The following is a 71,124-nucleotide window of genomic DNA, read 5'->3' as shown; positions in this document are numbered from 1 at the left end:
CCTCTCCTCCTTTCCATTTGCCCCCATTCCTTAAGTTTCCTTTCTGAGCAAGGACTGTGAGCTTCCCTGGACTGGGAACCTTCTCCTGATCATATCATGTCCATCCTTAATCTGTAAAAATCAGGGGCTGGGAAGCTTGTAATGTATGTCAGCGATTAGTCTACGAGATTATTCAGTTAAGCTCACCCCACGTTTTACTGATTGGCAAAATTAACATTAAAAACCAGAATTTAACACTTCTGCAGAAACAGAGTCAGGACTCTCTCGCTGGGGTTGGTGACCACTGCTGTCCTTTTGGAGTTCATCAAGTCCTTACCAAAACCCAGTCTGCATCATCCCCCTTCACCCTCCATTTGGATGCCCCAAGCTTCTGTACCGGAGGCCCCTGACAACGCTCTTTTCCAAATGGAACAGGCGTTCTCCAAGACTCTGATTCCAGATGAAAGTAATTAAAAGAAGCTTTTAGCTTTCCTGCACTGTGGTATCAGCCACAAGTCTGTTCTTATAAAGCTGGTGTGCCTTCTATATAGCAACCCTCAAATGTTTGGGAAAACAAACTAAGATGTCTGCAGAGGAAACCCATAGACTGGTGGGATGGGAATACAAGAGAAGACATTTCCCATACAATCTGATCTTTGTAACTGATTTGCATTCCTAAACTAATAATCTAATAAACTTAAGCCAAGTAGCAAGGCCAATACTAGACTCTAAGATATATGAAGGCAGTACTGTGTTTGCCAGGGAAAAATTGTAATATTTTATTTCATATAAGCAGGACAGCATCCTGATTAAAAGCATATGTTTGGACTCAAAGTATGTGGGTTCAAATGCTAGCTAAATATATACAACCCAAGTGACTCCAGACACACTATTTAATCTTCATATATGCTAGCAATCTCATCCACAAATGAGAATAAAAATGATTCTTCATATTTACTGGCTATCTCATCTATAAATGGGAATAAAAATTATGACTCTCATATGCTTTAATGAACTTCTGGAAAGTTATGATTCTTTTTAGAAATAGAAGTAAATTCACTGCCTCTCTTGGGGAGCATTTGGATATTCCAGAAGACATCAAGGAAAGAACAAATTCTTGGTAAGATATCTGTAAGTCATTGCCCAACAATATACATTGCAAAATTTCCTTTGAGAAAAGTCTTTTAGATATTCTGCATGCAGTTTAGAGAAATAGGCACTAGCTAATGTTCTTAATCAGTTCCAGAACATGTCCTTGCATTTTCTAATACAAGCACACTATACATTTCCCAAGTAGATACAACTATTTTCTCTGTTCTAAGTTTTGCCAGTAAATGACTTTCCAACGAATGACAATCTTCATGCATATGTTTTGAATGAATTATTCCAATCCTGCTTTAAAGTAGTAGAAACCCATTGTGTTTAGGCCATACTGCGACTATGCAACTATTTTCCATCAACACGTATAGATAAGAGTTCAGCTTTTCCTATGTGCTCATAGACAAAGAATAGGCTGTTACCATTAATGTAGGCACACTGGTTTTCCCTCAAGGTCCTTTCTGACTTCTTGATCATCTCATTTGATTTTTTGTCAGGCCAGGCAAACAATGTCTCCTTTAGGTTTCCTTGCAGCATCTTCAGAAAGCAGTGGGAGTCCGTGTGATCGTGAATACTGCTACATATGCACAAAATGACAAACAACTCAGTAGTTGGTCCAGCACCCCACTGATTGAGCTGAAACTGATACACTGTCAAGAAGCTCACAGGACCTAATTCACTCAGTTGCTGTGTTTTACACCTATCAATTTAAAATTCAGTATTATTGTTTTGGGGACAGTAACAACACATCATCCACATCAAGGTAGGTAACTTACAGCTTTGATGTAAACTCCCACTAAAGAGTGGCTTACTTTTTTTTTTTTAATGTTATACTATTATCTGGTTACAAAACACAAACCCAGAAACCTTTTCTTTTCTTTTTTCCCCCAATATAGTTTTATGTTTGTTGCTTTTGTCTTTTTGTTTTGCTCAAGGTTGTCTTTGATACAGGTCTCATTATGCAGTTAGGATTGGGCTAGAATTCATCATCTTCCTGCTTCAGAAGGGAGGATTACAGGTTTGCTGGGATTATAAGTGTGACACAATGCCTGGAAAATGCAACATTTAATAACTCGTTTAAACTGTGTTAGAATTGATAATGAAAGAATATTAGAAGTGGAAGAGTGCTTGCATAGTATGGGAGGTTCTGGATTTTATCTCTGGCATCACATACTTGCACGCACGCAGAGATGCATAGGAACACAAATGTACAAACTAAAGAAAAGGAAACAAATTTTAAAGTATTGGTGTTAGTTTAAGTTGCCTACCTGGTAAAGAAGTTGAACAAATTAACTAGAGGTAGACAGATTTTTTTTTTAAATTGTGACATGTTTTTCTAGCTCCAAATCTTACCAGTTTGGTCTTTGGTCCCACAGTTGTTGACACATCTCTCATACCACAAAGGTCAAAGGTCAGGGTTAAACACAGTTCCAAAACCAGTTTAACTCCATAAGAGACAGAGACTTTGAATTAAGGTGACTATTTGTCTCCTCTGAATTGCTACTCATTTGAGGTGAAGGCCTTGTTTTTATTTTCATTATTTTACATTTTCTTATTTATTAGTGTGTGTGTGTGTGTGTGTGTGTGTGTGTGTGTGTGTGTGTGTGTGTGTGTCTGTCCACAACTTGTAAGTTGGTTTTCTCTGTGGACTCCAGTAATTGGAGAGAATCATCAAGTTTGGTGGCAAGCACATTTACTCACTGAGCCATCTTGTTGGCTGGGGGCAGGGAGTGACTTTAATGTACATAGTGCATGCCTGACTCCCACCCCCTGTGCTAAACCCATGCAAAGATTAGTGGGCAATGAAATAAATAATTCTAAAATGTGAATTGCTAGTCTTTGTGATGTAGGTGACCAGCCTGGCACTATTTACTGTTCACAGTCTGGGCCAGACACTGTAAGACATATGTTGACTGGGGCTGAGATATTGTTAGAGGGTAGAGTGCTTGCAGTATGCATGAGACATGTATTTAATTCCTAGCATTGCAAAACATAGAATATTTTTAAATATTTACTCTGAGACAGAGTCTCACTAGGTAGCCCTGGCTGTCCTAGAACTCACTGTGTACACAATAACTTAATACCAACTGAACCTTGAGATTACTGAATGTCTCTTTTAAAATACATTATCAAAGCAGTTAACAGTTCAAGAAGTTGACAAAATGTGCAAAACAGAAAACAATGTATCTAACCTCAACTTCATTAATGAAGTATCACAAACACACATTCACATTAGTGTAGAGCACACCCCAAAATGTAACTTCAGAGTACTGACATATGGCTTGTTGCAACTACCTGGATCTCACAGAGAGTGACCTGCCTCTGGCTCTTACGGTGGGATTAGAGGTGTGCGCCACCATGCCCAGGCAAATGGTGGATTTATGAAAGAAAGGTAAGAAGAACCACGGAGGGTGGGAGGAGTCCCGAGGCAGGAGTACCCTAAGGAGCCGTCTTCAGTGAGTGAATTACCTGCCGTGTCCTTCACCCCAGCACAGAATCATCAGATTAAACTTCCCATTTCCTTGATCCACAAGATTTCGAGTATACCTAAAAAGATAGATACATGCCAGTCTGAATCTGACTGCTGAGAGAGTACTAGAAAAAGTAAAATAACAAGTACCGTCTACTTTTATTTACGGTTATTATCATTTTAAACAAGTGTCTCACTTAGTCTAGGCTGTGAACTCCTGCTCCCCTACTTCTACCTCCCAAGCGCTGGGAATCCAAGCATCACCAGTCTTTTTTTTTGTTTGTTTGTTTAATAATCTTTCATTCAAATTAAAAGTTCAGTAGGAGCCATTTGTAGGGTTTGGGGTTTGTTCTTTTAAAAACACAAGAATAAGGGAAATATAAAAACAAAAACAACAACAAAAAAACCCCAAAACCAATCCAAACAAATTTCCAGCTTTTCAAAAACTGTCAAGAAAAGGGTAGAGCGTGGAGCCACACCAGTTCATTTTAGCAAACCTCTCTCTCAGTACCAATTGTTCACACCCATTTAATGTTAACTCGTATTCCTGAATTAAATCTATAGTTCAGTTTTGTTCACACAGCCATCTAAAAATAATGAGCACAGCTTGCCTCCTTTAGCCCAAATAAAGTATGAGCCACTTCAATGTGCAATTTTTGGTTTTTTGTTTGTTTGTTTGTTTTTAAACAAGGAAGGCATTATTTAAAGAAAGCAGTAATTAACCTCCAGGCACATTTCCTAGAAATGGCAGGTGTCACTCAAAGGTCTAGCTGCTCACAGGCTTTCAAAGTGGACCACCTAACCCACTGTGCATAGGAGCATGAATCCCAGCCCCAAGTTCTACCTCAAAACTTGAACATGGGTTTTGAATTCAGAACCCAGAACAAATGAAAACTGTTCTTCACAGCTGACCTTTGACTTTTCTGCATTGTGGACTTATATTTTTAATTTTTTTGTCCAGGAAGAATGACAAGATCTTTCTGTATTTTGATTTGTCGACTTTCCTGCGGTAGCTGTTCAGTCATGAAAAGATAACTTGGGAAAAAATAATCCAAATTTCATGTTTCTCCATGCTTATCAGTCTCAAACTAATAAAAAGTAGCATTCTCACGGAAGGTATTCAGAAAGTTCATTACTACTCCAGAAAAGAATGTTGCTATTGTTTTGGGCTTTTTCCCCTTTTAGTAGGCTTTGAGGACCGAAGTTTCATTAAAGGACTATTCTAGAATTCTGTCTAGTTTTACTACTAAAGCCCTGATACGAACACATTCAAAAGCACTCATAAGGAAAAGTTCTGCACAAATAAGCTGAAGGTTGGAAGTAAATTCCAGAACAAAGGCCACATTAGGTCAGAATACTATTAAACCTTTTACTATTATAATTGGCAAGAAAAAAATCCAAACCAAAACAACTCTCCTAAGGACACTTGAACTCTTAAGTTGTAATTTGGTCTGAACGGTCCTGTTGCCAGCATCTAGCCAACAATGGCTGAGGGTTGTGACAGTCGTTTTTAGACTGCTGTCTCTACGGGTAAGGAAGGCATGTGTACATTCGTTTTTAGACTGTTGTCTCTACGGGTAAGGAAGACTTGTGTACAGTTGTTTTTAGACTGCTGTCTCTACGGGTAAGGAAGGCTTGTGTACATTCGTTTTTAGACTGCTGTCTCTACGGGTAAGGAAGGCGTGTGTACATTCGTTTTTTAGACTGCTGTCTCTATTGGTAAGGAAGGCTTGTGTACATTTGTTTTGGTACTGTTTGTCCACATAGTCATCTGTTAACTAATGCTCTCCATTCGGCTTTACTCTTGTCCTGTCCTTCCTACCATGCCCCAGGCTCAGGGCCAGTGCTTGCAGGACATGGGTCTCTGGAGAGTTATCAAGTACTATTATTTTCTTTTTAGCTGCTAGTCTCCTTTATACTTGAGTTCCTTATGACCTAGGAAGGGGCTGGATACATGGTCTTTGAATCACAGAAGGCAGGGTTCCTGCATTAACAACCCACTTCTTCAGAGAACTCACTGTCTGGATTTACTGGAACACATAGCCTTGTTCCCAACCCCCAGATCACAGACTGAAACCCTTCTGGGCACCAAGGGCAACACCACAGAATTCATGTCTATCTTCCTCTCTTCTTATTCTCCCTATAGTCCACCCTTATCCCACCCAGGACTTCAACTTTATCTTAATGCACTGTGCCTTGGATCAAGGGAGAAATCCCTGGCAATGCCATTGTCTAGCGATCAGAGCTGTTGCAACACACCTGGTTAATTTCACTGGGAAATTATCTATCTCTATCTCTAGATATGCTACTGTAACAGAAGAATTTGTCACAGTTCTTGAGAAAGTTGCATGGTGGTCTACAGCCCAGCTTCTTAAATTGTGCATTGCACAGCAGAACGTGGGACCAATGAATATTAGAACAGTATATGATTTCTGAATGTACAGGCAAAAAATTAATTCCAAATAAATTGTAATGAGTAATAAATTGGTAGCTAGTAGCACTTGCCTGTGTCATCACATGACTGTATAGAAACCAGTTTTTAAAAATTTACCACTATTGTATCATGGGGAGGCTGTGTGTGCCATGGTGCTGGTGTAAAGATGAGGGGCATCTCTGTGGAGATTTCGTGTGTCCTAGGCTGTGAACTCACAGTGCAGCTGCAGTTTGCCTATCTCTGTCTTCCACAGGTAAGCATCATGCCCAACCTCAGTTGTTTTCCTGCTTAATAATCTTTCACTCAAATGTAAAATCAAAATAATATTCAACCAAGATTTCTTTATGTAAAAGTAAACAAGCAATCCACCTCATTAGTACGCATATTTGCTTTAATCTTTAATAAATGATAAAGTTATATTATGTCAATTTAAAAAATATGGTTGATTTTCAGTAAATATTTGATTATTTTATACACTTACACATATGGAGCTATGTAAAAAGGGCTGCAGGTGGCCTTCTTATTGTAGGCTCCTAAACAATATTGGGGAAACAGACCTTGTGTAGAATTCCCAACTCTTCCATGCTGGTCTTTGCTTGTCAAACTGAGGCAAGGACAGCTTTGCCTCTCACTGTATGCACTTGGCCCGCAAACTGACAATTACCTGCTAGCATTTAAGTAGACATATCAGGGGCTCCCGTGCAGGACCCAGCTCAGAACTGAGTGACCAGAATCAAAGGAGACTGCTTACCACTTCCCAAACACAAAATGCCACCCTACTTGTCCTTGCTTTTTACTACTTTACGTTCCAAAGTACAGTTGAAACGGCCCTTGCTGACAGAACTTCACTGTACACGTTCCATGTTAAGGAGAGAGACTTCTGAGAAGTCCATTCTCTGCCATCCTTTCCTCTCACTAGCCATCTAACAAGCACAAGCACGGAAGAAGCTTGCTCTTTCTCCCACACAGAAACCTCGAGGGTTTACTCTGGCCCCTGAGGGCTGACAATGATCGCTCAGACTTAATCCCTAAGTCAAGGCTTCCAAAGGTCCCAGCCTACCAGACACCTCACTCAAGCAGGTCCGGAAAGTAGCGGTCTTTATTTAGTTTTCCCTTCCAGATTCTGGGAAACAAGGCCCAGAGAAGGCCAAGGACTTGGGACCTGCAAAGGCCACGGTGTACCCAATTTACAAAAGTTGAAAGTGGGCGATCCAACCCTCTGTCGGGGTGAGTGGTTTGGAAGAACTGCATAGTAAAGCTCGAAAAACCCGCGTGCTGTTTCACATCAAAGTGTCCAGGGTTGGGGACCGAGGGCTGATTTGAGATTGTGTCTCCCACCACCACCCTTTTATTGATGGTTGGCAGGGGTGGTCTGGAGTGCCCTCCGACCGTCAGTGGTCAGTCCCAGGCGGCTGCCGGGCCGAAGCTTGAGCGTGCCAGGCGGCGGAGGGGTCCCGAAGTGCTGTGCCAGCGACAGCTGCGGAGGTGGGTGTGGTGTCCTTGTGTTGGAGGCTAGGGGTGGGGGTGGCGGGGTTTTGCGGGAGAGAGAGCAGAAAACCTGAAAGTAGTGCGGGCGGCCTCCCTTCTGACTGCAGGGACCTAGCTTTGCAGAGGCCCAGGCACGCTCACCTGTACTGGTCGAATTTGGCGTACAAAGCCCACTCGGCGGGATTGCTCTCGTAGGCTTCCAGCACAGCCTGCACCTCCTCCACGTTGACCTCGTCGCCCGCGAAGAGCTCATGCAGGATGCGGATGAGGTCGGTCAGGGTCCGCGGCTTCAGCAGTTCGGTCCGTTCCATCCCCGCAGGGCTGCGGCGCGCCCCTCCAGGCCGGCTGCAAGGACCCCAGCTGCAGGCTGGACACACCCAGAGCCCGGGACGCCCGGACCCACAGCACTAAGAGCTTTCGCAAGGGAATCGAGACTCAGGTCTGGAAGTCACCAGAGACCAGCCTAGTGCACAGCACCGGTCAATACCAAAGCTGCGGAATCCGCCCTCCCGGGCCCTTTTTAAGCTCTTGGAGTCATCCAGAACGTACCAACCATCGTCAGGGGGTGGAGTGAGGCAGGCCCGAGAAAGGGGCCGGAGATGGAGAGCGCCAGAGGGAAGGCCCTGGCACAGGTCCCGGCTGGCTGCCTGTGTGCACCAGCTATCTCAGAAAGCCAATGTTGCCCTCGCACTACAGTTGCGGTGAGCTTTGGGCAATTTCTCCCCTGGTTTTAGCGGCGGATTTTGGCCGCCCATCCCATCCCATATCGGACTCGCCTCCCAGGCTTGGTTTACAATGCATGCTTGCTTGTGTGTTTTAGATTTTGTGAGTGTGTGTGTGTGTGTGTGCGCGCACGCGTTACTGAGGAAAGGGAACCCATCTTCCAAATACACTCAGGCTGCTTGGAAAGATAAACGATGGGATGGATCCATGCTCAGGCCAGAGTGACTGTTTTGTGAATCTTAATGGTCTACATACACGTCTTAGGCTAGGTGATTATTTTTGCTTTAGCGTCACACCTGGCTGTAGACCAGGCTGGCCTTGAACTAAGATATCTGCCTTTCTCTGCCTCCAGAGTGCTGAGGGCTTTACTCTTCTTTTAAAATCTAAATGCGCAGTACTGTGGGTAAATTATGACAAAGAATACTTGAGTCTTTAGTAAGAGCAGGTGCTTGGCTCTTAAACATTGGCTGGTAAAAGACATGCACTGCAAAGAGCCGAAGATGCTAGTAGATGGTGAGGATAAGTCTTTTTGCTGGGACTGGACTTTGTGTGTGTGTTGGTGGTGGTGTCACTGTGCAGTCATTTCAGACTGCAATGGGTTAACTAGAATCCTTCAATTCTAGGCACAAACACTGAAGAGTGCTATCTCCTGGCACCTAGCATGCTCTGGAACAGCAGGGGTCACAGGGTTGAAAAAAGTATACATTCCTTCTTTCCATTATAATGATTTGGATTAGTAAAGCTACAGGCCTCTGCATCCACACCCCTACCATTGCACACACATTTACTTGGGCTGCATTGTTTTACTTTGGAACACCCTGTTTAATTTGTGTTATCACACCGCACACATGCCATTAAGGAAAACCATGGCTTTGGGAGACAGGCTAGGTAGTATGGCTCCCATCTGTAATCCTAGTACTTGATTGGCTGAGGCCCAACTGCTCTTTGTAGACATGTGTCCCACACCCCAAACAAGCAAACAACAAAACAAATAAGAAACAAAACACAAGAAAAAAAAAAAAAACCAAACAAAGCATACACCAAGCAGCTTTGTGGGGTTTTCTGGAAGGTGGTTGCTAAGGCATCTGGAATCAAGTTAACCTGTAGTTTTACAGCTTACTTAAAACTTCTTGCCAGTAGGTCTTTAAGTCTTCCATTTTACTTTGATCTCTGCATTTTACTCTCCATTTTCTTAGCTTCCTCTCATTTTCAAAGGTCTTTCCAAATGGCCACACATCCCCCTGAAGTCCATTCATGACTTTATTGCCTGTTTACACTCTCCCACATCTCCCTAATTTTGTATGACCAGCACATCCTCTTAAAACCTGCTGGCACCTCAAATGCAGTGTTTCACAAGATCCTCTGGAACATATGTTCAAAGCCTAGAGGTTGTTTCTGCATGGAGGCAGGTGGGCTCCAACACCCCCCTCAGCAGCGCCTACTACTTCCTTCAGTCATTCTCCAGAACCCTTTCTCCTACTTATCATTCTCCGCCTCCCAACTGCTGGGATTAAAGGTGTGTGCCTCCACATCAGGATTCAGAGCCCTTTACAAACCAATCCCAGTAGGAATAAGGATTGGGGGGAAATCCTGCACTTAAGATTTTTTTGTTACAAGTATCTTGCATGGCAGGTGAATTGGCTTGGGTAATACAGGTGCTCATTAGGCAAGCCTGGAGATCTGAGTTCGATCCTTGGAACCCAGAAAGACGGATTTATGAGAGTCATCTCCTCAGAGTTCTCTTTCACAGATGTGCTCTGGCAATCACATACTAAATGAAAGTTTTAAGTCATTTTCTTATTATGTCTTCTTTGACTTTATTTCTTGTGCCTAAACTCCAGACCAGCAGTTCTCAACCTGTGGGTCATGACACATCAGTATTTACATAACTCATAACTAGCAAAATTTCAGTTATGAAGTAGCAACAAATTTATTTTATGGTTGGGGGTCACCACAATATAAGCAACTGTATTAAGGGATTGCAGCATTAGGAAGGTTGTAGACCATTTCAGCACTTATCTTCACTTCTGTTTTTCTCTATGTGAACTTTTTTGATTCTGAACTGGAACAGTAAGTATCACCTCCCTACAGAGTTGGCACTTCTCAGCAGCTACTGTAGTTACTTATGAGAACCAGACCCACTTTTGAGATCAGGTCTACCCTGCCCAGGCTGAAGTCACCATGACTGACAACATCCCCATCTCCATCCATGCCTAGCATGCTGTGCTTTGTGCATTTTCAGGAAGGTGATAAGTGGTCAGAACAATTCAATGTTGGTTTTTCTTTGGGGAACCTGGACTTCTGAGCTCAAATTTAGTAAAGGTGGATAGAATTCTCCCTAAGAGCTATATATCATAACTCATCTTGTGACAGGTACTGGCATAATTTTTATTTATATAAGGGAAATGTCAAGATCCAGGTAATTCTACTACACTGATTTGCTAAGGGCTGTGATTGTGCCATTGTAAGATACTGCCATTGGGACAGCACTTGAGAGAAAGGAGCTACAAGTATTAGAGTTCTGGAAATAATTTGTCTACTCATGAATGCCAACCATTTAAAAAAGCATGTGATCTGAGCCAAGCTTGTTCACAGGGTCTGAATTCCCCATGTTTTAAGTCTAAGGGGAGGGTTGGGAAACAGCAATGCACATGAAGATGGACAGAGACTGGCAGTAAGTATACTTATACCATAGAGAAATACAAAGCAGGGGAAGCCCAGAGTGAGGAGTTGTCAGTTTAGAAGGTGTTCAGGGGAAGGTGTCCTTAAAAGTGATTTTTAAACAGGCCAAGAGAGGCCAAGTGCATTTGTCTTGGAGACACTTCCAAGTGGAGGAAACACTAAATGCAAAAACCCTTGGGATGGGTACAACCTTAATGTCTGAATTCAGAGCACAGACTGGATGTGATTGGCAGACTGCGGAGGGGAGGGCTGCAGATCCATGAAGAGGCAGTGGCTGCGCTCTAACACGCTCTCCAGGGAAAGCTGTCAGGATCTGCCGACACCACCTGGCCTTGAAGATGAGTATGATGGGAAGAGACACGCTCTGTGAACGCAGATGCAGCACCGGGAAGTACGCGGGAAAGCCAGGAATGCAGACTGGCTTGTTACAGGACAGTTCTGTAAAAGACCCATTTCAAACTGGAGACTCAAGTAACCAATACGAGGATTCATGCATGTTTCCTATGAAGTAAGAGGAACTATGGGAGTCAAATTCTAAGATTCTCCCCATGGCCTTTCACGTTTGATCTTCCATGCACTAAAGCTAAGAAAACAAGTAAAACCAGTGACATCCAACATTGTTGTTTCTCTACTTTCCATCACTTCTAAAACAAAACAACAACAACAACAAAAAAAAAAACCTAACACCCCTATCCTTAAGACTTAAATTAAAATAGGAAAACCTGCTTAGTTCATTGGAAGTGCCATGGATCAAAGTTAACACTTCATTTTAGGGTTTTTTTGGGGCACTGCTACCTTAATTCCCTAAAAAATGGAAGCATGGACCCACATTCCATCTACTAAGAACAGTAAGACTTACTTCTCACCATCATGTTAAGATTTACTTTTAATTACTGAAAGTTAATGATTAGCATCTTAAGTTTTATTTATTTTTTTTAATCACAGTGGTCTTTCCATATTTATTAACCAATTTTCACTTTTTAATTATTTGAGGTGCTAGAGATTAATCCAGGACTCTTTCAGAGATTTACCCCAGGCCCTGCATTTTCTTTTTGACATTTGTGTTTATCTTACTCAGAATGAATCCACATATTAAGAGCATTAACTTCTCCATGTGTTCCAAGTGTTTTCTGTTACTTTCTGTGGTATGAAAGCTACAGATTTTCTTCTTTGCTGCCTTTGAGGTTAAGTCACTCTTACCTCAGTAACTGAAAAGACACAGAAGCGAAGCCCCCTCCCCATTCCATTTCCAGGCCCCATAATCATGGAGTGACAGGTGCACGTATGCCATGGCAGCATGTAGCAAAGTGCAGTCATAGTCGTGGCTTTCTTCAGGAGGAGGAGGGGATTTCCTGAGTCACTCACAGAGATTTTAAGGGGAAGAGTTGAAAATCCCAATTAGACCCTGAAGGAGTCGGGCTTGAAGAGTGAAAGTATTAGTGAATCCCTGGAGGAGCCCTAGGAAACAGGCAAAGCAGGGAGTAACTAATCCAGGCTGCAAAATGCTGTAGGAGAGTATTAGTAAGACAAAACTCCCCAAGTTTTATCAGTTTTCAATGTTATTCAGTGGCTTGCAGTTGGTTTTCTCCTGGTCCAAATCTTACCAAGTGCATTACAATACTTGGAAAATGAAGTGGGAGCTTTATAACAAGCTATGTTCATTTCTATACTCCTACAATATATAATGCTACCCCTACTGTAAGTTACACATAAGCAAACTGGTTGATTGCAGTTATGTAGGCAGAGCTTACAATTTTCAGTTTTCTTATATGATTAGAGATCATGACAGATAGAAAACCTTTAAGGTTAAAACTTGCAGAAATCGGGCCAGGTGGTGGTGGCCGCACGCCTTTAATCCCAGCACTCGGGAGGCAGAGGCAGGCAGATCTCTGTGAGTTCAATACCATCCAGGTCTACAAGAGCAAGTTCCAGGACAGCCTCCAAAGCCACAGAGAAACCCTGTCTCGAAAAATAACAACAACAAAAAAACTTCCAGAAATCAGCCTTCAGGAAGATCCAATCTTATTTTGATTAGCAACAAATCACTCTTTAACTTGCTTTATGTTCTAAATTTTTAAAAAGTCATTATGAAATCCTTATCATAAATAATTTAAGGACAGGAGTAGAAATATATCCACTATGTCACATATATTTCAGGTGCTGTTGTACCTCTCTGCACAGGGAGATTTAATGTGGTATCACTACACTCATCATACACATGGAAAACTGAAAATATTATGTCCCTGTCCCCAAATTTCAATTGCACTTGAGATACATTAAACTGTCTAGTCACCCCATCAGTCATAGGCTCCCAGTTTACAAGTGTTATAACGTCAGTATCGAAATTAATTAGGGAAAAGACCAATAGACAATGTAAAACAGTTTGATTAAGTATAAATCCCTACATAATCCTCAAAGCTACTGGGAGAAGAAAACAAATAAGATATACATATTTAGTTAACTTTTGATTTAATAGGGTAATGAGTTATTTTGGTAAACACAAATTCAAACTCAAGTATTTTTGATTTCATAAGAGTTAATAAGCACCCTGTCACCTAGACATCAGCAAACAGTAAGTTCTACATAGCTCTCCTGTTAAATATCTACTGTTGTGCTCTTTAATAACCTCATAGTGAGTTGAACAGATCTTTTTCCCTATCTGACTGACGCTGCTTATCAATCAGTGCTTCCAGGCTCCCGAAATGTCAGGTGTTTTCCTGAGCCTATCCTGTGTCTAGCTGGCTGTCCATGTCACTCTTGTGTGAACTATTACGTGGGTTACCTCACTCCAAGGCAATGCAGAAAGGGGACAGCTGGAACTCACACTCTATGGCAGACACAGGAGTGCACAGCACTGTGCTGTGTTGCTCACAGCATCCTCCACGGCTCACACGGCTGAGAACTACTGTAGAGCACACTCTAAACTAGCCAGGTGCCGTGGTGCACAAAATAACCCTGGCACCCTGAAGCCTGAAGCAGGTCAGCCCATCTCAAAAACAGAACAAAAAAAGTGTAGTTCAAGTCTTCAAGATTTTTTTTTGATAAAAAAAGATACATTTCCATCATCACTTTTGAAAGTAAACCCTTGGAATTCTCACATACTTCAAATCCTGCAAACTGTTGAGACATTTAATTTATTGGAATGCTTTCCTCAGAGGAGGGGAAGAAGGGTTAATTTCATGTTTTGTTGAGACAGTCTCACCCTGTGGTCTACACTGGTTTTAAACTATCAGTCTTCTTGCCTCAGCCTCCTGAATGCTAGGTAAGTGTGCACTACCATGTGTGGTTCAGGATGGAATACCTTAAGACATGTATGGAACCAAGCCAGGTGGTCCATACCTTTAAACTCAGCGTTCAGGAGGCAGAGGAGGGCATACAGATCTCTGAGTTCCAGGCTAGGCAAAGCTGCATAGTGAAATGGGGGTGGGGGTAGAGTGGGGTAGGAGTGCACAAAACAAATACGGTACATAAGGAAATAAAAGTAAATCTCACTTCAAGCAATGACCAGTCTAAAAACACCAGTGACCAAATACTTTTTCATGATGGTATATTATTGGAGGCTATTTTTAAAGCACTATCTTTGAATGCTTTCAATCTGGAAAACACATCAGGAACAGATTACGAATGAGGGCTGGGATGAATGAAAAGCTGATAATGCTGCTGGGTTTACTAAGTCAATTGCTTTGACCCAGATAATTGACAGTGGGACTACACTGGGTGGGGGTCAACAATCTGTTTGGGGTAAGTTCTTCTGCAGCCCAGTCTGGTTTTGAACTCTTGATACTCCTCCTGCCTAGGCTTCCTGAGCTCTGAAATTACAAGTGTGGGTCATGATGCCCAGGCTGAGGCCCAAGAATCATAAATGACAGGACTGGAAATCGTGGAGGACTCACTGGCTCACAATCTGTGAAACTGCTTCCCGCATGATTAATTTTAAACTATGCACATCCTCCAACTCCTCCAGTCTGTCAACACAGTTGCTCTTCCCATTACACATTTAAACTAGAAATTAGTCCTTCCCTCAGTCACCTGGCAAAGCTGTCAAAGCCGTCAAACCTTTTTGCAAACTGGGCTGCCCTCTACTGGATAACTTAAGACACTGAGACAAGTCAGTGCATTTGGTTTCTCAAAGCAACATGGATAAATGTAGACAGTTCATATCCAAACGGAGGTTCCCCGAAGAGGTTAAAAAAGAAAACTACCTCAAAATACTAACCCTCCTGCAAATTAGTTTTACCATGGAAAAAGCATAGTGCCACCTCCACAAGTAAACAACTTCAGTCATCCTGAGAACCCACAATAGAGCTCGTCTCCTTTCTAACCTTGGAGGCAGATCTGAAATAGGAATGTGGGGATAATGGGCACCCTAATCTTTCATGATGACTTTATGGTGACACAAATCTCATTTTTCAGTCCATTTACTCTATGATGCTTTCTTACACATAAGCACAGCTCATAGCAGATTCATGCTGAGTATTTGATAGCCATCAAGTCTCTCCCCACAGCATCAAAGCTTTTCTGAGCCTTTTCTTCTGTGAAACCACCAAGTTGCTCATCTGTGGCTCATCCCCACGCCTGTGATTTGCAGTAATGTAGGACCAGTTTACCATCACTGCCAAAACACTACAAAAAGAAGAGACAACATATCAAATACTAATTATTTCAGATTGTGAAAGAGTTCTATAACACACTTCCTTCTTCAAAAGGTGACTATCACACGCATCAGTAACCAGAGTGAGTGCCTTGGGTGTGGCTCAAATTCTTGCCCTGCCCGCAGGACATCTCTGACAGAAGGTGTTTTCAGCTCTCTTGCAGCAGGGCTAGTGGTTTATTAATGATTATTGCCATGAAGCAGCACTGTTGAATAAAGTCATTCTAATGCAGTTTTATCATTTTTTTTTTTTTGGAGTCAGATCTCAGCTACAGACAGTAATGAATAATGCATGAATAATGCAGATGCAATATAAATCAGACAAAATTTCTAGGGGAAAGCAAACGAGGACTTCTTTTTTTTTTTTTTTTGGTTTTTATGAGACAGGGTTTCTCTGTATTGTTTCGGTCCAGCCCGGCCTCGAACTCACAGAGATCCGCCTGCCTCTGCCTCCCGAGTGCTGGGATTAAAGGCGTACGCCACCACCACCTGGCTTGAGGACTTCTAAATAGAACTTATCCCTTGACTGTTTAAGCTTAACTTATTAAAATCCTACTATGTTAAAGGTATTCATGGTATAAAAGAACAAGGTTGTCTTCTCCCATTGATAATTAAGATAGCATGCTACTTCCTAAAGATGGGAATCAGTAGTCCACAGTACACAACAGACATGACACCCATGGGGGAGGCTACTTACCTCATATAGAGTTCCAACTTCTTGGTCTGGGGAAGGTGCAAAAGACTGATTCACATAAATAAACTATAGGGAAGAAAAAAAAAGGATTCAAAATGGCATCCTTTCTGTAACTAAGACACTTTTAGATACTGTGGTGTGTGCTAGTGTGTCTGTGCCAGAGGTCGACACAGGGTATCATCCTTGATGGCTCTCTTGCCTTATTCGTTTGAGTCTGAGTCTGGAGCTCATCTAAAGACTAGTCTGGCTGGTCAGTGAGACACAGAGTCTGCCCATCTCCCCTACCAGGCACTGGGGTTATACAGACCCACACAAGGTGGAGGTCTACATCTGAGCCAGTTCCCCAGATAAATACACTTAAGCACTTTTTCACAAACAGTTTTTGGAAGAATATTCAAACACTACCTTAACAAAATGCCTACTTGGCATAGTAGCTCTTAACTGTAATCCCAGCAGGTAAGTGCAGCAAGTGAGTTTAAGATTGCCCATGAGTTCAAGGTCAGCCTGGGCTACACAGTGAAGACTACTCCAAAAGAAGAAAAACATCCCACTGAGCTACAAGATAAAATTTCTTCTAATACTTTCACATATGCAAGTAAAAATCAATACATTTGATACTGGGTATTTTCCTTGGTTATGTTACACACGGTTTTCTCCTTTCTTTTGACCTTTATTACTTTTGAAAAACTTCAGAGGTACTGAGCTTCAAGCTGGACACTATTAGTTAAGTTACTTACAGAAAAAAAGAAAAAAAGAACTCATTGTTCCAGACTTTAGTTTAATCTGTTTTAAATTAAAATATTTCTAGTGCTTAAAACACTTCTAAAGATATTAAAGCAAAAGGTCATAGTGCCGGAAAGGCCTTTGATCAACTTTTTAGAAAATAGAAGAAAATTGGCAGGTAACATCCAACATCCATCTAAAAATCTAAGGTAAAATACTTTAGGTTTAACAATCTTGTCTGTGTCTGTCTCTCTGTCTCTTTCTCTTAAAGAAAACAGTATGAGAACAGCTAGTCAACAGGTATTATTTATACAACAAATAATATTGGTTAGGTTTTTTCCTTTCAGTACTGAATGAGGCAGTTAAGAGTCCTAGTCCTAAATACAAACAACATCTCATGGTCTATCCTATGTATAGGAATGATATGAAAGTAATAGTATCTGTATCTCATGTGGCTACTTGAAAGATAAAACACAGCAAATAACATACAATGACAAGCACAGCTATGTGCTTTAGTGATTATTTAGTTAGGGAGGAACTGCATATACAATCATGGTGCCATAAGATTCTGTCTTCACGTGATGTGCTATTTTAATTCATGTAACCATACTCTCAAGATGTTCACACAAGAAAATGTCTAATAATGCATTTCTCAAAATGTCTCCATTGTTGAATGTGGAGATAGCTCAGGTGATAATGTGCTTGATGTGCAAGCGTGAAGACCAGAGTTCTATCCCTCACATACACCACAAGATGCTAGGCAATGGCAGAACATGCTTGTAACCCCAGCAATGGGGAGACAGAGATGGGACCTAGCCTACTTGGTGAGCTTTATTTCTATGACAAATATCCATTGCATGGATATTCAGTGGTATTTGAGGAAAATAACCAAAATGCCAGTCTTAAAAAAAATACAAAAACAAACTGGAAAGCAGTAGCAGTAATAATAAACACGATGTTAAAGGCTTCAAGTTAAGCACACTCCCTGCCAAACTAATGACCTGAGATAATTTCCAGAAACATGGTAGGTGAGTATCCACTCCCAGAATTGTTCTCTGACCTCTGCATGCACCTTCCAACCCCACCAGAGATAAATACAATAAAACACAACTGTATTAGAGAGCAAAGTAAATCTAAATTCATTTCATTTTAGAGCTCCTACAGATAAAATACATAAAACAGAAGCAATGTGTAGCTTTCTATGTACATGTGTTACTCGTGGTTGCCTAGGAACTATTGTGAATTTTTATAGGCAAACAATCATGATTGTTTTCATACCAACTGTTCCGAGGCCACAAGTTTAAGGAACTTCTTGATGAAGTCAATGAGTCCTTGGATGGTTCGTGTTCGCTCTACAGCCCATTTCTTTGTTTTCATTATAGGGGTATCTCCTACAGCCTTTAGCAGGATGTCAACTTAAAAAAAATGTATTGAAACATCTGATGAGAATGTGATGTGAAACAGTTCAGAAAACAAACTTCTCATCTACATATTTTATGTAGTTATTATTCTGGAGCTATGCCATAGATATAAAAATATTAGACTCAGCTGGGCGGTGGTGGCACACGCCTTTAATCCCAGCACTCGGGAGGCAGAGGCAGGTGGATCTCTGTGAGTTCGAGGCCGGGCTGGACGACAGTATCCAAAACAATACAGAGAAACCCTGTCTCGTAAAACCAAAAACCAAAACAAAAAAATATTAGACTCTTCTCCACTATTTTCTCCCTTGAGCCTATAAAGTTCTTTCTATGGGATTAATCTTTAAAACACATTTTGACACAACAGAATTCTAAAGGTAAGAAATTGATCTGGCCATGATATAAAACAATACCCAAACAGCCAAGAAAATAACTCATGCATTTTTCCCCTGCTTGCAGTAAATTTACATATTCAACACATATATGTGGATGCCATTGAAATATGAGATGTTTTATGGCAGAATTTACAGAGAAAGGACGCATATTCCAAACTGGGTCCAAACTGTGGCTGTCTCTTGTAGAGCTACAAGCATTGTCATCTTGCAGTATCAGGTCCCTGTAACGGCACCTATCTCACAGGGTTGATATGAGGGGTGAGTACCTAGACTATAACTTACACTAACAGAACCTTAAGATTATTAAACAGCTGTTCAAAAACACATTATAAAAGCAGTTAATAGTTTAAGAAATTGTGCAAAATAGAAAAATTATGTATATAACTCCATAACTTCATTATTCATTAAGTATCAAACACATACACACATTAATATAGAGTACATATCAAAATGTTACTTCTTGGTAGTGACATATAGGTTTTTGTAAATACTAAATTTTCTAAACTTAACTTTTCTTTTTTTGGTTTTACTCGACAGGGTTTCTCTGTATTGTTTTGGAGGCTGTCGGTCCAGCCCATCCTCGAACTCACAGCATCCGCCTGCCTCTGCCTCCCGAGTGCTGGGATTAAAAGCCCGGCTAAACTTAACTTTTTAATGAAAAAAAAAAAAGACTATTATTATTATTATTTAAAAATACAATCAGGGGTCCAAAAGAAGTCTCAAAGACAGCAGCAGTGATGGTTCAGTGATTTAAAACAGATCTCCTAACTAAGACTGATCTCCTTAATGAAGGTCATTTCCCTTTAAGGGACACCTACGATCAAAGAGCCCCTGAAAGCAGAACTATGTAACTGCTATCACACTCTTGCCCCATTTGTTTGGCATTCAATATTGGGATCAACTTATTCAAGTTTCCTCCTGAAGCCAGGCCTCTCACCCTAGCACTCAGGAGGCAGAGGCAGGCGGATCTCTGGGAGTTTGCGGCCTGGTCTACAGAGCGAGTTCCAGGAGATCAAGTTTCCTCCTGAAATGCTAAAACACATGATGTAGCCCATATCCTGGAGAAGAGCTACGTAAGTGTCCTTTCAGTTATTTCGGGAATAAGGATGAGTTAAGAAGGCATAGAGGTGATTTTGGTTAGTTTATCTTTTATACCTTCCTCCCCAGTTCCCTCAATCCCCTGGAGCAATCAATAACTCAGCAGCAATTAGGCACTGAGTTGTACTATTGAAGAAAGAGGAGCCAGAGGGCAAGAAGCCAGAGACACAGTAATTTATAGTAATTATATAGTAATTACATCTATAGTCTTACTTCCCAACATGACTTGCTTGTAGCTCAGAGCCCCTACTACACATTAGAATCAACTGGAGAACAGTTAATTTGCACAGCAATTAAATCAAAATCTTTTGCAAAGTAGGACCTTAGCACTGGTATTCAAAAGCTTGGTCAGAGAAACCTCTAATACTGTGCCACCAGGGTCAAGAACCTGTCTGTTTCAGCAATCCTTCTGTAAATTACAGTGGAAATGTGAAATATCTGATCATCAAATTGTCTACAAAAGGATAAAAATAGGAATTCAATTTGTCAAAAAAAAATATGGAGACTCAAACAAAAACAGTCATCTCAGGCAATATCTTGGAATATGGGTCATTTTCTAGTTTGCTTGTTGCTTTTTTTTTTGGCACAGCAATCATCAGTGTGAAAGACTAAAATTTTGACCTAGTAGTTTTTTTTTGGGGGGGGGCGGGCTGGCCTCGAACTCAGAGGGATCTGTTTGCCTCAGGCTTCTGAGTGCTGGATTAAAAGTGTATATCACCACCTTCAGCCTGGTGCTTCCATCTTAAAAGAAACCTTTAAAAGTCAGCTCCATACAGCTAACTGGAAGGAAAAATATTTGGATTCCCCCCCCCCCAAGGTGACAGTGGTTATCTGTCCAAATACTCAGTACAGCATATATACATGGCAGATTTCCTCCAAACACAGAGTCAGTCTGTTCTTTCTTTCTTGAACCCCTAAGACCTTTTGTAGAGTTCTGTTACAGATCTACACACACCTGCATGTCCTAGGAGCAGCGCTGGGAGAAAATTCTCCTCCCACGCAGCATAAACAAGTCATGAGACAAGGAGCAGAAAACACAACCGGATCTGCATTTAATGTCTCTGAAAGGAGAACTACTAAGGACGAGGTCTACCTTTCCCATTGATACAAGTTTATTTGCTGGTTTTTTTTTTTTTCTCATAGCCGACTCTAACTTTACAGCGTTCAGGGGAAGTTAACCTGAATTTCCTTACTCTCCCGTGGCAAACACCCCCCTAACACAACACAGAAGCCGGGGACAACCAGTTAAGGCCATTCACTGATGCACAAGGGCATGGCCCCCATCCCAAATAAAAAGTTACCAGAAAGGCAACACCTATACCTTTAGTTTCCCCTTAGCATTCCTCACAGTATCTAAAATTCCAGTTTTTTGGTTTTTCTGTCCTAAGGAATGAACTCATACTCAGCTGGAGGAAGCCAATAGCGAACTCGACAGAATCCGCGGATTGTAACCCACCTGCGGCTCCTGTCACCTTCAACGCTTATCTCGGTAGCTAGCCCCGTGTTAAGCACCCGGGGCTACCGAGATCTCACGGGGCTCCCACCTTTACGGTGCTCAAGACTGACCACTCCGAGACCAGACGCCGTCAAAGGGGCGAGGGACGGCGGCCCCGGGCACCCCCAGATCACCTAGGTACTCCTGCAACCTCCTAAGAGGCCAAGCGCACCTCTGGGACGCGCCTGACTCTAGCTTAGGCTTCCTCACGGCCCGCCGCGGTCAGAAATGCTTTAAAGCCCCTGCCTCCGCCCACAAACGGATGTTGACATTACTTTTTTTCTTGGTGTCCCCGGGAGGTTCCTCCGTCCCCGGAGAGACTGCGGCCGAAGACGGGGGCTCCGGGGTGACTGTCTCCGGGGAGAGTTCCGAAAGGGTCTCGCCGCTGGCCGCGGCCGCTGAAGAAGGGAGCTGCAGCACGGCTTCGGGCTCTTCCGCCATCTTGCGGGCCCGGAGTCGGTGGCGGAAGTGACGTACCCGGAGCCGAGGGTCGCAAAGAAGGCACCGGGAGGGGGTGGCTCTGGCCCGCGGCGAACCGTGGGGTGTCCGGATACGCGCTCTGTTGGAAGCACAGCGTTTCACGGAGCACCGAGTGTCACAAAGTCGCGGGGAGCTTCCGGGATGCCTCCGTGACGAGCCTCCGCGCGCCACCAGAGGAGCAAGCACCACTCCCACTCCCCGCGCCTCCCGCCAGTTGGCTCCGGCCCGGAGGCGCTTCCGCTTCCTTCTGGCCCGCCCCGCCCAGGCCCCGCCTCCAGGCCCCGCCCCACAGCGCGGGAGCGCGCGCGCGCGTGCGGGAGGGGGCGGGTGGGGAAGCCGTGGCAGCAAAGCTCCCGGAGGCGAGGCTCGCGCGCCCGCCCCCGCCCTGGCCCCAGCGCCCACCCGTGGTCGGCCCGGCCCAGCCATGATCAAGGCCATCCTCATCTTCAACAACCACGGGAAGCCGCGGCTCTCCAAGTTCTACCAGCCCTATGTGAGTACGCCCCTGCCGCGGACCCGGGAGAGGGCGAGCGCCGGCGCCGGCGCAGGGCAGCGCCCAGCGGCTCCCTCAGAACGACCCTCTCGCGACGCCGCGGCGGCCCTCCCCGCGTCGCACTCCTGGCCCCGCCGCCTGTCCGCTCGGGCGGTGGGAGCCGCTTGCCACTCCCCGCCGGCGGGGCTGCTCGCCCTCGCCTGTGGGCGAGGCGGTTTGTCCGCCGCGAGGGGCGCTGCCCACCTGCCCGGCACCTCAGCCCCACTCGGCGGCCGAGCCGCGGTTTCCTGTCGGGCGCCCGGTCCCGCTCCCCGTCGCCCAGCCTGGCCAGGTGGATTGCTCTCTGTCGCCCGGGGCCAGATGGGCCACGGCGTCCGCCCTAATCCCCTGCGAGCTCAGCTGCTTTGGCTCGCCCCACGCCCTGGCCCGCGTGTGTCCGGGGTGTTTCCATATGGGAGGCATCGGAAGCCCCCGTGTGACGACTTCCAGGGGGGCTGTAGGGGGGAACCCCACGTTGCTGTTGGGCTTCTCACGTGCTGTCTGAATTTACTCTTGAAATAACTGGGGGCCTGAGTCGTTGACCCTCAGAGTCAAAGATTTCATTTTGGTGAGGCTTTTCCTATTTGAACCAAAACATAAGGGCAGCTGCCCTGAGTTTTGCTTTAAACGAAAGAGCATCTGTGAAAGTTCGCTTCTAGAACTGTGAACATTGTTAATATTGCTAGGGGCAGTTGACTTTAAAGTCGCGAAGATAACTGATCAATGATCAGGAGAGGTAATAGGTTCCCATGCCTTACCTGAGGGCAAAACTCATACTAGGTCATCCGCTGAGCTGTCATTTGTAGGGGCAATGTGAGCTCTGTAGCTGTTGTGCCATCTTGGGGCGTTTCTGCTTATAGCCAGACGTGGACTTTGAATTTAGTTTTGAAAATGTGCCAGCACCAACACTTTATGGCCCCAGATGGAAATTATTCCTGCCATTAAAAATGAAACGTGAAAATGTCAGTTTGCCTAAAGTGATAATGCAGTCTGTGGAGGTGTTGGTTGAAGTGAGAAACGGAGCTGCTTCATTTCCTTAAGTAGCTCTGCTTTTCCTGATGATCAGGAACACTTTGCTCTAGTTTTTGTGTGGTTTTTAGTGTAGTATAACTTAAACGCTAATAGTCTGTTTAAAAAGTAGATTATTCTTGAATCCAAAATAAAATTCTAGTTGTTCCTTCTGAGGAAAACAATGTCATTAACTTGACATTACCTGATTGCCTAAAATGTTAACTAGTCTCTGTTGAGTCCATTTGCTGTGTAGAAAAGGTGTGTTCCAATAGTGAAATCACATTGAGAAGTGTTTTTTTTTTTTCCCTACATTTAAATTTAGTAATTGGTCTGGTCTGATAAGAAGGCCTGTAGTTCCAGCTACTCAGGAAGTTGAGACAGAAAGCATTGGAAGGTCAAGACCTGGGCTGTGAGTTCAAGGCTGGCCTGTCCAATTTAGCGAGACCCTGTCTCAATATAAAAAGTAAAAGATAGACTAGTGATAGTGTGTCTCATGTCCACAAGGTCCTGGCTTCAGTCCCTAGTACTATACAATTAATTATTAAACATTATAGGTTCCTTGGCTGATCCATAATTTCATGGTAATCACCTACTATAGGTAGACTTAGGCATATGAAATGTGGATTTAACTTGGAAATTTAGAAATACAACTTCCTCTTGTCCAACAGTGGGAGTAGAACTGTCTTTCACCTTTAATTATTAGGTAGCAGTGGAGGCTAATTTGGGAAAATCGTGCAGTTGAGGCAGTGGTGCCGTGTTTTTGGTCATTGTCTGAGTGACAGTGCTGCTGGAGACCTCAGGCTGGAAGGTATTTAAAAGGATGCTGGCTTTCTAGAGGCGGTTCACCAGAAGATGTTTCTCTGGGTCAGTAGTTAGAAATTGGATTTTCTCCACCATGTGCCAAATTGTCTTTCAGAAGTAATTGAAAGTAATTTGCCTCATTGCTCCTGTGAGGGCAGATACTATGTTTTGTTAATATATTCCATTGTCAGTTTCTCATCAGATGTTTACTTCACGTCTACCACATGTAGGCACTGTAACCGAACAAACACATTTACTTTCTGTCTTGCAGGGGATGTAGACATGGCTAATAAATAGCCTATATAGTATTACAGGTATTAATAGTAATAAATGATGTGGAAAAAATAAAGTCAGGCAAAGTAGGGAGCGTGAAGATGATAATTTAAACTACTGCAGTCAGTTACATTGTCACCAAGAAGTAATGTTTAAGCAAGTATTGAATGTGGTAAGAAAAGCAGCCTTGCAGAGAGACACCTGGGGGGGGGAGGGCGTTCCAGGCAGAGATAAACAAGGGCACAGATGCAAAAGTTGAGTGTTTGGAGAATGAACATCAAGAACACAAGCATTGCAAGTGGAGACTATCTGGGAAACATTGTTATAGATGGCATTTGTTGTGTAGGTCATTCAACTGTAACCATCTGGTGCTGCTTGAAATATGTTTCCTTTCTTTGTGACATGTCCCAAATCGAATTCTTGTTCTTTGCTTAGCCCAGATACCATGTACATATTTTCTGAAGGAATTTACCTGCTGCTGCTCCTTTTTTTATTGTTTTTTTTTATAGTATGGTATTCTGTTTCACAGCCCATAAATCTTTGGAACATCCTATAGAATTTTTGTTGGAAGTTATAATTAAGGCATATTTGTGTCGCCTCCAGCAGTCACCATTTAGTCTTTAACGTCCTAAGCTTTTAAAAAATTAGTTTTTATTGTGTGTATGTGCCTGTCTGTCTATGTGTACCACATGTATACAGGTGCCTGCAGAGGCCGGAAGAGGTGGGATCCCTGGATCTGGAATTTCAGTTGGTTGTGAGCTGCCTGAAGTAGGTGCTGGGAGCAAACTTTACCCCTCTGCAGGAGCAGTTTGCACTCTTAACCAAACTCTCTTTGTAGCTCCTGTAGTAAACTCCTAATGATTGGTGTTAAATGCATTGCTTTGGAATCTAGCTTTGGGATAAAATTTGGATTAAAATTGGTTGTTAAATTTCCTTCCAACTGTTAATATTTAGTCCTGTTTAGTTCTTCATTAAGCAGAGATTTTCAGAATCTGTCTTTAGCACAGAAGTAGAGGGAGAATAGCTGTTTCTTCATCCATTCGGGTGTCTCTTTAAGTATTAAGGAGTCTCGTAAGTATCCCTCAGGTCTGTCCAGATGGCTCAGCTGGGAGGAAGGCTGTACCCCAAGCCTGATGACCTGAGTTCCATCCCCAGAACCCATGTAGTGGAAGGAAAGAACCCTCTTCCATGTTGTCCTCTGGCCCTTTAGTGTCTTCCTCACACCAGTAAGTCAATACAAATGTATTTCATTTAAAAAGAAGTATGTATCCAGTAAGTAAGATCAGTTTAAGCAATATGTAGGGATATTTCTAGGCCAACGGTTCTGTGCCCTGACAGGATGCTGAGGTTTATGGTTAATATTAACAGTTTGAAAATTGCATACTTTGACATGTTTCTAAAGGTTTCCACTCTTCATTTAGGTTTCCTCAGAACGTAACATTTACGTGGTCATTTCTGCCCCTTTGCACTATAGATTTTGTGCTACAGTAGCTTGGTCATGCCTCTTGGTTAGTGTCATTGTGAGACATGAAGTTAACGCATGTGTTTTGCCAGTCTTTACTAAGTTAAGGTTTTGGCTCATTCTACTAGAGCCAGATACTAAGGATGGGTGGGCGGAGTACTTCCACTGTGTTTTGCCTTCTAAATTGTCATTATAGAAGGAGAGAGAGAGAGAGAGAGAGAGAGAGAGAGAGAGAGAGAGAGAGAGAGAGAGAGAGAGAGCATATTCTCTTTCAATCAATGCTTAGCCACAGCAATCTGGCAATAGTAACTTTTAGTCTTAAAAGTTACCTAGAAAATATTTGTATATTACTAACATTTAAACCAAATGCATTTTAACATAGCTTTTAAACATGAATGCAACAACAAAACCTCTTTGGGCTGTATGATTTCCGTGATATTGGTAAACCATAATATATTCTTTTGTGAGTCATGCTAATAAACTGGAAATATGGAGTTGTACTTGTTTCCACAGATACTAAAGATTACCACACATTTAAAGTACAAGCAGAAACATTTCTAATGCATGAGTTACCCCAATATAGTTTTAAGTTGTATGTAGTATTAGGCCGTTTAACAACTTCAGTCACTAGAAGGGACTCTTTTAAATCCTTAAAATGTGAAGTTTTGGTTGTGTAGTTTTTCTTTAAAACATCTTTAAGAAATTGTATCTATGATTATTGGTTTCCTTTTTAGTGACTTAAGACAATATGGCAGGCAGGATAGTTAAATGTATTTTGTTTTCATCTCTTACTTTTCCCAGTCCTGGGGATGAAACCCAGAGCTTTATGAATGCTAGGGTATGCTGTGCCACTTCGTTAAACTCCCAGTCAGTTGTTGATCAGGTGTGGTACCCAGCTGTATTCCCAGTACTGAAATCTACTGGGGTAGATGAGGCAGGTAGATCTCTTGAGCCCATGAATTGGAGACTAGCCTAGACAACATAGTGAGACCCTTTTTCAAAATTTGAAATAAAATGAAAATTTAAAAGGTATAATTATCAACAGTTCTGAGTCATGAGATATCAGTACATATTATTACATATTTCAGCTTTTAAAAGAAAAAATTCCATATGATTTCTTCTTAAAAATTATTTTTTAAAGATTCATTTTATGTGTTTTGTCCACATCTGTGAGCATGCACCTAAGGAGGTCAGAAGATAGTATCAGATCCGTTGAGCCTGGTGTTAGAGATGGTTATAAACCACCGTGTGGATTCTGGGAACTGAACCTGGGCCTCTACAAGAGCAACAAGTGCTTTTAGCCCCTGAGTCATCTCATGTCTCCAGCCCCTCCAACTGGTTTGCTTTCCTTTAGTATTAGTTAGAATTCTTGGGGTACCTAAGCTGGGTCTTAGGTGATTGGTGCAAATGCTTCTGAACAGTTCCTACAGGGTAAGCAGTATAGGGTAGTAGATGGATTGCAGCATAGACTCAGCCATGCCAGTCACTTCCTTACAGAGCGCTTCTTCATTTGCTTTATGTGGCACAAAAATTAGTTGTCCAAAGGCTGATTTTTTTCCCCTTGCAGTTCAGTTAAAGTGTTTAGTTTCTGTAATTTGTCCCCTGCCCTGTCCCCTCAAAAAACAAAAGCGAACAGGAAAAAAAAAAAAAAACCAACAATCTGGCTAGATATAACCAAACAAAACCAATAATAGCTTTCTTTCATCAGGATCCAAGCTTGGAAACAGATAAAGTGGTATTGTCAGAAAGCTGGAAAACAGGAGTATGTGTTGATTAGCAAACTAAGGGTCTACTATTGTCTGTTTAAAAGGAATGTTATTGTTGGGGCTGAAGAGCTGGTTCAGCATCTAAGAGTTTGAATTACTCTTCCAGAGGACCCGAGTTTGGTTCCCAGCATTACTTGGTAACTCTTAACAACTTTCAGTAACTCCATTTTCAAGGGATGCAGCATCACCTTCTGGCCTTCCCAGGCTCTGCTTGAATGTGAATAGGCAAAACAGTAATACACATAAAGCTAAATAAATTGTAAAAATTTAAAAATAACAACCACATGTGTTAATGTCTAGGCATTAAGAACACATTAAGGCTGAGGAGATAGCTCAGTGATTGCCATGCAAACATGCAGACCTAGATTCAGATCCTGAATATGTAAAAAACCAAGTCCAGTAGTATGTGCCTCTGATCCCAGCTCCAGGGCAGTAAGGACAAGAAGATCTTTAGGACATGCTGGCCAGCCGTTTGAGTTGATATAAGAAGGTCCATGTTCAGTGAAAAACCTTGTGTCAAAGGATACAACAGTGGTACACATACCTTAGTGGTAACCAACAGCTCTCTAATTAAACTTAAGTCTTACTCAGCAGGAGGGAGACCATGCCTGATACTGGAAATCTAACCAGCTGCTTGTTTCTACTGAAGTCATGGTTATTGGAAGAGGATCTATAACCACAAATTTACTAAACCAGCATAATCCCTAGCAACAATCCATAAACATTTGTCCATATAATTGTAGGTGAGTGTAGTCTTTATCAAGGAAACTTCTCTTTGTAGCAGACCCAAACCATAACCACTCAAAATGCAGAGTTGTGGAGCCCAGTTCCAATAGCTACATCTACAAAACATTTCCACTCCTTAAGGTTCAGGGAACATTTCAGAAAGATTGTAAGAGCCAGGAGATCAGGGAGTTTGCTGTGAGATTTGTTTCCTAGTAATATCAGAAGCTTACACCCATAAAGTCTCCCCAGCACGATTGTGCAGATGTGAGCTCAAGAAGGCTGACACCAGCAAACTGCCAAACTGGACAGAGAAAAGCCTCAACCGTATAGAAAGAAGTATAAGCAGTGGGGGAAAACTGATAACAGGGAAGAGAACACCAATTTTTTGTTCAGTAGCAAATGATCAGCCCTGAAAATATACATACAGGTGGCATTATACCAACTGAACAGGCTATATTTAGAAAAATATGTGTATATACATATACTTACATGCATGCAATAACAGTAAAAAAAAGAGACTGAATTTGGAGGAGAGGTATTTGGGAAGGTTTGGAGGGAGGAAAGGAAGGAAGAAATGTTGTGATCAAATTATAATCTCAAAAATAAAAATAAAAAGCCTTTCCTTATGTCCCCTTTCCCAAGGTGACTACTTTTATCTGGTTATCACAGTATTGTGTAAACAATATGCTTTTGGCTAAGTTTTCATTTGTAGGCATGATCTGTTTGGTTTTGTTATTGGAAATAATTAAGTTCTGACTAACAACATCCGACTCTCAGTCCCGCAAAGCTATTTCCCACTTTAGATTACATCACTCATCAGTCAGTGCCCACATTAGTTTTCATGTAAACCATCTTCAGCTGAGCCACTGTAAATTTTGTTTAGTTTTTTTCCTTCTGACATTTTATCTTCCTTGAAGATAATTGCTTTCCCTTTGAGCTAGTTTTTTTTTTTATTTACTTATCTCTAATTTATGTCTCCGCCAACATGTGTCTGTCATCAAGAAATCTCTTTTGGAACCTTTTTGACTAGGACTAGTCTACGCCAATTGCCTGACAGTCATGTTTGGATTTTACTATCTGAGGGACCCCTCTGGTCTGTGTTCTGTGTTAGATCTTCAGTTGCTTGATTCTTTGTCTGTTGTTTTATTGGGGTGGAGCCAATGACTTCTTGAGTACATAGTAACAAGAAGTAAATTTTATGAGACCTTGCTGTTCTGAAAGTTTTATTAAAAAGTACATTGATAGGCTGAGAATTCCAGGTCAGAAGCTGTGCCTCCTTTCTGTTTCCATTTGGCTTTCAAGAAGTCTGTAGCAATGAGTGCTCCCTTTGTGTGTATGGTGTTTTTACCAATTTACCAGGAATGTATAGACTCCTGTTTCTAAAGGGTTAGAGCTCCTTGCTGTGAGACTGATCACATCCATAGTGTGGGATACTCCAACAGGCCTTTCATTTTGAAAGCTCTAATTGTCTACTGGAATCACTTCTTGGTTTCTTTGTATTCTGTTTTGTTGCAAAGAATAAACCTAGGGCCATTGAGTGTGCTAGACAAGGGCTATCACTGAGGTATCTGTATCTCCAGTCCTTCTCTCTATTCCGAGTCTGTAAATCTTCATTCCTCTGGACTATTGTAAATAGTTTAATAAACTGTTCTCTTTTCTTCTATGCCTTCAGTCTCTTCTGTAGGCATTTTCCTGAAGTTTTATTCCCCTAGTTTATATCCTGAATTTGAAAATTTCTCTTGTTTACAGTTTTCATGATATCCTTGTTAATATCTGAATTTTACTTGTATACATCTCTCCTGAGTGTTTGGATACAGAGTTCAGATCCTGTTGTTAGAAGGTGGAGTCTACAAAGGAAGTTCAAGTATTTTGCTTTCAGTGTGTAACAGGGTTAGACATGGTACCAAGGAAGTGTGGAGGTGGAAAGGACAGCTTTCTCCCTGGGAGTCAAAAGAAGAGCCACAGAGTGGTAGTGTGTAGTTGAGACTTAGAGGTACTGATAGCAAATGGCATGAACCAAGTGTTTGAAGACAGGCAGGGAGCTGAAGCGAGCAGGGAGATCCCTGTGGCTGATCCGCATGGGTGGGAGAAGCAGCAGGTGGAAAACTCCACAGGGAGGTCTAAAGTAAATTTGGAAGATGTTTATGGTGTGGAAGGGACTTTTGTGTGTTAGTTTTGTATGCACACATGCTCTCTCTCTCTCTCTCTCTCTCTCTCTCTCTCTCTCTCTCTCTCTCTCTCTCTCTCTCTCACACACACACACACACCATCGCTGAAGAGGCTGAAGAGATAGCTTTTTTTAGGTCTTTCTTTCCAGTTTGGATTCATATCAGTGGTTTTTAATTTTTTTTTTTGAGACAGGGTTTCTCTGTATTGTTTTGGAGCCTGTACTGGAACTTGCTCGGTAGACTAGGCTAGTCTCAAACTCACAGAGATCTGCCTGCCTCTGCCTCCTGAGTACTGGGATTAAAGGCATGCACCAGCAACGCCCGGTGGTTTTTAATTCTTTTTCAAAGAACTTACTTTTAGACCAGGTAGGCTGTTAAGCCCTTTTGTGTGCAAGGTCTTTTACCCAGCCTTGATGGGGTTAGTGTCACTGAACCTGTGAAATGGATGTCAGGAATGAGGAATGGAGAAGGATTTGACCACGGTCTCAGTCTGACATCATAAACTGGAGGTGGTTGGGAGCTGTGGAAACTAAGGATGCCTCAAGCCCCCTTCCTAGGATGCTGTCTAGGAAGTGGGGATGTCACTCCACTTAAACTTTCTACCAGGAAATCATTTTACCCACCTTGCTATTCTGTAGTTTATTGATCTTAAAATATTGCAATTCTTTTGGGTCAAAGAGAGATCCTAGAGCTCCCCCCTCCCTTTGCTGCAGCCCCATGGGGCCAGGTGCTGAGGACACCTCCCTCCCTCTACCTATCATTCTTCCTACAGGGGCCCCAGCTTGGGTTCCCTTTCATCTGCAAGTACCTCAAGGAGCATATCTGTTTCACTTCATTGGAGTTGGAAGAGGGCTCATGTCCTACTTTTCCACTCTTCCCAGAGCAGGGGAGGGATGCGGGCACATTGAACTTGCTTTACTAGTTTGAACATTCAGGTTGGAGCTGCGGCTGTGCAGCCTTCGAGTGTCATAGAGGATCATTACCTAGGACTGGTCTCTCCATTCAGAAGCTTGCAGTCTTTATGGAAGACATGAGAAACTGTGGTTTTAGGATCTTTTTATTGAAAGATTGATTGGAAACTAAAATAACTTGCATTTAATTGTTGATTTTTTTCTCATATCTAGTTGTAATAGTAGAGAATACAATTTTTGTGAAACTAATCCTTTAGTATTTGTTACTCATCCCTTTGATTTTTTTCAATAGTTTAATTATGCTTTCCTTTGACACAAAGTCTTATTGTGTAGCCAGGCTGTCATCTGACTTTCCATGTAGTGCAGGGTTACCTTGAAATTTGAACCCTCTTCCTTCAGCTTCCTACATACCTGGATTATAGGCATGTGCCACTATTGCTGGCAGTAGTTTTGTTTCTGTTACGTGTCATTAAGCAATGTTTAGTTTTGCACTTTACAATAATGGAATGATTATGTATCATTGTGCTACTCGCCCTTTCTATTTCAACTATGGACTGACGTGGGTCTCTCCATGTTGGAGCTGTAAGCCCAGTGGAATGGTGTCTATAGTTTGGGAAAGTATTGAGAGTGGGGCCCTCCTGTGGGATTAGTGCCTTCCTAATGAAAGACCCCAACCGGGGGACTTCCACGGGAGGGAGACCCGAACCCAAGGAACACCAAGACCACGACCTTGGATGCAAACAGCAAGAGGCTTTATTGATAATACACGGGTACCCGGGGCGTCTCAGTCTCGGGAACTGAGAGCCCCGAGCTGGGGACTCGGGGGTTCTTTTATAGCAAAAAGCGCAATACAGAAGCGAGAAGCCTAGTTACGGGACCCTGATTGGGCAATTTAAATGAGGCGGGGGCTCAGAACGAGGGCAATTAAGGTTTCTCTCAGAACTCAAGTCTCGGCCTTGGCCCTATCTGAGGAACAATAGGTCTCTGTGCTTGCCCAATCTTGCTGGGCTGGCTATAGACACCTGTGTCCCTGGGCAGAGTTCCCTTCTGATAAAAAAATGACTATTCAGCTGTGGGGGAAACGGAATTTTCCATGAGCCTCAGCTTGCCTGTGTGGGCCGGGGTCTTTCATTCCCCCATTGCTCTTGTAACTGAATGAAATCTTTCATTCAGAGGTTTCTGCCATCTCGAGATCCCTTTGCTTTAGCTGCTGGTATTGCTGAGTCAAGACCAGTGATTATACAACCAATAGCCTTTCTTTTATGAACTGGGTCAGTCTGTTTAAGATGCATGGCCCAATATGTCCCACTGGGGGCTATCAAGTAGCGGCTACTTTGGGGCAAAGGCTCAGTAGCATTGCATAGTCCTTGATGCGTAGCGGGGACTTTACCTATACATAGCCCCTCTCCAGACACTTCTGAGATGGTCAATTTATGTTGCATGGCTGTCCCACAAAGAGCCTCGGCTGTGGCCTGATTTGTATATTTGCCCACAACCGCTAAGCCTTCATAATAGGGAGGTTGCAGAGTCAGACAAAGCCAGCATTCCTTAGTCTTATCTGGGCGAGTTAAATTCAGAGTGGCATATGTCCCTTGGATCAGGGCTAATATTCTATTTCCCGTGCCTTTAAGGGGGGACCTGAGGAGGGGGGTTTGGGAGTGCTTTCTGTAGGCGCGGGAGCAGCTGTGGTTTTAGGCAGGGTCAGGGGCCTGGTATCAGCCTTGGGCAGAGTAGGCTAGGCTGCTTTTGATCAGCAAGAACCTGGTTAGGGCCTATGGCCTGTGGATTGACAGGAGCCACCTTACATCTGATTTTGAAGATTACCCCCTTGTCTGGCCCGTACAGATACCAACGCAAACCCCAAGTATACCCAGTCTGCCAGTCCGGGGCTTGCTTTCCCTGCGCAGTGAAGGAAATGGCAAGAGGCATACCTATCATTCCAGATTGTCCTTTGTCCCAGCCTCTGCGTACTTGTATTTTATCCTAGGATGAGGACGGCCTCCAATATGCGTCCCCTGTGGTCTCGCACCCCCAAGCTGCACAGAAAAAGTAATCATGTCCCCCACATTTCTGGGCCTGTTGCCAGGCATGCCCATCTCGGGGGCAGACATAGAAGTCCTTTGAACTTAGCTGCTCTCTGGCTCTTTGATCAACACACCCGGGGGTGGTTTCTCTGGAGTCCATGAGTGCACGTCGACGTCTGTAAAAATGGGAACCACTGGCGCATGCCTTTGGGTGGCAATGGGGAATGTCCCAAGTGTCCAACCCTGCTACCAAATCATAAAATTCAGGCCATAGAGTAGGCCACCATGTCCCAAGTGCATGTGGTTCCGTGACAGCATAAATGACCTCCCCCACTTGGGAGAGAACCTCCCAGGTTAATTTATAAACGGTATGGGGACTGGAGGCCACACCAGTGTCTGATTTTATGAGGAGGGCTATTAGCAGGAGGGAGAGGAGCGGGTAAGTTTTATTTTTAGAGGATTTTGAGTGCGCTGAGCCTTTCATCCTGGGTCCGGATCCTCAAGGAAGGCAGCTTTTACGTGCCAGGCATGTATCCAAGCAGCAATCCCGTCCACCTTGAGAGCAGTAGGGGTGGTTAACAGGACCGTGTATGGTCCCTTCCAGCGGGGTTCAAGGTTCTTAGCCTGGTGGCGCCGGACCCAAACGCTGTCTCCCACGTGGTAGGAGTGAGGGACGATAGGGTGTTTCCTCTGGTCTCGGTAGGCTTGGGCCAGAGGCTTCCAGACTTCCTGCTGAACCAGCTCTTGTGCCTGCAGGTGAGCTTGAAGAGAGGAGGAATTGGCATAGTCAGAAATATCTTGGTCAAAGAACTGAACAAAGGGAACGGTGGTTCCATATAGAATTTCAAAAGGGGTGAGGCCATGGGGGCCCGGTGTATTCCGGGCACGATAGAGGGCAAGGGGAGCAAGAGGACCCAGTCTTTAGTGCCAGCTGCCAGCGATAATTTAGTTATAGTCTCCTTAATGGTTCTATTCATACGCTCTACCTGCCCTGAACTTTGGGGTCGATAAGCACAATGTAATTTCCAATCAATCCCCAACAAGGTGGCCACAGACTGACTTACCTGAGAAACAAAGGCAGGCCCGTTGTCTGTCCCCAATACCTGTGGCATTCCGTAACGGGGGAAGATTTCTTCAAGAAGTTTCTTGGTGACCACCTTTGTTGTCTCGTGCTTGGTGGGGTAGGCTTCAGTCCATCCCGAGAAGGTGTTAACAAAAACCAGGAGGTCTGTGAAATCTATTTCCCAGTGCACCCCAGGCCGGTGCCCACGAGCTCGAGTTCCCATGGGTAGCTTTAGCCTGGTCATATTGACGCGGGCGCAGGCATCACATTGCTCAGTCACTTGTTTTAGTATTTCTTCTATTCCCAACAGGTAGCGAGTATTTTCTTCCCGGGCTAACAGTTCTCTCGTTTTCCTGGAGCTCAAATGAGTGAGTTTGTGTAGGCTGTTAACCAAATATCTAGTCATTAGGCGGGGAAGGACAGTTTTTCCTTGGTAGGTCCAGAGACCATCATGTACTCGGGTCGCCCCCAGTCTTTTCATGGCTTTGATGTCTTTTATCTCATAGTCCCATGACGGGGAGGTCTTCTCGGAAGCCTCATTAGTTACAGGGACTACAGCTGCCTGGAGGAGGTGACTGCTGCTTTCCAAGGTCAGGGCAGCCTCCCGGGCGGCCAGGTCTGCCCTCCGGTTTCCCCGGGCAACGGGGCTGTCGCCTTTCTGATGCCCTGGGCAATGTATGATACTGAGGGCGGTTGGGAGGTGCAGAGCCTCTAAGAGGGCCAGGATTTCCTTTTTGTTTTTAATGTCTCTGCCCTCTGAGGTCAATAACCCCCTTCGCCTATAAATTTCACCATGGATGTGAGCGGTGGCAAAAGCATAGCGGCTGTCTGTGTAGACAGTGAGTTTCTTACCTTCTGCCAGTCTCAGGGCCTGTGTCAAGGCAATCAGTTCTGCTCGTTGGGCCGATGTTCCTGGCGGCAAGGCCTCGGCCCAAATTGTTTCTGACTCAGTTGTCAATGCAGCACCGGCTTTCCTTTCCCCTTGATGTACGAAGCTGCTTCCCTCCGTGAACCAGACATGGTCGGGGTTGGGAAGGGGTTGATCCGTGAGGTCAGCTCTCGCCCCATGGACCTCAGCCAGGACCTGCAAGCAGTCATGAGTCTCTGCTTCCCCGGGAGGGGAGTAGCGAGGCGGGGTTCAGGGTCACCGGAGCCCCGGAGTGAATTCGGTCCTTGTCCAGCAACAGAGTCTGGTAATGGGTCATCCTGGCATTGGTGAGCCAGCGGCCCGGTGGCTGCCTGAGCATAGATAGTCAAAGGCTGCCCCAACGTCAATTTGTCAAAGGGTTCAGTCAGATCAGGTAACCCCAGAGCTGGGGAGCTGAGCAGAGCCTTCTTGATGTCCATGAAGGCTTTCTCCTGGCTCTCCCCCCCAGTCAAAGCTGTCCCGAGATTCCCAGGTCTGCATCCTGCCATTCAAAGGCAAACAGTGGCTGACTGTCTTTGTGTAATCGCAGGCAGAAGAAGGCATCCTTTAAATCCAGGACTGAGTACCAAACATAGTCAGGTGGCAGTCCACTCAGGAGGTTATAGGGATTGGGGACCGTGGGGTGTATGTCCTCAACCCGCTCATTGACTTCCCGGAGGTCCTGGACCGGCCTATAGTCATTGGTTCCTGGCTTCTTGACTGGCAACAGAGGAGTGTTCCAGGGGGACCGGCAGGGGGTTTGGGTCTCCGAAAGGTCCTTCTTTCTAAGTGAGGCCCCCTTCGTCCCTCTCTCTGCCTATCCTGTCTCTGCTCTGCGACTACTGTGGCCAACAGTTTAGTCATTTCTCTGTTACGGTTCTTGTCCCTTGCTATCCTGTCTCTCTCATTTCCTGTCTCCGACATTCTGTCTCCATCTTTTCTCTCTCTGTCTGAGCTTCTCTTTTCATAAAAAAATGCGTTCTGTCTCCCTCAATACATAAGCTTCCTTAAGTCTTTCTAAAAAAATGCAGCTGGCGATTCCTCTGCCTTCTTAACTATCTGTCTTACCTGGGCCAAATTTGTAGGGCACCCCCGGAGACCCGCTACAAGCAACTGGCAATAATAGATGGGTCCTACCTGCCTCAATGGTGAAGTCCCAGTCTGGGCGGTCGAGGGGAGAAGCAGCATCAATTTCATTTGGAAGCTGCGTAGGTTGTCCATTTGTCCCAGGAACAATTTTTTTTTTCGGGCTTCAAGAAGGACCCGCTATCTCTCCTCCGAAGTTAGGAGGACCTGTAAAAGCTGTTGGCAATCGTCCCAGGTGGGGTGATGGGTAGTAAGAACCGACTCCAATAGATCAGTCATTCTCACAGGATCTGCTGAAAAGGAGGGGTTATTATTTTTCCAGTTATAAAGATCTGAGGCAGAGAACGGCCAGTACTGCAACTGGCCATCATGGCCCGTCCGGAGGCAGGGCAGTGGAATCCGGAGCGGCTGCTCCCTGCGGCCTCGCAGTCTGGAGGCCAGGGGGTGGGGAGAGGAGGAGGAGTGACCTCCTGGGTGTACAAAGGAGCGCACCCAGGGAGGAGGGTCATAGACCAGCACTTCCCAGGTAACTATATAGGGTACTTGGTCCGGGTGGCCCTGGGGTCCAGGATCCATGACTTTCTCTTTCACCTGGAAAATAATTTGAGAGTTAAAGGTGCCATCTCGTGGCCAGCCAACATCAAAAGTTGGCCATTCAGAAGAGCAAAAGGTGATTCATTGCTTCTTGCGCACATCGACAGACCGGTTGTGAGCGTACTCCTGGACCTGTTGCCAATGTGAAAGGGTCAGGCTAAGCAGAGTGGTAACTGTCTGGCCCATTTTCTCGAGAGCGATGACAAACGACACTAAGACGGACGAACAGATAAGAAACAAAAACAAACAGATTTTCGCTGCGCGGCTTTGACGAAAGTCAAAAGCAAATTCAGATCGGGGACGGGGGCCTTGTGCTCCCGTCCTTGTCCCCTATCAGGATGGAAACTCCCTCGGCCAGTGGGACTTCCCCAAACAGACGGGGCAGATTCCTAGGCATCTACCCCAAACAACCGAGTCCCTAAGGACTCCCAGATACAAACGGGGCAGATTCCTAGGCATCTACCCCAAACAAACGGTTCCTTCAGAACCCCCAAATACAAACGGGGCAGATTGACATCCACCCCTACAAATGAGTACTCCAAATACAAACGGGGCCCCCAAACAACAGAGTACTCCAAACGCTACCAGGACGTCTCCTGGAGCTTACAAATGCATACAGCTGTATACTACAAACGCAGGCGCGAGAGAATAACAGGCATAGACAGACAGCAGACAACAGAAACAACAGAAATTTAGTCCGGACAATTCTTACCTCCCAGAAGTGGGTCGGTGGTCCCTGGGCGGGGTCTCAATTCCCGGCCAATGCACCAAATGAAAGACCCCAACCGGGGGACTTCCACGGGAGGGAGACCCGAACCCAAGGAACACCAAGACCACGACCTTGGATGCAAACAGCAAGAGGCTTTATTGATAATACACGGGTACCCGGGGCGTCTCAGTCTCGGGAACTGAGAGCCCCGAGCTGGGGACTCGGGGGTTCTTTTATAGCAAAAAGCGCAATACAGAAGCGAGAAGCCTAGTTACGGGACCCTGATTGGGCAATTTAAATGAGGCGGGGGCTCAGAACGAGGGCAATTAAGGTTTCTCTCAGAACTCAAGTCTCGGCCTTGGCCCTATCTGAGGAACAATAGGTCTCTGTGCTTGCCCAATCTTGCTGGGCTGGCTATAGACACCTGTGTCCCTGGGCAGAGTTCCCTTCTGATAAAAAAATGACTATTCAGCTGTGGGGGAAACGGAATTTTCCATGAGCCTCAGCTTGCCTGTGTGGGCCGGGGTCTTTCACTAAGAGGTGCTGGAGAGCTTGCTTCTGCCCTCTTTCTTTGACACATGAGGATCTAGCGAGAGTGAGCTCATCCACAAGCTACGAGGAACGGTGACCACTGCTGTCTTGATTTTGGGCTTGCAGCCCCCAGACCTGCCACAGAATAAACAATGTAGACCATCCAGTCTGCCCTTGCTGTTGTGACAGACTGAGTCAAGGCACTTTTACTTTTTACATTACGATTTGGAAATTTAAATGTTTAAGGATAAAAATGTATCACAATTTATCTGTTCTGCGAATGGGAGATATTTGGATTATTTCAGCTTTTTAAAAGGTTATTTTTTAAGCGCTTTCCTATTGGACATATTAAGAGTTTGTTATATACATGCCATTGCTGATAGTTGTTTTTGACCTAAAAAACTGGTTTTATAAGGGTTAGAAGAGTATGAGAAATAAAAATGTTGATTAATGAAACTTGTGAAATGTTAGTGGCATTTATTCTTGCAGTGGTGGGCTGAGAGTTTCTCTGCTTCAGATTTTTGTTGAATTTTATACCTGTGATAGTGTGGCTCCTCAGAGTGTTGCCACTGTTACTTTAACTGAATGTCACTGAATTACTTTGAGGCTTAGCATCTTTATATTTGCTTCTGGGCCATCATGTTTCCTTCCTTGTGAGGTTTCTGGTCATGATTTTGCTCCTATTTCTTAATGACTTGAGAAGTTGGTTCTTTTTTTACTGTGATAGGAATTGGTTGAGATTTGAAGATACTTACTGAACAGTTCTCGGTTTGGCGAAGGCTGGCTTTAAGTGAGTCCACCAGACCTGAGGTACATGATAAATAGATATTTATTTGGGAAGCACTTACACAATTAATAATAAATAACCGCCACAGTCTTCCTGCTCCAGAAGATGCAGTCTCTGCCCTTCTGATGCTCCCACCACAACCCAAAAGCGAGAGCCAGCCTCTCCTCTTCCTTATAAGGAATACCTGAAGCCATGCGCATAGGATGTGGTCACCATCACAGACTCACTGGCAAAGCAAGATGCCACTACAGTTTGGGGTCTTGTTTACATAAAGGTGAATAAGATGGACTCATAACCTCAATCTGTATTTTATCAAGGTTCAGTTTACCCGTAAACTTCAAGCTTCTCTATTGTCCTGCACTCAAATCTATTTACTCTAACTCCATGAGTTAACTTCCCTGCATAGTTTAGCTATCTGTAAATCAGAGATCACCAACTAGCTGCTGTCTGCATTACCTTTTCACCAGTGTATTTGAGTGTTGTGTTTCTCATTTGGTTTTGAAGGTAAAAATAAGTTACTTTCATTGTAGTAGTAAACTAGAGTGAATTTTTCCCCTTTTTTCATCAAAAAAATGTTGGGTTTCACTTCTGTAATTTGAATCTGATTTCCAAGGACACTTCCCTTTTTTTTCACATTAAAGTGACTTTTATTTTCAGAATGTCTTAAAATGCCGTTAACCCTGTAAACTTGATCCTAATACATATGAACTATCCTTTCTCAGAGTGAAGACACACAACAGCAAATCATCAGGGAGACTTTCCATTTGGTGTCTAAGCGAGACGAGAATGTTTGTAATTTCCTAGAAGGAGGACTGTAAGTAAAGCATTTCATGGCTATTTCTAATTTCAGTGTGTGATGAAAGTGTACACTACTAACCAATTTATGATGACAATCTCTCACTAGAACTAAATTAGGTAAATTAATTGCTGTTATTGTTAGGCATAACTCTAATCTACAGACTTTTACAGATATTCAGTCTTTGTAAAAATTTCCCTCTCTCAGCTTTAGTCCTTTCCCCCAATTTCTTGTTTATCCTTCTAGAAAGTGCATTTTGTATTTCCTGACATATAAAAATATAACCTTAAAATGTTTCATTTTCATGTTGCATTTTTGCTTATTTTGTAAAATTTTGCCTGTAAATACATCTGGAGAAATGGAACTTACCTAGTAAGGGTGCTGGCTGCTAACCCTGATGACCTGAATGTGATCCCTAGGACCTACACAGTATAAGGAGAGAACTTATTCTCATAAAATACCATGTGATATAGGTACATTCATATACACAAATAAATGTAACACATTTTTCTAAACATCTGAAACATTTTTTCTAATTGGTGTAGTATTCTTAGGGTGAATGCATGTAAAAATTCAGACTGTATCCTTTATTTTATTATAAACAAAGTCAAAAGTCTACGTTTCAAATATATCTATGTACCTAACATACCCCAAGTATAGATTCAACCAGTGGATGTTTCTATTTCTAAAATGAAAAAAATAGTTTGCAAACTAAACAGATACTGTAAATATTTCTTTCTTTTTCCTTTTTCATTGTTTGCAGTGTTGGGAATTAAACCCAAGGCTTTGTGCATACTAGGCAGGTGCTTTCCTATTGATGTGCGTCCCAAACTCTAAGTAAATAGTTTAAAAGAATTGGATTCTATTGAAAGCAGTTTACCTCCAAGTGGTTCCATAAATGCTTCCTCCCCAGTTACATAGTTAATATACTTAATATTGTCTCATTGAGAATTAAAACTAAATTTCAATAAAGCCTCACGAATGGTAAGGTGCATATTATAAAAAAAAAATGTCAGGGCAACAGAACCCATTTTTGTCTGACCAAACTTTTATTTTTAAATCATGTGGAAAGTTTATTTGCATTTTAGCAGCTAATTTATCTTTGTTTGCATTTTTAAAATGTTATATCATGCTGCACTTAAACATGTAATTCATATTTATGATTTGTAGATTTTTGGTGTTAACCCCCTCCAGACTCTAACTTAATGACCAAAGCAACGCTTGCTCTGCTTCTGTTAAACCTGTGCAGGAATCTGGCCACCTTTGCCACAGCTTCTCACCGAATAGTGTTGCACGTGGCAGAATGGTGAGAACCAGAGTGAGGAGGAAGGGCCCTGTTTGGATGGAAATTAAATTAGGCTTTGAAATTGAGATTCTCCCCTAACCATATAAAAATGGGAAGCAACTGCTGTGCCACAGATGAGGCTACCCAGGTCCCTTGGTCAGATTGTTCAACCTCTTGGAAGTTCATTTTCTTTTTTAAATGAAATATTAGCTCAAAGAAGATATCAAAAATTAGAAATTCCTGTTTATAAAATTTTACATACTGTATTTCACCTCTGTACTATCTAATTTTTTTGTGAACTTGACACAAACTAGAGTCATCAGAGAGGAGGGAGCCTCAATTGAGAAGATGCTTCCATAAGATCTAGCTGTAAGGCATTTTCTCAATTAGTGATCATTGTGGGAGGCCCAGCCCACTGTGGGTGGTGCCATCCCTGGGCTGGTGGTCCCGGGTTCTATAAGAAAGCAGGCTGAGCAAGCCACGGGTAGCAAGCCAGTAAGCAGCCCCTCTCCATGGCCTCTGTATCAGCTCCTACCCCCAGGATCCTGCCCTGTTTTGAGTTCCTTTCCTTACTTCCTTAAGTGATATACTTCTATGTGGAAATGTAAGCCAAGTTAACCCTTTCCTCCCCAACTTGATTTTTCATCATGATATTTCATCATAGCAAAAGAAACCCTAATAAGGCAACTTCCTACAAGAATTTGTATCAGTATTAGACTAGTTTAAAGTGATGTTATATTTTCAAGGCTAACTATGTCCTTACCTTTCAGAGATCTTTAGTTCTCTGAGCTTTAATCTACTTTGTAACCCATGTTTTCAGAAGCATGATCTTTTAAAGCAAAACAAAAGACAGCCTACAGTGAAACGGGTGCTTATTTCACCCTTCTGGGAACAGTTGTAACTGTTGTCATAACCAGTCTCAGAATGTTTAAAGTGTACATACAGACTTTTAGATTAAACCCTCTCCAGACAAGTAACCTAGCATAGTAAGAATCCTTCATTTTTTCCCCCTAAGATTATTTGGTTTTGTTCTTACAGGACAAGGAAGTAGTATGTACTTAGAGGAGCAGTTTCTATAGAGCTTTTAATTTTATTGTTATATTTATGGAATAAGAAAAATAACACACCCTATACTGTTGTGCATGCCCCTTAGTTTGATTGTATATAGCCTGGTTTTAAATTATGTTAATGTTTCAGTGGTCTTGAGAAGGTGAATTTGGTATAAATAAACTTTACTATTATACAGCTAAAGTACATTTGGAAAAATATAAGATTCTAGTCAATATGAATAAAAGTATTTGATGAGAAAATTGAGTATTCATTAGCCCCTTGTTCTTACATTCAGATTTAAGAACAATGTTTTTGGAGAGCATCTTGATGCTTAAGTCTGTCTAAAACTTAAGAAATACTCTTTTTTTTTTCTAGCTGTGTATTTTACTGTGGCCTATGAAGTTACATCTTGTAAGCACTCGCACATGCTCTGTGATCTGATTTTTTTTTTTGCCTGTTCCTTCAGCCTCATTGTTTACTAATCTTTACTTGTCTACTGGCCTCATGTCTCTTTGAAAGTGCATATTGTTTTGATAATAGCCCTTTTCAGCCATTGCTACCTTACCCACGGTACTCCTCTCTTAATTTTTCTGTGATTAGCTGTCAGTCTAAATGTTATTCTCTCTCTCTCTCCTCTCTCTCTCCTCTCTCACTCTCTCTCTTTCTCCTCTCTCACTCTCTCTCATAACTAACTAAAATTTAGTCCTGGCTTTTTTTACTTGACATTTCTGAAGGAAATTGCTGTTTTAATTTACTTAGCTTCTAAAGTTTACTTGAATGCTATGCCGTTGTTACATTTTGTTTTATAAAAGGTTTTAACAAATGCAGTTTTTCTTGAGCTAATGAAATGGTCTACATTTTGTTCCTTACACTATTTTAATTATTTTGTTTTGTCATTTAGATTAATTGGAGGATCTGACAACAAACTGATTTATAGACATTATGCAACACTATATTTTGTCTTCTGTGTGGATTCCTCAGAAAGTGAACTTGGCATTTTAGATCTAATTCAAGTAAGTTAACAGTTGCATCTTAGCTAACTTTAGTTATATTTTTACAGACTTAAGATTAAAACTTTACAAAAAAAAGTGTTTTTTTTGGTAAGAAGCGTTCCATAGTTGATAATGGGTGAGTATGCTGTGGTATGTTGCCTGACATAGCCATATTAGAGGAAAGGTTTGTTTTGGTTCACAGTTCTGGAAGTTAGTGTTAAGTTAGTCTTAAGTTCACAGCAAAGCAGTAGCCTAGTGGAGAATCCTGGCAGAGGAGTGCTGCTGTCCTCATGGCAGCTGGGAAGCAGAAGGGACAGGCAAGATAAATATTTCAGAGACACCTCCAGTGGCCCCGTCCTCCAGCTGTGTTCCACCTCCCGATAGCATGTTTAGCCACTTCTAAGTGGAGTAACTTACCTAGAAAGACAGTCCCTTCATGATCTAGTTCAGACCGTATCAAGGGATGTAGAAACTAGTCTGACTAGAACTAATTACAACTAATTTCATCTGACCCTCAAGACTTAACTCTCCTAGTCTCCTGAAAAGCTTTTGTAATGTACATACAACTCAAGGTTAGACAAAAGAAAATGGATATATATATATATATACATATATATATACATATATATATATATATTTTTTTTTTTTTGGACTTTTGAGACATAGTTTCTCTGTATAGCAGCCCTAGCTGTCCTGGAACTAGCTCTGTAGAACAGGCTGGCCTCGAACTCACAAAGATCCACTTGCCTCTGTCTCCTGAGTACTGGGATAAAAGGTGTGCACCCCCATCAGCCTGGCTGAAAATGGATATTTTGAACCTCACCTGTTAATGCTACTTCAATTCTTTAAGTCTTGCTTTGTCATTGCCTTCAACCTTCACAAGTAGCAGGTTGTATGTGTGTTTGCTTTTTCATATTATTGAGTCTAGAGATGTATTTGTTTCTTCCAGCATCTTTTAAAACATCTCTAGATTTCATCTGTTACAAACTAGTCTTCCTCCTACATATTTAGTTGTATTAATCAGGATTTTTGTCAACAGTTGTCAAGGATTTGAGATTTTCCTCCATTTGCAAGCTGATATACAGTATAAAGGATGGTTGCAGAAGATGACACAGAAGATTTCTTGTATTAATAACAGCAAAAGCATTATCCACAAAACACCTCAAGTCATGCTAACATTTGCCTGCACTAGTTCTCAGTCTCAGAAGGGTTCTGTGAAGGAGCCAGGTGATGCCTATACCCCAGTTAGCTCATCACACAGGTGGGGGACTCCAGGCTTAGGGAGCTGAAATTCTATGTAATTGGTAAATCATGACTGCTCTGGGGAGGGTGAGATTCTCTTTAAGGGAAAAGATGAACTTGTCATTTTCTCTGGAGAAAAACACTATTTTTCCAAGGCTGTTTGTCAGTGTGACAGATTTGAAAAGATAGTCCAAGACAGATAGCAATTACCTCTATTCACAAGATTGTAGAAACCTAAAATCTGTAGACTTCTCAGACTTGTTTCCTACTCACTGGTATTCAGAACGAGTGCATGTGTGAAAGTTCTTGGGGACTTCAGTGTTCCGTGTACAACATTCAGTAGCCTTGTGTCTTCAAACTCCTTCTGAGTTTGCCTTCTGCTCCAGCTTTCTGTTCATGTGTAGGATTTGTTTTCATCCAGACTCAAAGCAGACTGTCATCTCTGTCTCCGTTTCTTCTCAGCCACCTTCATGTTTTTCCATGTTTGTTTCTTGTACTCTGGGTCCCTCAGGTTTTGACATCTGGTATGTTTTTCATTCTCTCTGATCCTACCTGAGTCTCACTTGTCTTTATCCAGTTTAGGTTCCCTGTGTAGTCCAAGTATGCACAGCCTTCTGTGCACCTAATTCCTGGCCTGTACTCACATGATTGAAAGTGTGTAGAGGAGAAGCCCAGTCATATTTGCTGCTCCCTTTAGGTCACTGATCTCAGGAAGTCCTTAGTGCTGACCACTGAACATAGTTCATGTCTGCGGTCCTTTTTCTTCACCCTGTTGTCACTTCCTCAGAACCCTAGCTAGACCTAGAGCACTAACAAAGTTGAAGCAGCCGGAAGAAAACATTGGCAAGCTTTGCTGTCTACCTACCTGTCTATGTGTGTTCTCTAAGTCCTGCACTCACTGTGCCCCTAGCTGGGAACCAGGCCTTTTACAGTAGTTTCCACTTCTTCTTGCTCCGCCCCCCCCCCCCCCCATCATTTTATCCTCTGGTCAAAATCATTCCCTCAGCCAGCACTGTGCTCTCCCATCTTCACTCCCCTCTCCTTTGACAGCAAAATACTTTGTCACAGAAAGTATATGTGAAACTCCTTTTGCTCTCTTGCTTTCTTGCTGAATTGCAGTGTACTTAGCAGTCGTCCTCTGCTTGACGAGTCCTTTCTCTACTTGATTGTGGATAGTTTTCTTCCCTGGATTTTGTCCTACATCTTTAGTTACTTCATTGTGATCTCCTCATCTTTCCTACCTCTAGTTGATGATGTCCCAGGGTCTGTCTTGACTGTATTCTCTTTTTGTTGGTCTATTCCTTTGCTAAGTTTTTTTTTATCCAAATACTAGCTATGTGTTGATGGTACCAAATTTAATCTTTAGCCCAGAACTTTCCTTTGAATAATTGACTTTGAAGCCCAATTTTCTGCTGGATGTTCCCACTAGGTTGTTATAAAAATCTCAAGTTTCCTGTGCTTCACCCTGAGGTACATCTGAACTCTGTATCTCCTGTAGGGTTTATCTTATCTTTAGGAACGGCCCAGTAGTCGGAACTTAAGTGTATTTTTATCCTTAGATCTCATTCTCTGTACTCTGCCTCCATCTTAAGCAAATCCTTGCCTGATTGTGTACTACCTTCTTCCTGCTACCCCTTGGTCCAAGCCACCCACTTACCTGTATTCTGGCAGTTTCCTGGCTGGTCCTCTGTTTCTAATGTTGTGGGTCTTTACTTTGTGCTTCAGTCAGAAGCCATTGAAGTATGCCGTGTCTCACACCTTTATTCTAGACTCTTCATAACCTCTGGTTTTCCTGGAGTAAAAGCCACATTTGCACACTGGCAATCGGCTACCCAGGAGCCTCTGTGTTCTAACACATCCCCCGCCCCCATTGCTTATCTTCCTTCTGTCCCCTTCTCTTGTGCTTAGCCTCTTGCTGATGCAACAGGCATACTTCTAATTCAGTCTTTGTACTTGCTGGCTTCTGTGCCTGGAATGGTACCTACTTGGCTGGCTCCCTATCACTCTTCCAGATTTTGACCCAGATACTATTTTTTCAATATGGAAATCTCTGGCCATGCTTTCTAAAAATCCCCTCTACATTTCTAACATTCATCTGCTGTATTTTTCTTTTCCTTAGCACCTGTTATCATTTTATATGCCATATGGTTAACATATTTTATTATCATTTACTGCTAATAGAATAAAAGCTCTATGATGGCCTAGACGTTATGTCATTTACTGACTTATTTACCAGAACTGTATATTGCATTATTATTGCTTTATCTCAGACAAAGAATAGTAGGTCTTCAAGAAATAATTGTTTGATGAGTGAATAAATGAATGAATTTAATGCCCATATACAGTATTCAGTATAAAATAACTGACAATAAAGCCTAAAGGTTAATTAGAATAGTTATACAGAACATAAAATATAGCAATCACTACATGCTGTTGACATTTTCTTATCGGTGTTCTGTTTGGTGTGCTAATTTGTGAGAATCATCAAGCCCTATATATATTCTGAGGACTTTTATATTTTCAGTTTATATGCAATAACGCCTCTAAAAGTTAAAGAAAGAAGAAAGGCAAACTACCTTTAAAAATGTAGTTGTGGGCCAGAGACCAGGTAAAAGCACTTGCTGAGCAAGCCTGCTGGACAGAACCCACACAGTAGAAAGAACCATAAAGTTGCTTCCTAACCACACATACCCATGTAGACACACACTAGTAAATAGCAAGATCATCAAGAGGAAATACACAGAATTTTTTGTTTGCTTGCTTTCTATCTGAATAGTACACAGGATGTAGCTTCAGTAAGTTGTAAGCTGGAAAAAGCTACATGTAAAAAGATTTGTCAATTGAGTTATGCTTTTTACATCTGCAGGAAGGAAACATCCCTTGATCTTAATGAGAAATTGCTAAGCCGAAAACTTAAGTAATAAATTCTGAGTAACCAAGCTTAGACATAGAAGTGGCAAGACTAAAGCTTTTGGTATTGTAATTCTTAGTAAAGTATACCACTTTATTCTTAAACCTATAATTCTGGTTTTGATTTTAAGACAGGATTTCATTATGTAGTCCTGGCTGTCCTCATACTTGCTAGGTAGGTCAGGCTGCCCTCTAACTCACAGATCCACCTGCCTTTGCCTCATGAGTGCTGAGATTAAAGGTGTGTGCCACCACCATACTTGACAAGTCTGTAATTCCTTTTTGTTGTTTTAAGATGTATATTATTTTTATGTGTATCTCTGTGCATGTGCATATCAGTATCCAGGGAAGCCAAGCGTGTTGGTGCACCTGGAACTGGAGTCAGGCAGCTGTGAGCTGCTCAGTGTGGGTTCTGAGACTAAGATCTTCTGAAAAACCCTAGTGTTCTTAACCACTGATAGGTCTCTCCAGGTCCCAAATGTATTTCTTACACTAGTGTTTGAGTACATGGCAGGTATCAGACACATGAAACCACAAAGTAATCATGGTAAGCACTTGCTGTGTGTCTGTTTCTCCCTTCTCCCCTCATTCCTTTCTTCCTTATTTGGTGGTGGTGGTGAAAAAAATGGAAGTTTAAGATAAACATATAGGATAAAGTTGAATATAATTTTAAAATAATATTTAAAGCTCTAAGCAGAGACTTCAAAGAAAGTTTGAGCCTGCAGTAACTATGACTTAAGATACTTGATTATTGTCCTTTTTAGCTCTGAGGGCCATTTAAGAATCACCGTTTTGTTTCCGTGTATATCTTCCTAGTGAGGAAAGAGAAGACAGTTTTTGCTTTCATATGACTTGGCAACAGAGAAGGAATGATCAGAACTATACATTGCATTGCCTTCTGAGTTCATTGTTACACTTACTAATTTATTTGGTATATAATTATAGTTTTCTTCTAAAACTTTACGTTTCCATAGAAAATAATTTTCTGTTCCTTCTGTTTCTCTGTTGACTGTCCACGACAGAAGAGAAAGGTAGACATACGTTACATTTAAAGTACTGGTTTTTATTTACCTAACCTAGCTATTCATTAGATTCTCTAGAGTCAAAACAAGAGAAAGAACTCCTTTAAGTTCCAGTTTGCTTTATTGGGAAATGTCAAAATGGATGTGAATTTGCTTAGAGGTAAAGCAGAAGTACTCTGTGCTTGTACACTTTAGGTTTTGATGTTGTGGTCCATCTATAGCACAGCTGTTGCATCTCAGAAGGGAGTTAGAGGAGGAACTGTCAAAGGACGAGAACTGTACATCAGAGCTGAAATAATCCTGCAATGTGATTTTGAAAAGGAAACTGTTGCGTTTGCTAATGTTTTTGGTTTAATTTGAAGTGTGTGTGTGTGTATGTGTGTGTCTGTGATTAAACCCAGAGTCTTACATGTGCTAACCATGTTCCACCCTGATAATTTGTTTTGATGTTACATAAAATGCAGAAAAGAGTATTTCAGAAGAATTGTATCATTTTGTTTATTATCAAAGCAGACTTAGAGGTGCTGGAGAGACGTCTCGGAGGGTAAAAGGTGCTCGTGCAGGGGACTGATTCAGCCCTTCAGTGGCACACACCTACTTGTAGCTCTGCCTTAAAGGAGTCCAGCATCCTCCTCTTGCTTCCTTAGGCACCCACACAGGAGGCACACTCACACAGATACCCATGAATATACAAGAATGAAAATAAAATTCTTTTTAAAAAAGCTAGAACTATTTTTTATAAGACCCTTGGCTTATACACATCAACTTACTGTATTACCAAAGAAAGAAAAGTTATGTAATTTACCTAACAGGTAGGGAGTCTGTCATTACCTTGACCATGTTGGTCTCTTTCTCTTGCTACCAGTTGTTTTATTGTTTAAGTGGGAGCACTGAGCATGTGTGAGCCAGTTGCCATGATAACATGGTTGCGTGAACAAAGGTGAATTGAGGAGCTCATCATTTTTGTTTCTGTTTCATCAAACAGCTATTCAGAGCTTACTTAGAACTGCTTTTCTTGATTGTTTTCCCCCTCTGGCTGTGAGGCTACAACTCTAATGTAAAAAAAATTAAAGTGGAAAATGAGAAACCTAGAAGTTCTGAGAGAGACCCATTTGTTCTTACTTATTCCACAGAGAATAAAGAAAACATTAGCATTCTCTTACTAAACATATACTTGTAATTTTGGTGTTTTCAATGTTAAAAAGAGTACTATTCAAATAATCATTGAAAAATACATATTTTGTGCAAAGATTTGGTGTTCTTGAAGTATGCTTGAGTTCCCTGGTTTGACTTTTTGTGTTCTGTAAAATCTGGAAGAAACATTTAATGCACTCTGTATAGAATTTATGCCATTATGGCACTAACTTGAACAATAGCTTCTATTTGTTTGTTTTAATTGCTCATAAGTTGATAGAAAGAAATAGCCTTTTTATTCCTTTTTAAAAAATCTTTTTTGTTTTTGAGACAAATTCTTTCTATATAGTCCTGGCTGTCGTGGAACTCATTGTGTAGATCAGACTGGTCGCAAACTCACAGAGACCTTCCCTCCTCTGCCTCCTGGGTGCTGGGATTGAAGGAATGTACCCCCCACACCGGGAGTCTTTTCTACTCTTGATATGTACTATTTTATTGTGATGACTGAGCATATGTAATAGCTTAACTTAAGAGTCTTTTCTGTTGTTGCATGTGTACATTGGAAATGCTAAACTATTTACATAGCAAGAACAGAAGTTCATTAAATATTAATGTTGGTTCCTTTGAGTTATTTATAAGCAGTAATACTATCCTCAATTTGTGTATTATGCCACACAGATAATGGAAGCACAATAATGGATAATTGCAAATTTCTGATGTGGTTTTCTGTATTACATTTAGCAGTTACCACACCATTGACCTGGGCCTTTTGTAGTGAAAAAAAATTTTTTTGAGTTTAGCTAGGAAGAACCGTGGTGTTGGGATATGTGTTTAATTTAAAGCTCCAGGTGTAATGTTGACCACAATTACAGCACTGCTAGATCAACTTTTGTGCTATTATTTCACTTGAGGATGCTGTGCTAAGTTAGTATAGTATTTATCTCTATAGACTTGGTATTTTTCTTTGTCTATAAAATGTACTTGTTCTGAAGATGCTGCTCATAGAGCTGATGGGGTAGTTAAAAAGGTCAGTTAATTCAAACTGTATGTTATCTTGTATTAAATGTGTTCAGGCTATGCCTACTAGGTGTGTAACTTTGACCCTAATTTTCTTCTAATGGGGTAAATAATAATATCAAATAGGTGTGAACATTGAAAAGACATTCTGTATAATGCCTGTGATGTTTCAGTTAACACTTTTCATCAAATTACATATTTATAAGAAAGGAATATAAAGGCTGACTTAATTAGTATACAAACTGAATTGATAATTCTTTTTTCTGTCTTATATTTAGAAATATTTATGCTTGCCAGCTCCACCTGTTTCTCTCTCTTGTCTATCTATTGGCCATTCAACTCTTTATTAAACCAGTCAGGTGTTTTAGACAAAGTAGCACAGCTTTACAGAATTAAACAAATGCAGCATAAAAGAATGCAACCCATCTTTGCATCTTTAAACAAATATTCCACAGTATAAATGAATGTAAGACATCCTAAATTAATATCCCATAACACACCCCAGATGGCTTAAAACTGCCTGTGACACTTGCGTGCCCATCCAACAATGAGAGATACACTCTCACCCCTGGATTCTTGGGGGAGGCTCTAGGCCCTGCCCTGGATGAAATGACAGACTATGGACACCCCCATGGAGGGCCTCATCCTCCCTGGGGAAATGAGGGGATATTGGGGGGGTTGGTGGAAGGGCGTGGGAGGAGGGGAGGGAAACGGAGAGGTACCTAGGGATTGACAAGTGAAGCAACCTTGTTTCTAATTTGAATTTAAAAATAAAAATAAAAATAAACCGTAAAGAAACTGCCTGTGACTTCAGCTCTAGGGGATTGGACACTCTCTTCTAGCGTCTTCAGGCACTGTACTTAAATATGCACATTCCCCACTCACACATGTGTGCACACACACAACTAAAAATGAGTGTTTTAAAAATAGTAGACTTATTTGGGGCAATTGATAAGCAGATCTCCCAGGTTTCCCTTTATCCTATAGTAAAGTGTGCTGAGGTGGATGTAACTGACCTATGGAATTGCCTGGTGCCATGTGCTAATGGAGCCACCCCAGCCTCTGTCATTTTCCTCTTTTATAGTGAGGGGACCTTGAAAGCATTCTTGTTAGTGGGTGACAGATACGGTGTTTAAAGCTGGGGCTATCTAGATTTAGAATCCACTTGTTTTTGGAAGATTGTTTGGGAGAAAGAGCTACCTCCTGTCACTCAAAGGACCGTGGATAGTTGCAGCTCTCTGTTGAGATGAAAGCAATCTCTGGTCATATGGGTAGGTCAGTTCTCATACATTTCCTTGTGGAGAAAGGGAACGCTGGCATGCAGTCTTCCATTCTGAGCAGCCTAGAGGGCATGTTTCAGAAATCATTTCAGGAAAATTTTGCCCCTACATTATTAGTCAAAATATTTTAAGCTTTCCACTTTTGGTGAAAAAGTATGTATGTATTCATGTATGTATGTACATATGTATGCATGCATGCATGCATATGTTTGTAAGAATGAGAAAATGTTTTCATAAACACTTTGAGTTAGAATTGCTCAGATTTCTTAACTCTTTCCTACCTTGTTTTCAAGGTTGAAATGTCTACTTTTCAGTAATTAGAAGTATAATGATCACTTAGATTTTACATTTCACCTGTTCAAATTTGATGATGTCTATTTCCCTAATTTATACACTGTGCTGCTGCGTCAGTCCCTTAAAAGGTGTCACAACACCAGGTTGATAATTAGTCAGAGACACAGTAGTATGTTTAGGGCTTAGCTAATGTAACAGTTGTATAACTAGGGTAAATTACTTAGCTTCAATTTTTTTTTACAGATTTATTTTCTGTAAGTGCTAAGCACATTATCTCCCTGGCTTTATTTATACAAGACCTACTGAATATAAGCAGCCTGTATGTGGTGTAGACTATGAAACAGCCATCATTGCTATTTCCAGTAAGTGAAGCAGTTAGGGAAGACATTGGGCTAGAAACCACAAAATTTTATTTTCTCTTTCTTACTCAATGAAAATATCAGACAAATACGAGCTTTTGTTACTTTTTGTTGTTGATTTGGGATGTAATATAAACTTGTGGCTTCCTGGTATAGAATGGTTGGTTTTAAAGTAAGAGTTGGACATAGAAAATGCCCTTTGAGCTTAATTTAAAAAAGAAAAACTTTTCTTTCTTTCTTTCTTTCTTCTTTTTTTTTTTTTTTTTTTTGGTTTTACGAGGCAGGGTTTCTCTGTATTGTTTTGGAGGCTGTCAGTCCAGCCCGGCCTCGAACTCACAGAGCTCCGCCTGCCTCTGCCTCCCAAGTGCTGGGATTAAAGGCGTGCGCCACCACCGCCCGGCTAAGGAAAACTTTTCTAAAAATTCCAAAAATATTTTTACGTTTACTGAATGCATGTTCATGGACATAGTAGTGGATGTGTGTGCTGTGGTCAGCTATATTTTTAATGCAGTCTCCCCCCCCAAGAGATGAACTCAAGTGTGCCTTTGGTCTTCTTTAAAGGCTCCTGTCTTTGTTCTTCACTTCCTGTTTTTCATACCTAGTCTTTTAAAGAGTGCTGGCCATTTAGGTTGTAGATGACTACCCACTCTGATCTGCTTGATGTTACATACTTTTCAGGAGGGAAGTCTGCTAACTGATTCATTTTACTTAGTCACTTGGTTGAAATGGGCCTACCAAGTTTGCCTACCATAAATTCTGTTTTGCTTTCTGCTCATAAATACCTTACAGAAAATATTTAAGTTTATATAATTATATAAGCTTTTTCTCTATTTGTTCATTAGTTTTAGTGCCTATTGACAATTTTTACCTAAAACATTTATTTGTGGTGTTTACCCAAGTAGTGATTTTTTTCCATCATGCTTTCTGTATTATATTATCTTGAATCCTGTTGTAGGGATAAGATTGTAAGTACTTGTTACTTGTTTTCTTTTTTCTTTTGCTTAAGTCACTACACAAGACATCAGTTGTACTGTATTTAGTTCCGGGTGGAAGAGTATCTTTCAAGGCCAGTCTACAGTGTGGAGTTCTAGGGCAGTCAAGACTACACAGGAAAACCGTGTGTGTGTGTGTGTGTGTGTGTGTGTGTGTGTGTGTGTGTGTGTGTGTGTGTGTGAACACCAATAAGTGTTACCGTTTTCTCTCTGTTGCTGAAGCACTCTGACCAAAAACAAAATCAACTAAGGGAGATTAAGGTCTTTATTAAGGACGAGTTACAGTCCATCATAGAGAGAACTCAAGCAGGGACTTAAATCAGAAACCATGGAGGACAAGCACTTGCTGTCTTGCTCACATGCTCATGCATAGTTTCTTTTTCTACCTTCCCTGGAGATCATCTAATGATCACATTAGGCTAGGCCTTCCTATGTCAATTAACAATCGAAAATCCCACACAGACATGTCCGAAGGCCAATCTGATCTAAGCAGATCCTCAGTTAAGAGTCCCTTCTCAGATAACTCTAGACTGTGTCAAGTTGACAAAGCTAACCAGGACACTAACAACTGTATGACTGGTTTATTTATTTGTTAGACTGAGTATATTAGACAATACTTTTTATTATTTTATAGTGCACCCTTATCTACGTCTTTCATGAGTTTACTGCAGAAGAGTATGCTGTGTCCTATCAGCACCAGCCCTATATGTTTGGTACTTACTGTGCCCTTTAATTGCATCATTCTCTTTATTGCTTAGTTTCATCTTAGGGAGCTTTGTTCTTACTGGGGTTTCTGTTTTAACTGGCTGTCATGTATCCCAGGCTATCCTTGCACTCATTGTATAGCCAAGGATGACTCTGGAATTAGGATTTTCTGCTTCTCCTGAGTGCTGGAATTGTAGAGGAATACCACCATACCCAGTGTATCCAGTGCTGTAAGTGGAACCCAGGGCTTTATGCATGATAAGCAAGCACTCTACCCACTGAGCTATATATTCTCAGCCCCTAATCTTAAATTGTGTACTCATCAGAACACTAGGAATACTAGTCTGTATTATCTCTGTAAAATATGGCCTAAGTATGGTGGACTAAGTCATATCTGTATAAGTAGATTATGTGATGTTTGCATAATGACAAATCTTTGTTATTTCTTAGGACATATTCCTTTGTTGGTAGGTAGATGGTGGAGATTCCATGTCTTTGAAGGTTAGGCTGTCTTGTAATAGATTCTTGTTAGCCTGTGCGTGATGGACTTTCAGACTTTTATTTAAGACCAAATAAGGATGCTCTTATAACAAGGGAAATGGGACCATGTTTATATGTGAATGTGTCACTATCCTGATTGTGTCTATCATCATTAAACCGAGTACTAATTCGGTATTTTTAAAGTGAAAGAAGTTTAAAAATCCTTCAGTAAAGTAAAAGCAATTTATCTCCTACTAGCCTTTGAATTCCTTAAGGACAGAGGTTAAGTCTTTGGTTTTTATATTCCTGCCGTGTAAGACACTGACGCTAAACTTTGTATCTTTTTTTTTAAGTGGGACACAAGGGGGTGCTGTTTACCTTATCACTTCTAGGTCTTGACTTTAAAAATCATTCTCCTTGAGGAATTATAATGGGATGGTACTTTCATAATTATTTGTGATCCAGAACATCTAAGCTACTTTAAGTTAATAAAACTAATTTGTATACTTTTGCAGATAGATTTAAGCTAAGAAATACAACGTTTGTGCTCTGGGTTTTCTAATGATATTAAGTAATTTTTGCTGAATGAAAAAGAAAATTGGTGAATTGTTTTTTGAAGAGGGTTTGAATTTTTCAGGCACCGTTAATGTTTGAATGACTTTTACATGTAAATCTTAATTTTATAAACTAAGACTATATAGTTAAAATGACTTTTGTTGTTGTTGTTCATCTATTTTCTTAGATTTTCAGGGCTAATACTTTTACCATACATGAGAGTCACAGTCTGTGCCCTAAATCAAGTCTGGCCACCTGTCCTCAGAAAGCCAATTAAAGATGCAAAGTAGAGAAGAATGTATTCAATGTAGCTGCACTGGGAAGAAGAACAATAATATGCAAGCCCCTCAAATCAGAGTCCTGAAATAGACCAGGGTTTAAACAGAGGGCAAAGGATATGCACATCTAAGCAGTTCTAGTCAAGATGTGGTTCTGCCCTCTGTTAGCCCATTCTTGGCTGGACTTCAGTCTCATCCTGTAAGGTGGTTTCATATGCTGTTAGAACTGGGTGAAATCTCTTGTTGGGAGACAGGTTCCCACTCTGGCTGGTGCCTTTTCCTTCTCTGAAAATGAGATTACAAGGGACAGTCCCATTTCTTTGGGCTCCATTGTTTCAATAGTCTGATAGATTGAAGAAATACAAATTGTCTCTAGAATATTTTATTTCTGCCAGGCCAGTTAGCATAAAGTTAAGCTAACAAGAAAATTCTGAAGTCTTGGCAACTGGAGCATATAGTTCTTTTGTCTTGTTCCTATATTAGTATTTAATAGTAGAGTTAGACTTTTCTATTACTCTTCTAATTTTAGCATCATCCTGTGTTTGTACAGTTATGCCAGGTACACAATATTCACTATTATTTGTTAGCTGGGGTTTGGAAATTGTGCTCTGACTATTCCAGTCAAGTGGCTTAACTAAGACTTGGCAGTAATCCAGAAAGTGAGTAGTCTCACTATCACTTTATAGTTCTGAGACTAGAAAGAGGTTAAATGATGCAAAAGGCCATAAATCTGGGTAGCAGCCGAGTAAAAAATTGAGGCCAAATCTTAACGATTTCAAAGCTTAGTCTTCACTATATCACACTGCCTGTGCAGGCAGCTGTTTTTATGTCATTGTAGTTAAGTTTTCCAGGGGCACACATAGTGATGTCAGCTACTTTGTCTTTTTTACGAAACATAGTCTGGACAGTAAGTGGGTTCTTCCAATCTTTTGTAAGAACATGCAAGTGAAGGGAAGCTATTTGCATAGCACTCTCACCAGACTGGCTGCTCTTTTTGGTACTAAAAACAATATGGCTACCGCAGGTGAGTTAAAGCCATAGAACTAGCTAAGGCAGGCATAAACATCCCAGACCACTGAAAACATTGTTCTGATTCATAGGTCTACTAGTGATTTAGGATCAGGGGAGACACACAAAAACCAGATCCAGATTGAATTGTTTAAAAACACGGAAAATAAAATTTTAAAAACTTTTGTTTTCTTCTGGGAGAATAGTTTTCCTGATCATGTTGTAGGTGATGATTTCTTAAATTGAGACTGTCAGCAACAGCAAACTGTAAAAGAAAAAAGCAGAAAAATTGAACTTTAAAACTTTAGGAGGGTGAATGGCAAGTCGTCACACAAGTACACTTTCTCATGAGTGTAGAACCTTGTATTTAAATTGGATTCTAAAGAATGACTGCATAGAAAGGGAAGTAGAAAAGGAGAGGGCAGACTTACTGGCAGAAACAACATACAGGCTGCTCTGTAAGATGCATCACACTGTGGATCTGTAGGAATTGCCCTGAGTTTGCAGTGGTTACAGCAAGGGGACTGCCATTGAGAGCTCTTTGCCCCAGAGAATCACCCATAAATAGGGCTACAATATGCTTTGATTTTCCTTAGGGTTTCTCATATGTGTTTGCAGTTCCAGGGTGCTATTTTTAGTATTACAGTAATATTGCATACTAGTTTAGTGGTAGTATTCATAGCTGTTGTCTTTTATTCTCTACATTGCTTTAGTATGCAGAAAAAATGGCATAGTCGCTGTTGTGTGAAGGCTACGTCTGAGAAGGGTATAAATGATAGATCAGTATTTGTGAAACGCAAGATGAAATTTAAGATGGCTTACTCATTTTAACAGGACTGGGAGCTGTCCTATGTACATGGTTAGGGTTTATATAGTGAAATGATATGCAGCAAAATAAGCAAAGACACATAGTGAGAAATTTTATATGGAAGAACAAATTGTAAGCTGTCAGGTCTCTTCCCATGGAAGTCACAGGATATTCAACTCCCTAGGAATAGTCGATGGCATATTTTATTAGGGATCAGTATCTAGTGCCTGTGTGATTGACCTTGGTTATGTAAGTTAAAGACCCCCTCCCACCCAGAAAGAAAGCAGCTGTTGGCCATAAAGCGTATTATATTACTAACATAGACTGATAATCTGTTCAGATGGAGCAGGTCAATAAGGTAAGGCCTAATTACCATCTGTGTTCAAAAACACTTATTATCAGACAGAATATTCTAGAAAGTCAGAGCTTAGTTCTTAGGAGCTGAGCAAAGGCAGGTCCTGAAACAGGTCGTTGGGTATGTGTATGCAGGGTTTGAGCCTGTGACTATTGAGGTAACTCCTCAAAAAGTGATACAAATTATAGAGACTCAGTTCAATCTGATAATGAGATCTTGTTCTTTCTCTAAGTAATGTCTAAGGTTAGGTACAGTAATTTTGTGATTAAAAATGACTGGCCACATTAGCTGTGAAAGAAGCTTGGACTCTGTCCATTATAACTCTCTGATGAGCTTTTATGCAAACACTTTCCTGAAGAAACCTTATTTGAATATTTGTTTTTTTTAATTATAAGTAATGGTGTTGATCTATTTACTTTTAGTAATTTTCAGAAGTTTGTTTTACACACTAAAATGCAGTTTTAGTATGTCTGACAGCAACATTTACTTTTTATTATGTTTTTGATTTTTCAAGAGGAGGTTTGATAATAGAAAAGTTTTTATGAATTTAGGATTGTCTGCCTTATAGATAAGAAATTTGAATGAATGTACATACTTTTCAAAAATATGATTTTCTTTTCTTTTTTTTCCATAGGTATTTGTGGAAACATTAGATAAGTGTTTTGAAAATGTCTGTGAACTGGATTTAATATTCCATGTAGACAAGGTATTAATTTCTATATTGTCAAATATTTTAAGCTTTTTATATAGGAAAAACATTAGTTTGTACTTGTAAGAGTAAAATGCCATTTAATGTGCAATGATTTTTCTTCTGTTTTGTTCGTTTGTTTGTATGTTTTGGTTTTTGGAGACAGGGTTTCTCTGTATAGTTTTTGAGCCTGTCCTGGAGCTCGCTCTTATAGACCAGGCTGTTCTCAAACTCACAGAGGTCTGCCTGCCCAAGTGCTGGGATTAAAGGTGTGTGCCACCACCGCGCGGCTGATTTTAGTCTGTTAAATTATTTTTACTATGAACCGGGCACTGTGCTTGGAAGGAAATCGTGAGACTATGTACTAGAGGAGTTTATACCTAGAAGAGGAAATGGCATAGGCGGGCATTGGTGGAAACATGGCTGCTTCTGCACTAGGGTTTGTGATTGGAGGAGATTGCATTTAAACTGGGCTATAAGAATGAATAGATGTTTTATAAACAGAAAAGGCAGTTAGAAGAGGAGAGAACCATGATGGCAAAAATAAAATATAGGCTGTTATGTAAAAAGGGATTGGCATTAATCACAAGGACTCATTTTTGAAGAGCTGTTACTGCCTTGGATTTTGTACTTTATTCAGAAGCAGTTTAATGTTTTAAACAAGTTTCTCTTGGCAGTGTTGTGGTGTCGTGTGTGTGTGTGTGTGTGTGTCTGTGTCTGTGTCTGTGTCTGTGTGTGTTTGGAGGAAGACTTTTTTTTTCCTGCAGCGTGGAAGTTAGTTTTGTGTGTATTGAGATTTAAAACAAGTAAATTAAGAGCTTGTTGGAATGGCCAGAAGGAAATTTCCACCAAGGGAGACTAAAGAAAAACTTAGTTAGAGTTGATGGCTATTAAAAGCTGAAGATGAGAAGGAAACTGCTAAGGTTGCTGCATGTTTGGAGATAATGGCATATAAAGGAAGAGTTCCCAACAAATGCAGGTGGTTTTCTATATTAATTGAGAGGCCTGATTGGTTTGTTTTTTCCTGGTTTGTATGTTTGGGGTGGGCGTTGGTTACGTTTTTCAGCTTTTCAATTTGTTACTTTATGTGTATGGATGTTTTGTCTGTGCCTGTGTGATGTCTCATTGAATCTCCTGGAGCTGGAGTTATTGACAGTTGTGAGCTAAGATGTGGGAGCTGGGAGTTGAACCTGGGTCCTCTGAAAGAGCAGCCGGTGTTGTTAATCTCTGAGCCATCTCTCTACACCCTGTTGATGTTTTTGAGAAAGGGGTGCTTGATTTTAAGTGTTGCAGCTCTGAGGAGAAAGGTATCCTGGCATTTGTGAGTCAAGTGATGCCACAAAGTCACACTGCATGACAAACCTTACACAAAAGATTTATTGGGAAAGACAGTAAGGGAGGAGGGCTGCCTCTGCTGTAGTGAGAAGCAGCAAGGAACTCAGCAGGGGGTGGGCTTTCTCTAGGGTTTTCTTGGTAGTAGAGCTTTCCAGGGTGGCCTGATTTTGGGCTACTTTTTTCTGTAGGGCAGGGCCTGGCCATTCTCCCTCCAGGAGTGGTTGAGTTAGTTATGCCCCGTTACAGGAGTCTGGGATAAGGAGCTTACAGTGACTCACATTCTGAATAGAATAGAGTAAAACATTCATTTAAAGCATATGAGTTGTTTGTTTCTGTGAGTTCTCTACCTAATATTTTTTGGACCAAAATTGACTGCAGGTAAATGAAACCTCCAAAAAGTAAAAATGCAGATGAGAGAGAATTCTGTAGTTAATATTTATCACTTACTTTGTTTAGTTACTTCTATAGATTGTGCAATTCAGTCCTTTCAGTAATCTTATGGAGCTCTTATATCTCTCTTTTCAACAAATTAAACTTAATAGCTACATAGGTTAACTGAAGTTTCATAGTACTGATGAAAATGGAATATGATTACAAATTATTACAGCAGATTTCAAAACAAAAATGACTGAATTAGTGAAACTTTTCCTAGTGTGTTGTCTGTATTTATATTGTTTATTTCTTTTAGGTTCACAATATTCTTGCAGAAATGGTGATGGGGGGAATGGTGTTAGAGACCAACATGAATGAGATTGTCACACAGATTGATGCACAAAATAAACTGGAGAAATCCGAGGTAAGACTGGACGATGTTTTAGTTAGTGAGCATGACCTTGAGCTATTTATGCAAGACTTTGTAGCCTTCGCTGTTTGTCCTTCAGGATCAACCTTTAGGCACTGCTGGAGTGCCCATTTAGTTTCAATAAATGAGTATGCACATTTTATATCAAAATGTCCCAAGACTGCCAGCCTCCAAGTAGCTTTATGTATTCTTTTAATCACAGTGGTACCTTGCCTTCAAATACAGTTTTAAACTATTTCTGGAGGGAGAAAAGGAAAGAAAGTAGAATTCTTCTGAGAAAGTTGTGTTTTGTAATAAGTATGTAGCTAATCTGCACATTGAGAAAAAGAGATTCAGTACCTTACACTTTTCTAGATCCTTCCCAAAGCTAAATTATAAGTTAGTTACATATTTTATTCATTAACAAATAAATTTTACTTTATTCTTTAATGGAAACATGCAATTTGTGACTAACTCTGTGCTGTTAGAATAGGTTGAGTAAGGACATTTATACTTAAATGTTGTGTGAAACCCTACATAGAATTAGTCACTCTTCTCAAGAACTGTGCTTCAGATCAGCCACAAGTACTGTGCCTGGACCACTCAAGTCCATATTTTCTTGATGGCTACTACTTACTACTTTAGAAAGATGAGCAGTCTTGATAACTTAGTCAGCATTTTACTTACTTAAAGACACTTTTCGGTTTATTTTTTGAAACAGAGTCTCACTATGGTTCCCTGGCTGGCTTGGTCATTACAGAGATTCACCCATCTCTGTCTGTTGGAATTGGGATCTCAAGGCATGTTTACCATGTCCAGCCTCTAAGGATACTCTTAACATTTTATCATTCAGATTGGAAAAAAACAAAAAGAATTATTAGTGGAAGTTCAGACACTTGGTCAGTTTCAAGTTAATATTGCCATAAAAGGAGTGGGGTTACTATTATTAAGTTTACAACAGGTGAGTCCTGAAAATATCTTACTGATATTTGAAATTTAGTTTGATACAATACTCACATTAATTGAAGGAAATACAAGATATGAATGAGAAACGGATGAAGCTCTTTATGAAGATAGTGTCCTGTCTTTTACAGTAAAGGTAGTCCTCCATTTCTCCTTATCTCAATTTGCCATCCCTGATGGTTTCCCAAAGGAGAGGCTTGTGGTGGTGATGCAGAGCGTAAGTCAGAACTCGTAAAGTAACTGGATCGTGTTCTACCACCTGTCTTTACATTTCTGAGTTCTGAAAGCAGAAAACATGCAGTAAATATTGAGACAGTTTTGTTTTAGGTGAAGGAAAAACACTGTTATTCAGTATATTTATTTGTAACGTTATTTAGTATAGTAAAAGAAAAACTATTAACTTGACTGGGTTATTTAAAGTTTTAAAATGTTGACTTCAAATGTATACAAATTGTTCACAATTGCTTCACAAAACTACATAAGTAGTTTTTAACTAGGGTTTAAATGCCAAGGCCGTAGTAACATAATGCATCAGTAGTTGGTCTAAAATGGAGGATTAATTTCTAAACTCTGCAATAATCTGTAAACATACACTGGTCACATGACTGTTTTTTCCCTCCCACATTTTAGGGACCCATGTCCTGTTAGTGGTGGTCCCTCCTTTTCTTTTTATGTTTTCTGCTTGCTTCTGTTCTACATAGTGTTTTTGTATAGTATTTGCAAATATCATGACTAAGAAGTACATTTTGGGTATTTGTTTTTTTATTTTCCAGTAGACTATATTAGTAAGACAGTTTTTCTTAGCTATGGAAAGTGTCAAGATGCAGAATTTACAATTTTGATGGGAATGCTATGGCTTTATAAAATTACTATGCAGGGTTAGATTCTTTCACAAGTATAATCTGTTTAAACAGTTTAGGTTATTGGTGACTGTTTCTAATGGTCATCCACTAGCTATTCTTTAATTTGTATAATTAGCTCTTCTGCCAAATTAATTTTTTTCTGTGTGTATACTTTTTAAGAAAGTATATTTTAATCAGATAAAGATTAAACCACCATATTACATTATCATGTGTTTCATTACACTTGGCATCCTATTTCTTGAAATTGTGTTAAAATTATATTGACTTGATGCAAGTTGTCATTAATTCTATTTTTTTTCAATGTTTGGAAGACCACACACTAAAATTCAAGTCTTCATATGCTTTAATTTTTTTTTTTAATTTAACTTCAGGTATTTAGGCCTAACCAGCCAGGTGGCTCTACAGATAAATCCAAAATTATTTAGACAGGAAAGTATTAATTTCTTAGTAAATTTCAGTTAAATTATTATAAAGCAGAAATAACAAGGAAGACTTAACTAAAATTCAGATTGGTAAAAGGAACTGATCATATTTTAAAATTCATGTGAATATTTTAGGATTATAATCTAGCTTTTGAAAAGGATATTGAATATAATTAAGATATGGCCTTTAAAGTATGAATTTATTTAGGTTACCTGTCAAAAATCAAACACAGGGACTTTAAGGTAGTGCATTTGCAGTGATGGAAGAAAGTGACCTGTTTAATTCCCACCACCTAGACAAGTAGGGCAGGCCTGCCTGACCCTGAAGGAGGGAGAGACAGAGGCATGACAGTGCATTTTATCTACTGTGCTTTAAGAGGAAACGATGGTTCATTGTCTCTTTGAGATTTGGGGAGAGAAGGATTTAAGCTGGGATGTTGGTGGGGTGGGCCTTGGGGATGCTTGAGAGGGACCAGCAATCTGCCAGGGAATAAAAGGAATTCTGGGGGTGGTAGAGGGAGGTGGGGAGGCTTGTTGGAATTATGTATTCATGTTAATCTTAAGGTGGATAAATGGGTCTGAATTTAGTTACTACTTTTTAAGTCAGTCCTCCTTTGTTTCCTGAACATCCTGATCTTTCTAGCTCTTTCCATTCTTCTCTCTTACAGACCTTTATCTTTCAGTCTCCCAGACAGGACAGGTAGACAAGGTATTGCTGACTTTGAGAAAACGTACTTAACAAAGGGAAAGCAAAATGATGTCGAAGGCAATTATTTTTTAGGCCAGACTCAAAAATTCTTTGTGTTAATGAACCCATATAGTCCCTGTAGCCTATTTTCCATTCTAGTTTATCTTTGTAGTTTCTCCATCTTTTATTGGACGTAGTATATTTTACTAGTATATCATTGGCGTTATGTTTGTTCTGTTTTGTCTGCCTGCATTGTAAAAGGAAAATTTAATTTTTTAAATAAAAACATGGTCATTTAATTGAAAATTGCATTTATAGAAATGACAATTTACTTTATATATAAAGTTAATTTTTAACATCCCCTTAGCAGAACTAATCTCAGTTTATCTCTGGCAGTATGTTATAAATATGCCTGTATTATTTTAAAACTATCTCTACATTAAGATTCTAATATAAAATTACCTGCTGGGTTTTGGAAGCTATGGATTTGAATTTTCCATCTGAAGTGGGAAGCAATGAAGTGTTAATGACTGTTACATAGTACCCTTTCCTCCTCAAATGGTTTTCAGTTCCAAAATCTTAACAGAATTCCTTTTACAGTTTTGACCTACGGGTTCATATTAATGGTGGCTAACAAAGATGAACAAAGTGTATTTATACACACACACACACACACACACACACACACACACCAAAATTCCAGACATTGAAATGCATTGTGTTATAAAGCTTATTGGAAACTTTTTTTTTAATGCCTAGGTTTACAGAACTTATTTTCTTGTTTATTCCATACACAAACACACATCTACAACCTCCCCCACACACCCACACACCCTAAAACACACACCTCTGATGCTCTTGTTTCACACCATAAATTAACAGTGAATTCGTTTTAAAAGCTTTATGATGATGATAATGGTTGTTTTGAACAAAATCATGTCAGAAAAAAAACTGAGATGATTGTAACTTCCAATTGAAAATTTCCAAATCAAAATAATTTACTGAGTCCTATGGTAGATAAAATACTCTCCAAGCTAAGAGTCATTACCTGCCCTGAATAACTAGACATGCCTTCCTGAGAGTCAGGCACTGCCTTTTAGCCATAACATTATTACTCTGGATGGGGTTGAGAAGTAGTGATATACAGTAATAGATTTATAATAATTACAATTTATGTATTATTCTAAAATTATGGGCTATTATCATGAAGCTCAACTTTTGGTCCTTGTATCTAAGTATTTTTTTCTGGTATGGAAAATATATGACCTCATTTACTTCATTGATTGAGATCACCAGCAATTTCTATGTTCCAATAATTACTTGTATTAAACTATTTTCTGGTAAAAGTGCCATTAACCACTTAGGTCTTTTAACTTCTGTCCCTAAAACTAGTGATTGATTTTAAAGAAAATCAGATACCTGTTTCAAAAGAGTAGAGAATAGAAAAAGTGACCCTAAGATACAGATGTGGGAAGGTCATCACATGAATTGATATTTTCTCCTAACTCGATAGGGACATTTATTTTGTATTTTTACAAAATTACTATTAGGACCCCTGAGGTCATATGCTATGGTCAAAACTACCTATAATCAGCCCATGAATGTTATTGGTCTGCTGTGTTTATTTCACCCAGGCAAATTCTGTGTCAGGTATTAAAACTGTGGGGCCAGCCATGGTGGCACATATCTTTATACTCAGCACTTGGGAGGCGGGTGGAGTTCAGTGCAGGCCTGCTTTTCATAGAGAATCACCACCCAGCCAGAGCTTCTTAATGAGATCCTGTGTCACTAAGAGAATAAGAAAGAAACATAAAGAGAGAGAAATTAAAGCTGAAACCGAAGATAATATGTAAGTTGATTTTTTTTTTAGGGTTTAAAAATTTTTGAAATTGAAATTGTGCTAAAATTGCTTATAAAAGACTATAGGTCTGGCTCACTAGGTTGTCATCCACATTTCTAATGTGTTTGTAATTGTGATGTTAAGCACTGCCTTCAAAGCAAGAAACAAGCCTATTTTGTCTTGCTTGTTTTTTGTTTTGTTTTATTAATTCATTTTTTGAGACACAGTTTGGCTATGTAGCTCAGGCTGGCTTCTAATAGAGTCCTGGGATTACAGGTGTGTGACACTGTGCCTGCAAGGACAAGCCTATATAAATTCCCAAATTAAAAGTTGATCTGCCTCCATTAAGAAATGAAAAGATTTGGGATTTTCTGTTTCACTGAAAAATGTTAACTTAAAACATGTCATTATTTTGTTAATGATTTTGAGTCTGAAACCATTTAATACCATGTTTGTTAATTCTGGTCTTAATGGATTTGGCTGTTAGGTCAAAATTATAAATGTTTATATAGCAGTTTCCAGAAGGAAGGGTAAAGAAAGACTTTAGTTTGTATAGATTATTCCAACTACCATCTTATAATGCTATATTTCAAGCTTGAAGAAAATATTTTAAGATGGTAGTATGGTAATTTATACATTATGATATAATAAGTACATAAAATATTAATTTCTGTTTCCCAAGAAAATTGATAACTGCATGAGGAAGAGGAAGTTTTCAGGTTCTTTCAAACATATTTTAGCAGTGCTGCTTTTTCAGTTTTGCTTGCACATATTTTGTTTATTTTTGGGTCTGGCAATTTAAAAACAAAACCAAAAACAAATCATATCCATCCATTACTATCTTTGTGATTCAGGTGCTTGAAATTTCCAAGAGTATGTCTGTACAAGTCTTCTATCTGTTTGGCCTCATTTTGGTATACCTGCAGACTTCATTTTGTTTTCTTTCTCTTAATTCGGTTAATTTATTTAATCTCATGGGAGAGAAAACATGACCATTCTTTTCTCTATGGTACTTCATTCTGTCATCCAGTTCATACTCTTAGCTGCTTTGGATTCATATATTTGTTTTTGTTAGTGGAGTGGCCGCTGCCTAGCGGCCATGTAGTGTGCTAGTGTAACAGATGGAAACAAGTTATTTCTCCAGTAGAACTTCATTCTTCTTAGTTTTGCTTTGTGTCCACTATGTAATCTTAAGTCTTTACGAGCTATACTGCACTGTCAAGAATAACTTATGTCTACATTTTAAAATTATAAAAATACATACATATATGTAGAGAGAGACATCTCTAAAATGTGAGGTGAACTTAATATCTGTAAATGTTGCTGTTGGAAAAGTTGTTAGTAAAAGTTATCCATATGCTTTGAGTACATCTTCCAAAAGAAAAAAATTCTTAACCAAGATGAAAGTTACTTTCACTTTTGTTAGAAAACTGATTTTATAATGGGAAATTACCTTTCCCACTTTTTATGCTTTAGTAAAAATGTTTCATACTTGACAGTAATGGACATCTAAAAATGAAATTTATTTTCTTTTTGATGTTATATGAGTAACACAGTCTTTTTAAGTCATAGTTTATATTCAGATATCTCTGGCTCATGTCAGCTTTGTGTAGTGATCAATAGGTCCTATTTTTTCTTCTTACAATCTGCAGAATCTGCTCTTTAAATATTGGCTTAATTAAAATTAAAATACATATGTCATTGTTTACTACCACTTACTTTCCTCCTATACATACTACACAGAAGCACTGAACATGCTTGAGAAATAATTTGATTTTCTAATTCATCTGCGTATTCTAAATAATCCCATCCTCTGCATGTCTACGGCTTGCTGCGTATGTTTAGAAGAGATGTAGATGGTTGTTCTTAGAAACTGCTGGTCCTGCACAGTAAAGATGTGGCACGTAAATGCCATTGAAATCAGTTTCTGTGGTGACTTTACATATTTTCATTAGCAACTAAGTGTTGACAACAGCTTTGATCACAGAAATGGTTTAATGAAATGTAACAGGATGTTTTTCCTTTTTCTTTGTCTGAGCTTAGTTAGCTATACATATAGTATTATAGAAAGCAGACTTCATGGTAGTTAATACTGAAAAAATAGGTTTCCTGTTTATAAAGGTAAAATATAAAGCCAGTAAAATAAGATAGATATTTTTTCACAGTAATAAAATCTTTTAGTAACTTATAGCCTTTAAAATATTTACATTAAAATACTTTTCTGTAGTCAACTTTTCCTATGTAATCCTTTATGGAAATTCTACAGCTATAATAGTAACAAGTTGATCTTGGAATTTGAAATTTACCAAGTCCTTTACCTGGAGAAATTATGATAGTTCCAGATGTCTGTAGCTTCAAAATAATTTCTGTTCCCTTGCAGACCACATATTTTTGGGAAAAGAAAATTTACAGGGTGGCAAATCTCTTTGAACTGGATTCTTCTTTGATCCTGAGTCATTCCAAAATTTGATAGCTAAGACTTTTACTTGAAATTATCAAATTAAAGATTCTTTTGAATATGATATATATTCAGCTATATTATTCTAAAGATAAGATATTCACTTGTATCTTTAACACCTTTGGTGGGTGGGAAAGAAGTGGGGTACATTTTAAACTTCATTGTTTCAGGTAGGTACAAATGAAGAAATCAGTCAAATTTTTAGTTTTGCATAAAAAACAACCTCCATTAAATTACAGAAATTGAATTCTCCCAACCCTGTTTGGACTTGGGTATGGGCTTTCATCCATTATCACCATATCATTGCCTGTGTAGACCATATCTTATTAATGCAGTTTTACTAATTTTTCTATTTCCAATCCTAAATTGATAATCCATGGCTTTTATTTTATTGCTTAACAATGTTTGTATCCTTTATTCAGCAAATAGTTTACACTGGCCTATTTTGTATCAGTCAAGATTTTTCTCAGGTAACAACAGCTTTATTATTATTACTATTTTAATTAAAAGAGGTAGGATTACAGAAGAAAAAATAGATTATGAAAAGGGACTTTAAAACTATGGCTTCTAATTTCATGAATATTGTCTTTTCATATATGTAATTGAGCAAAGAGGAAATTTTTTGTATGTTTGTTTGGTGTAAAACAGTGTCACTGAGCTCAGACGTATTTGTTGACTTTGCTTTTTATATAGTCTAAATTTTAAAAAATGATAAAATCTTATTTGTGTATGTTAAATCTTGATAGTGAAGCATATTAACATAACTCAAAAAATTACATATATGTGCATTTTTCTTTCATTTTAAAGTGTAATTTCTAAAAAATTATTGGACAAATTCCTACTAGAGGAAGCCAAGTATATGCACTAATGGTGATAACTGGAAATTTAAAATTCATTTCTTTATATATATTCTTCTTCTCCAAGTTTGTGTGGTTGAAACTCAGCATATGTTGTTGAGTCTAATTCAGATGACAAAGCATGTTTAATTATTATATTTCCACTAATGGCTTGCTCAGGAGAGTCTCCATGAAGTTTCAGTTTTGAGCATAGTTATTCTTTTTGGGCTAAGGCTTCCCTTAAGGTGTGATTTTTTTTTAAATGTTTAGACCTTTATTAGAAAGTATGGAAGAGCCCCAACAGTATTAAGACCAATTTCATTGTTTGAAATGTAAGGGTTTATTTAACCCTGAATGAAGATGCTAAATAATTACTATGGCTTTTATTTCACAAACATATATTGATGATAACTTCCATTTTAAAATAAAAGCAAATATGTCATTATTATTCCAAAAGATGTTTAATAAGGAAACTAATATAAATCACTCCTCAAAACTTAATGTCTGTTAAATTTTTAGCTTTTATTTGAACCTTGTGTGTGGTATCTGGGTAGCACACATAACTTGTACTTAAATCTTTCTTTACATTGTTACTGCATGTATTCACTGTACTTTCAAATGTGTCAACTGTTTTCTCTTTATAGATTAGTATTTCAAAGTAACCATTTCATACTGATTCAAACTACCATCTGGTCTCTAAGCTTGTTATGTGAAAACCTTTATCATTGTCTTCCATTGCTAAGTTTGTTTGTAATGAGCTACACCTGAGTTGTACATTTTCTTTTTCTTTTATTTGCTTCTGTATACAGGCTGGCTTAGCAGGAGCTCCAGCCCGTGCTGTATCAGCTGTAAAGAATATGAATCTTCCTGAGATCCCAAGAAATATTAACATTGGTGACATCAGTATAAAAGTGCCAAACCTGCCCTCTTTTAAGTAAAATAGTAAAAAGGCCACTCCCAGGTAAAATCCAGAGGGAAAGTCATCTAAGTTTACCATGCAGTTGTTTACCAAAAATAGAGGAGGAGAGTCTTAACTTTGCTCTTGGATTTAAGTCAAGGTACTGTATAGAAGCTGCATAAAATCAGTATGGAAGTTCAATGTTGCTTTTGTTGCTCAGTGATTTTAAGGAAATTGAGTAGTTCCAGTGGTTTTTTTTTTTTTGTTCGTTTGTTTTTTTTTTTCCTTTTCTAAATTGCATTCTTATGCCCACATAAAGGCATGCCTCTATATATTGGCTATTACAGTATTTCTAAAAGTGAGATGTTTCTTTAATTATGTACAACCCAAAATGTTGATGTTTTGTATGGATCACAAGTGCAGCATTCTCTAGTTCTTTCTGCTGTTTGTCACGATTGTTATTTAAAGAACCAAGTATGTATTGCATGAAAACATGACCTTTTCCTTAGTTTAAATAAACTCCAAGGTAACTGGACTTCTAAAAGTACCTTTCTGTTTTGCTTGGTATCTACTTTAGCAATAATTTTTTTTTACAACATTCTGACTCAACGAAGTAAATAAAAGTATATTTTATCACTGTTAAGCAACTGTCAGTGTTGACTTTCAATTCATGCTCATGTTTTTATTCCTCAGAAGCTCACCGAGTCACTGGAAGCCGCTTTGTCACAGACTGGTGTATCTCATTGTGTTAGTCTATACTATGAAACTTGCAGTGTGAAGTGACATACCTTTTTCAAAAGTGTTAAGGAACTGTTTTGTTTGCCTACAAGTAGCCTTGCCTTAAGTTTTTGTCGCACATTCGTACCCAGATGATGAACAGTGAGGTCAGCTGATGGCTATTTTTGAGGATTCCAGTTAATGTTATAAAATCACAGCTAAAGTAACTGTTGACTCTTGATTGGCTGGATTTGCTTTTAACATCTGGCACACGTTCTCATTTCTTGTCATTGCTTCATATTTTCTTCTGTGGTCTTACCTCGGGAGCTGAGGGTTCCTTCTCAAGGTGGACCATGGTTTTCCATATAGTTGTTCTTCTCACACATGTTTTCTTTGATACACTTCTTCAGATTTGTTTTTTATATATGGATTTTATTCTAAGAACACTGTAAGAAAAAATCATTTTAATTTTTTCAAGCTTTGTCTGCTTTATTTCACCACTTTAAACAATAAGGCAAAACTATCACCTGTTGTTCATAGGGTTTTTTCTTAAACTGAAGCATATTTATTTTTCAGTGGAATCATAGACCCCATCATATTTTACCACTTTAAACAATAAGGCAAAGCTATAACCTGTTGTTCATAGGGGTTTTTTCTTAAACTGAAGCATATTTATTTTTCAGTGGAATCATAGACCCCATCATATTTTACCACTTTAAACAATAAGGCAAAGCTATAACCTGTTGTTCATAGGGGTTTTTTCTTAAACTGAAGCATATTTATTTTTCAGTGGAATCATAGACCCCATCATATTGAGGTAAAAGGAAATTGAACCTTCAGGGTTTACAATTCCCACCAGCTCTGAGATGGTAAAAAAGACTTAGAGAAGGGTCC

The 71,124-nt window shown here is 40.4% G+C and overlaps 3 protein-coding genes across 8 annotated transcripts in view; 1 reads left to right on the top strand and 2 right to left on the bottom strand.

Annotated features, from left to right (window-relative positions):
* Cdo1 (cysteine dioxygenase type 1) overlaps positions 1-7,981 on the bottom strand; it is a 13,412-nt gene extending 5,431 nt beyond the window's left edge. Inside the window, exons 1-3 of the mRNA XM_005069141.4 lie at positions 7,611-7,981; positions 3,547-3,624; positions 1,500-1,654 (exon numbers count right to left, since the gene is read on the bottom strand). Coding sequence (XP_005069198.1) covers positions 1,500-1,654; positions 3,547-3,624; positions 7,611-7,780 — 403 coding nt within the window. The 5' untranslated portion in view covers positions 7,781-7,981. The remainder of the gene's footprint in view (positions 1-1,499; positions 1,655-3,546; positions 3,625-7,610) is intronic.
* A 5,345-nt stretch (positions 7,982-13,326) lies between these two features.
* Positions 13,327-22,056, bottom strand: Atg12 (autophagy related 12). Of its 2 annotated transcripts, XM_005069140.4 has the most exons (4): positions 21,624-22,024; positions 18,221-18,357; positions 16,223-16,285; positions 13,327-15,497 (listed from the first exon to the last, which is right to left on the bottom strand). In XM_005069140.4, the coding sequence occupies exons 1-4, from the start codon at positions 21,787-21,789 to the stop codon at positions 15,438-15,440; spliced, it is 426 nt and encodes a 141-aa protein (XP_005069197.1). In that variant the 5' UTR covers positions 21,790-22,024; the 3' UTR covers positions 13,327-15,437. The 2 variants fall into 2 exon arrangements, with proteins under 2 accessions (XP_005069197.1, XP_040597775.1); XM_040741841.1 differs by lacking the exon at positions 18,221-18,357 and having other exon boundaries at positions 21,624-22,056.
* Positions 22,057-22,125: 69 nt separating this feature from the next.
* Ap3s1 (adaptor related protein complex 3 subunit sigma 1) lies at positions 22,126-70,048 on the top strand. Of its 5 annotated transcripts, XR_005875752.1 has the most exons (8): positions 22,127-22,321; positions 39,902-39,993; positions 43,212-43,323; positions 58,376-58,447; positions 60,453-60,560; positions 63,462-63,502; positions 68,202-68,249; positions 69,425-69,488. XR_005875752.1 is itself a non-coding variant. In XM_040741842.1 (7 exons), the coding sequence occupies exons 1-7, from the start codon at positions 22,253-22,255 to the stop codon at positions 69,551-69,553; spliced, it is 630 nt and encodes a 209-aa protein (XP_040597776.1). In that variant the 5' UTR covers positions 22,127-22,252; the 3' UTR covers positions 69,554-70,048. The 5 variants fall into 5 exon arrangements, 4 of the variants coding, with proteins under 4 accessions (XP_012968194.1, XP_040597776.1, XP_005069195.1 ...); XM_040741842.1 differs by lacking the exon at positions 63,462-63,502 and having other exon boundaries at positions 69,425-70,048; XM_005069138.4 differs by lacking the exon at positions 68,202-68,249 and having other exon boundaries at positions 22,128-22,321; positions 69,425-69,556.
* The last annotated feature ends 1,076 nt before the right edge of the window (positions 70,049-71,124 follow it).

This window comes from Mesocricetus auratus, unplaced genomic scaffold (genome assembly GCF_017639785.1).
Source record: "Mesocricetus auratus isolate SY011 unplaced genomic scaffold, BCM_Maur_2.0 Super-Scaffold_6730, whole genome shotgun sequence".
Classification (NCBI taxonomy): domain Eukaryota; kingdom Metazoa; phylum Chordata; class Mammalia; order Rodentia; family Cricetidae; genus Mesocricetus; species Mesocricetus auratus.
This window is presented reverse-complemented; position numbering and strand designations above follow the sequence as displayed.

Bases quoted from the DNA above. Each gene is read 5' to 3' on its own strand.
- Atg12 (XM_005069140.4), bottom strand. From the start codon at position 21,789: ATGGCGGAAGAGCCCGAAGCCGTGCTGCAGCTCCCTTCTTCAGCGGCC. The intron at 18,358-21,623 runs GTAATGTCAACA...ATTTTTTTTAAG, and splicing joins CGGGGACACCAAGAAAAAAA to TTGACATCCTGCTAAAGGCT. The intron at 15,498-16,222 runs GTAAGTAGCCTC...TTCTTTTTGTAG, and splicing joins AAGTTGGAACTCTATATGAG to TGTTTTGGCAGTGATGGTAA.
- Ap3s1 (XM_040741842.1), top strand. From the start codon at position 22,253: ATGATCAAGGCCATCCTCATCTTCAACAACCACGGGAAGCCGCGGCTC. The intron at 58,448-60,452 runs GTATTAATTTCT...TATTTCTTTTAG, and splicing joins TAATATTCCATGTAGACAAG to GTTCACAATATTCTTGCAGA. The intron at 68,250-69,424 runs GTAACAACAGCT...TTCTGTATACAG, and splicing joins TCAGTCAAGATTTTTCTCAG to GCTGGCTTAGCAGGAGCTCC.